The sequence below is a fragment of the Argentina silus genome (assembly GCF_951799395.1).
Source record: "Argentina silus genome assembly, chromosome: X".
NCBI lineage: Eukaryota > Metazoa > Chordata > Actinopteri > Argentiniformes > Argentinidae > Argentina > Argentina silus.
The window spans coordinates 28,396,825-28,468,913 of record NC_139653.1 but is presented as its reverse complement, the minus strand read 5'-3'; the positions used below and the strand labels follow the sequence as shown (position 1 = coordinate 28,468,913).

The following is a 72,089-nucleotide window of genomic DNA, read 5'->3' as shown; positions in this document are numbered from 1 at the left end:
TCCATCCCTACCCTTCTCTCAATTATCAAACAATTTGGTAAAATTTCAGGGTACAAGATAAATTATGACAAGTCTGGATCTGCCATTGGGTAACTTTGGAGACCAAAGTTCTCACTGACTTCCCTTTCAAACTTCAGGTTGTACTTCTCTGGGTATCAAAGTATCTGCAAATATCAAATATTAAACTTAATATACATAAACTTAATTATGGCAGCTGTCAAGAGTGATCTTTTGACCTTCCTCTGTTTTGGATGGGTATGATAAGCTTGATTAAAATGAATATTCTTCCTAGGACCCTGTACACAATGTAAATCTTACCACTTAAGTCAGTCATATAAGACATTGAAAATCATTTCCAAAATGTATTTGGCATGGGAAGAGACCTCACTTTAAGATACAAACTCTACAACTACCAACAGAGAGGGGAGGTTTAGCACTACCAAATTTGTTGTACTACAACTGGGCATGCCAGGATTATATCAGGCTGGCTCAAGCATTTTTTACATCAAGGAGAACCCCCTGTGGATGCTGGTGTTGTGCCCCTTACTCTTTATTTAGTCTTCTTTCAGCGGACACGAATAAACTTCCTCCTCAGGTTAAAAATGATCCAATAATTTCTAGCACACTATCACCAAACATGTTGGTCGGAGAGGATTTTCCTCAGCATTACTTCCTTTAACCCAAAACAAAGCCTTCCTTCCGGGTGTTGGGAAGACAATTTTTGAGGATTGGTACTCAAGAGAGATAAGAGTTGTTGACGATCTAATCTAAAGGTACTTTAATGTATTTTTCACAACTTCAGACCAAATTTGGCATTCCACCCAGACATTTCTTTGGCTTCCTTCAGGTCAGGCACTTCATAGAATTAACATTTAACATTTAAATTTAATTAACAATTAACATTTCCTATTGACCAACCACTGAAAAGCACCATTGATAGCTTCCTTCTCAATTTTAACCTAAATTATTTCATGAAAAACTATACTCCCTCGACTGCCTAAATATTAATAGAGCCCTTGGGATATGGGAGAGGGACTTGGGTGTCCAACCTGACACTGCAAGGAAAACATTTACATACAATAGACTAAGAGAAAGCCAGTATAGAATATTGCATAGGCTACAGCACACCTCACTTTCTTAACAAAATCAACAGCCAGTGAAATGCCAAAAAGAAGTGGCCATCTTTTTTGGCAATGTCCCCTGATAGCCAGATACTGTAAAAACATTGCCAAAGAAGTTGGCCTGGCCAAAACATTGCCCAGGCCTGTTCCTGCTGAGCCTACCTGCAGAGCAGTCATCCTTGCCACCCGGACAGTACACTTTAATTGAAAAACTCTTGCTTCTAGCTAGACAGTGTGTGCTGTTCCAGGTGGAAGCTCCTTCGGTCAGACAATGGTATAGGGAAACATTTAAAGTTTTTCCTATGGAGTGCCTCAGCACCACACTAAAGTGGGATGATAACCGGTTTTATAAGGTCTGGCAGCCACTTATCAACCATCTCCCTGGAGATCTGGTAGGCTTGCTGATGAGGGGGCGCCCAGCCTTTTGAATGGCATCCTAGGCAGTGATTTCTGACCAGTGTTTTTTATTTAATTTTATTCTTGACCATTGGTCTTATTTGTATGCCTAGTAAATGTAATATTTTTGTCTTTTTCCAAATGTAATGTAACCCTTTCATGTTGTTGTATCTTTGTATTTGTGCAAAAAAAGTGTAACATATGCTGTCTGTTGCTAATTGTTTAGCAAAATAAAAAAATAAAAAAATAAAAACATCATTGCCTGCACCTGTATCCTGCCTCTGGAGTATGTCATTACAGAATACTGCCTCACCAAAGGATACAGCAGGTGAAGCGCCTCTCCAGCAGGCCATCGGTGAACAGGGACGCCTCATCGGTGAACACCACCAACTGTTGACTCGGCTCAGCCATGGACGAGGTCCGCCATGAACTGCACAGGCTCACTACCACCACAGGAGGTTCCCAAAGCCCCAGTGAATCCACACAGCATACAGCATACAGCAGCCAGCCTACCAGCTCATCTGTCGGCCCCCCTTCTCTCCCCTGTTGCTGACAAGTATGACGGCACACCTTCAAAGTGCAAATGGTTTCTCCTCCAATGCTTCCTGCACTTCGCACACCAGTCAGGTGCACCCACATCCGAAGCCTCCAAGAGAGCTACAGTCATCTTTCTCCTGACAGACCGGGCTTTAGAGTGAGTGCTGCCTGGGAGAGAGGAGGGTCTCAGGTCAGCTCCTACAACAGTTTCCTGGCTATGTTTCGGGCAGTGTTTGACCATCCATCTGAGGGCAGCGAGGGAGGCAAACGCCAACTCCGGCACTGCTGATTATGCCTTCTCCTTCCGCAGTAGCTAGAATAAGCTGGCGTTAGACATCCTGTTCTGGAGGGGATATCATGAGGAGGTCCAGACAGAGCTAGCATGCAGGGATGAGAATCTCTCCCTGGATGCCCTCATCAACCCTGGCCATCCACCTGGACAACCTTCTCGGAGAACGTCATCGTCTTTCTCGCCTCGCCACGGTTACTCTAGATATGCTGTCTCCAAGCCTTGGTGAACTCTGGTGCCGCGGGACGTCAGCCGAACTTCAATGACGAGAAACTCGCCAAGTCTCTGCAACTTCTTCTTCAACCTCTCACCTCTCCCATCTCTGTCCAAGCCCTGGATGGCAGACCAGTAGGAGTCGGGACCATCACACACCACACGGACCTCCTCATCATCACCGTTGGAGCCGTGCACCGTGAGAGCCTCCCCCTACTTGTTATCAGAGCACCGGTCCACAAGATCATCCTCGGTCTTACCTGGCTCCAATGTCACAATCTTACCATTTCCTGGATGAGGATGGAGATCACTGCGTCTATCCCTTGTTTGTAGCAGAGACCCAGGCCATGAAGGAGTATATCCAGAAGGCTCTGATCCAGGGATTTATCCAACCTTCTGCTTCTCCCACATCAGCTGGGTTTTTCTTCGTAGCCAAGAAGGATGATGGCCTGCGACTTCTGGTGCCTGCAGCCATCGAATAGCTCCAGGGGTCCCGCTTCTTCACTAAGCTGGACCTTTGCAATGCCTACAACCTGGCCTGTATTCAGGAGGGAGATGAATGGAAGACAGCCTTCAGCACCACATCTGGCCATTATGAGTACCCGGTGATGCCGTACGGGTTGGCAAACACACCGTCTGTCTTCCAAGCGTTCGTCAACTAGGTCTTCTGGGATATGCTTGGTCAGCAAGTGGTCGTTTACATTGATGATATCCTGATCCATTCAACCACCTTGGAGGAGCACGTCGAACACGTCCGAGCAGTCCTCATACGTCTACTTAACAACAAGCTGTACATCAATATTGAGAAGCGCCAGTTCCACCAATCCACAATCTCCTTCCTTGGTTACGTGATCAGCCCAGAGGCAGTGAAGGTGGAGGGGCAGAAGGTCGATGCAGTGCTGTCATGACCGGAACCTACGACTGTGAAGGAGCTACAGCGTTTCCTGGGGTTTGCCAACTTCTACCACCATTTCATCAGTTCTGTAACAGGTCCCCTCACAGCTCTCCTCATAGGTGGCCCCCACCAGGTGCAGCCGATGCCTTTTGCTGGCTGAAGGAGTACTTCGCCTCCGCTCCACTACTAAAACACCCAGATCCCACACTGCAGTTTGTGGTGGTGGTGGACGCTTCGGAAGTCGGTGTGGGAGTAGCAAGATGACCCACAGAAGCTGTTTCCCTGTGCTTTCTTTTCTGAAAAGCTTACCCCTGCAGAGAGGAACTACGACATGGGTGACAGAGAGCTCCTGGTGGTCAAGTTGACATTGGAGGAGTGGAGCCACTGGCTGGAGGGTGCCAAAGAACCATTCATTGTGCTGACGGACCACTGCAACCTGGAGTACATCCGGATGGCCAAATGTTTGAAACCCCGACAAGCCAGATGGGCCCTTTTCTTCATTAGCTTTGATTTCACCCTCTCGTATCGCCCAGGTTCCAAGAACACCAAGAACGATGCTCTATCCTGGGTCCATGATGGAGTGGAATTTCGGGCAGAGACTGGTTATCATCCATCCCTCTCTTGTGGTCCCCATCCTGTGGGATGTCGAGGAGGAGATTCGCCGGACTCAAGTAGAGGATTCTGCTCCCGCCTCTTGTGCTCCAGAGCGCACCTATGTCCCCATTGGGGGTAAGGGATTGGCTGTTGACCTAGGCACATACGTCTCTAGCAACTGGACATCCAGGTATTACCCGCACTACACTAGCACTCTCCGAGAGGTACTGGTGGGCCACCTTAGTTCAGGATGTCACAAAATGTCAACTCCAAGTCCCCCCGGCATGCTCCAGCTGGGAAACTCCTTCCTCTCCCCGTGCCTCAGCGACCTGGGTCTCATCTGTCCATAGACTTTGTCATAGATCGTCCCCCTTTCAATGGTTACACCACGATTCTGGTAATTGTAGACAAATTCTCCCAAACTTCCATTTTCTCCCTCTCTCTGGTCTCTCTACTGCCTTCCAGGTTGCTGAGGTGCTGTTCAGGTGTCGTGGAATTCTAAGTTAAAATACTTTGAAAACTAGAGTTAATGGTTTCTTCAGAGACTTTTATTACAAGTAACAAAGCCAAGGTGGTTCGCGAAACATCCTGTTGTTTGTCCCTCAGCACACCATATTTATACAGTTTCCAATCTTTATCAAATTTAGGTTACATCCCTCATATGTAAATCATTCACACTTTCTGGCTATTCACCACCAATATCATTCACCCGGTTCCTATACCTCTTCACAGTTTGGTTTCCCCTCCCATTTCTAAAGACAGTTATTTCTAAAGACCATTTCTAAAGACAGGTTGTAACAATATTGGTGGCATTGTGATTGTCAAAAAGAATATTACATCACCCCCTGTACTGGTTAGTACTGTTCCTGCCCTTATCCTTTGGGTACCCGGTACCCTTGGCTCTGCACCAACTTCTAGGTACCTCTTGATACCACTCCCTCCATAAATCATTACTCCCTCTATACATCAACCTGTTTTCTTATGGAACATTTAGAATTGGTTTTCATAACTCACTTTTGGCCTCTTTGTCCTGTCTTACTTTTTAAGTTCTCTCTTTATTTGCTATAGAAATTTACCATACAGGCAGGTCTTCAGGCACTACGGCCTGCTGGAGGACATTGTCTCGGATCGTGGCCCCCAGTTCATGTCGCGAGTGTGGAAGGCCTTCATGGAGAGGCTGGGGGTCACAGTGAGCCTCACCTCCGGCTACAGACCACAGTCTAACAGGCAGGTGGAGCTAGAGAGGTTCCTCCAAAGCCACTGCCAGGACTGGCAGGGTGAGCGGGCCTAGTTCCTTCCCTGGGCAGTGTACGCCCAGAATTCCCTCCATCACTCCTCTACCTGCCCCTACCTGACTCCCTTCCAGTGTGTCTTCGGTTATCAGCCTCCCTTCGTCCCTTGGAATCCCAGCCAGATGGAGGCCCCTGCGGTGGATGAGTGGTTCCGTCGTTCCGAGGAGGTGTGGAGCACGGCTAATGTTCGACTCCAGCGAGCCTTCCGCTGCCGGAAGGTCAAGCTGACGGCCATTGCAGTGAGGCTCCGGTTTATTAGCCTGGGGATCAAGTCTGGCTCTCCACCAAAAACATCAACCTCTGCCTGCTCTGCTAAAAGCTGAGCCCACGGTTTGTGGGACCCTTCAAGGTCCTCCGGAGGGTCAATGAGGTCTCATATAGGCTACAACTACCCAGTCACTATCGCATCTCACCCACTTGTCATGTCTCCCTCCTTTGGCCTGTGGTTCCTGGTCCCCTGGCCACCGCCCCTGGACATTGATGGAGCCGCATATGCTGTCAGGACCCTCCTGAACTCCAGAGGTTGTGGGGGTCGGCTTCAGTATCTGGTGGACTGGGAGGGGTTTGGCCCTGAGGAGCGTTGCTGGGTCCCGGCGGCTGACATCCTGAACCCCAACCTGATCCATGACTTCCACCTGCTCCGTCCAGATCGACCCACTCCATGCCCTCGGAGTTGGCTCCCAGGCCGGTGTCGTCCTGTGGCCAAGGCCGCGCCCACGCCTCACTCCAAAGATCCACATCCCCAGCCTATTAATCACCCTCATTAGTTCCCAATCACCCTTTGTTCTCACTCAAATTATATTCCCATCAGTCTCACTACACCTCAGGCAGTATAAGAGTCCTCACCTCTGTGTTTACTAACTTGCCTATTCCCACACGGTCCCGCCCGTGCCTTTGGATAGCTTTGCTATTTTTGACCACTTCATTGCCGAACTCTTTCCTAAACCTTTTTACAAAAAAATAATAATTGCCCATCGTGTTTTTGTACCTTTGCCTGGATTATAATAAACATCATTGCCTGCACTTGTATCCTGTATGTCATTACAGTATTGATCTATACCTCCCTTCTCTAATTTATCCATCCTCTTTCATCTATCCAACCAACCAACCAACCAACCAACCAACCAACCAACCAAACCATCTTGAACTTTATCCCCTACCATAATAAGACTCTCACTTTCTTTCAACTAACCAGCACATCTATCTATCTATCTATCTATCTATCTATCTATCTATCTATCTATCATCCAAACCATCTTTAATCTTTTTCCACTACCAAGACTTTGCAAGCCAACAAAGTTTCTTCTGTGACTTATTTTTCTAGTTATTCATATTATTATTACTCTGCCTCCTACAAGCTTTTAAGCTATTTACATGAGTAAAGTCTAACTTGAGTTGCTTGTATTCAACTTTTTGAAACTCTTTATTATTATTTTTAAATGTTCCACTTTTTGTAATTAAAACATTTAAAAATGGAATGTTGTGTTAGGTCAACTTTCTGAGAGCCTTGTTACTGTAACAGTGTGGGGGGGGACATGCAGCGTTCGGCCTGTAGAGGGAGCTACAGGCCGTGGCCGGGGTTGTGTCGGCGAGACTTTGTTGCACACCTGCTGCAAATGAAGTCTCGCCGGCGAATGTTTAAGATGTGTGTGCTTCTGCCATTTCAGTAGGAGAGCTGGAAACGGCGAGACGGGCACGCTGACAGTAGAGAGAACACCGACTGGAAAGTCGCTGACCGTATGCTAAGGAGGCTGGAAAGCCAAGAGACACTTAAAACCCACTGTGTATGAATAAACGGGAAAGTACTTCCCTTACCGTGAACGCTGTGTCTGCCTCTGTGTCCAAGGACCTTGTTACAAACAGCCATGGAACTTTCAGAACTCTTGAAAAAAACAACAGAAGACCTACAGTACAGAGCACATTCTTAGAATGATAACACAAAAATGCACTCTCTTGGCAACCACTTCTACCCCACTAAACCATTTAACCAACCAACTCTCTACCCACTCTACTGATATGCATGGCTCATGTATGTGTGTATCTATCTATCTATCTATCTATCTATCAGATTTTAAGCTTGACACCTCAATTCAACTTTAAAATTCAGTGTTTCCACTATATGCATTCAACAGTGGCGGTCTGCCTCTGCAAGATCTTCACCGCCACTCCTGTGGGATTTTCGAATTTGATGAAACATGAGGTACGCAATAATGCATACAGGCTCTCCCTGCTATTTGTGTTCTGTGAGCTCCAATAGTAGATCTCTGCCCACCTACCTCCAGTGAATGTAAATGTATGTAAATGTGGAGGAGCGCCCAAGTTACACTTCATTTAGCATTTAAACATGGTAAATACGGATCTAGGAACCACAAACAATATGCTAATTGTCTTAACAAATATATATCAATCATCACCATGAAATATTTGGTATAGTATTGCCCCAGAAGGGTTTGTAATTGTTCTTATATCCTACCCTGATGAAATAGTGTTACCCCAGAATAATGGACTGTATAGAAATATTTTGCAATAATTTAAATTAATCTCTGGTACCACTCTACTCAGCAACACTTCTAGAATATGGATCAAGTGAATTTGAGTCTAAAGCGATGTCTTAACAAATGTTGATGGCATTTTACTGGCGCCATACAACTCAAAGTGCCCTATCTGCACTGTGTAGGACAGATATAATGGACTGTACAGAAATATTTTGCAATAATTTAAATTAATCTCTTGTACCACTCTACTTGGCAGCACTTCTAGAATGCAGATGACATGAGTTTGAGTCTGTGACTTTGCTAGCCAAGCTTCTCAAGGTGATATTTAGCCAAGCTCCTCAAGATGATATTTAGCGAGCATATCAGTTTAAATGATGCTGAGGGGTCTAGCTAATGTAATTGTCTTGATTTCATTTTTAGATGAGTTTGTAAAAGTATTTTCTCAAAGAGGGGAGGGGAGGGGGGGCTCTAAGCTCTTGAAAATGCCCCTGGAATTTTTAAGGGGTACAAAGAAATTATGCCCTCTAGAATATCTAATGGTAAGTTACCTAGTTGCTACAGGATTTTAATGTTCTTACAGGTTGGCTAATAAAATACTTAAGAGAATTATCCTACTGATTTCTTTATCAAGTGTATTTACCTTACTCGACAGGTAGACAGGTAGGGTAGAGGCAAGTGCAGGAAGGGAGAGATTAAAAAAGAGAGGAAAGGGCAGAAAGAGAGGAGAGAGGAGGAGGAGAGGAGAAAGAACGCCTTTGTCTAGGAAGCACGGACTGAAGACCTAGGTCTAGAACTTCCATTCAGAGATTTGATACTATTTAGACTTTTTCAACTTTAAGCCTTTTTTTAAGTTTTATGAATTAACATGGGTTTCTATGAGGACCTTTGGGTTCCTATGATACATTTTTAAATGCATCTCCTCTTTCATATTTTAAGCTTGACAAATCAATCCAACTTTAAAATATGTACTGTCTCCTGGCGATTCAGGCCCTGTACAGGACCCCGGACCAACCCTCTATTCAACAGGTATGGACCCCAGCCTGCAGGATCTTACCCTATAAGCTGCCAAAAGGTCCTGTGTAGGTTGGTGTCGATTAGATTCACTCCGCTGTTAACAGTCTAAACATCCCATAGTTCCTCCATTGATTCCTTCACCCACTTCAGTTGTACTGAAAACTCACCCCTAAAACCGTACACAGAAGTGGGCAATCTCTATGGTTAACGACTGCTCTAATCTTATATGAGTGCAAGTTGGTGTGGTTGTGGATAAAATATTTATCGGTAAGTACAATTTACCCAAAGGAGATAATAATGGGCTAGATATAACCATTCAGATCCTATGATAAAATATGCACAGTAATCTATAACATTTTATATCACCAGGAGGAGGTAAAAGACTTATAACGGATGGTATAATAAAAATAAAATAATAAAACATTACATTTCAGAAATCTGTTGCTTTAAATGCAGGATATGATCTTTAATTATGGTTCAAAGCATCGCAGCATAGCTAAGATATCAAAAAAGTGGGTTACAGACAGTATTTCAAAATGTTAATATGATATAATATAAAACGTAGTAAATCATAAAAATAATGTTAAAAAAAAATAAAAAAAAACATACCTCTGACCCTACTCTGCCTGCTCTACTACTTATCAGTGAATTTTGGAGAGGTCCCAGTTCCGCTCCGTCGAGCGGAGCCGGTTCCTCTTTCCGCCGAGCTGTGGTAGAGAGCAAGAGTTTCCCCTACCCAGCCAAGGGACTCTGATTCCCCGCAGAGGGTCTCAGCTTAGCCCCTGACCTGTAGAACCTGTAAAATCTACTAAAATGTCTTCTTTGATGAAACCTGTGAAAACCTGTGACATCAACAAAGATGTCCTCCTTGATGGAAACTGTGAAAACCTGTGAAATCAACAAAGATGTCCTCTTTGATGAAAACTGTGAAAACCTGTGAAATCATGTAAAAGTAGACCCCAGTCTTACTCACAACCACAGCCTCAAACAACTAAGGGCGATGCCTAGTGCTGAGAGAGGAACAGCTGTGTTTTCAGAGTGCAGTCGAGCAAGAACTTGTAAAAATAGACCCCAGTTTTACTCACAACCACAGCCTCAACAGCTAAGGGAGATGCCTAGTGCTGAGAGAGGATCAGTGGAGTTTTCAGAGTGCAGTCTAGTAACTTGTAAAATCCAATAGAAATGTGTCCAAGTGTCTTCCAAGAAACCGGTGAAAACCTATAATAATAGACCCCAGTCTTACTCACAACCACAGCCTCAACAGCTAAGGGTGATGCCTAGTGCTGAGAGAGGATCAGTGGAGTTTTCAGAGTGCAGTCTAGTAACTTGTAAAATCCAACAGAAATATGTCCAAGTGTAGTCAAGAAAACTTGTCCTCAACAGCTGTTCAGCGGCTGCAATCCGTGAGTCAGGATTTGATCAGAGTATGAGCTCCGGACACGGTATCCAACACACTCTCTCCTGCTCCGATGCTTCAGGCTTTAACGCTCCTCAGCGGGGAATGACCAGCGAATTGCTCCGGGGAGCTCGTTTTACACCCTTGCGAAAAGTACCTCTGTACCCTGTGTGTGTCTATGTTTAACAGAGAGCGAAAAGCACTTCTCTACCTTGTGTGCATCTATGTTTAACTGCAAAGTGTTTGCAGAGAGTGTGCAAAGTGTTTGCAGAAATAGGGAAGTACTTTTAGGGAAGTTTCTCTGTCCCTCAACAAGCATGGCTACCAGGCCTTATCACATTAATACATTTCAAACCGTATAACAATATAGTAATCAAGCATTTTAAAGGATCCAAAACCAGTAAATCACTCTATTCTTCACACCGTTAGTCTTAAACATTCTTAGCATGTTCATACTTGATTATGGACACTGAGGTACTTTTCTGTTGGGGATTTCCACCACCTGACCTGCCTCACCCGGCAGGCCTTACACGATATCCCCTTTCTTGCAATGATTAAACTTTGTACCTTCAACAACAACTTCAGTAATATAGTATCTTACTTCAGTGATCATCCCTAAGTAAGATTACACAATCAAACATGGGTATTCTCATATTCTTAGTACTTTCTTTGATAGCGGGCCGTCATCACAATGAGGCCTAAGCAGATATGTTGACCCGGGGTCATACACTCACATTCTAGTTACTCTTATGCAGTTAGGCAGTTACATATGTTTGAATCAACTTATCATCTACAAGCAGTTATGCAGTTGCACATATTTGAATCAAACTTATCATCTATAAGCATTTATGCAGTTACACATATTCACAGATCCTGGAGTGTAGAGCTGACGAACAGCTCCATCCCCTCTTCCTCCACAGGGATTGGCATCTCCAGCTGTGGCAGGAACAACTCGTAGAGTAGATCAGTGAAGTCGATCTCGTAGGACATCTCTGGTGGAGAACTCGGCTGTAAGGTCTCCGTCTCTAGAGTGGGAGTTGGCAGTTGGTCGTCCTCTGGTAGTATAATAACTAATTCGGGAACATCCTCAGTCGTGGCGTCCCACATCTGGTTGAGCAGGATCGGATCGGTCACTGGCTCCTGAATGACGTCCGTTGTTGTGAGAGGCGAATATGGGGAGATAGGCGAGTAGAGAGGGGCGGGTTCCTCGTCCAATATCACCCAGCCGGGAGGCAGCTGTATGTCCTCTCTATCAGTTGGCTCGTCCTCTTCCTGCTGGGGTATGGAGTTGTTGGTTGAAACCTCCTCTGATAGCTCCGAGGAGGAGATATCCTCAAGTTCCAACAGGACCTGTGATGTTGGCGGGGGCGGTGGTGTAACCACCTTCTTCTCATGCGCCCTCTGGCCTCCTGTGGGTCTCTCTGGAGTATTGCACTTCGCCTTGTTCTCAGGGGCTCGTCCCGTGCCGTTCTCAGGGGCTCGTCTCGTGCCTTTAGGGGTCACCACACCCACACGCCTGTTGAGCCTCATACGCTTGTTGAGCATAGGCTTTGGTCGATAGTAGGTAGTCTCAGACTCAGACTCGGCTGACTCGGTTGCAGAACCGGCAATATAAATTGGTCCACTGTGTCGTTGTGGCCTTAACTCACGCTTGATGGCTATCGTAGCCTCTGGCACCATCTTTTGGGTACCAGAGGTCCTTTTCACCCTCTTTGTTGGTGCCTTCCTTTTCTTAACTGTTTGTACCGGATTAATAGGCCCGGTCCGAGTGACCTCCACCTCCATCAGTGGCGGTATCATCAGTGGCGGTATCGCCATACTGCGGCGTCTCTTAGGGAGTGGTGATTCCGCAGGGGTGCCCTCACCAGCAATGGAGTCCCCTGTAATCTCAACTCCCTGCTTCTCCCCCATATCAGGACCCCACCTAGCCTTTGTGCCCAACCTGTTGTAACCTGGGTAACTCTGGGAGTGGTGCTCAGGCCGGGGAAAGGCCATACTAGACTCGCCCTCGGCGACAGTACTGACTGACCCTTCTTAAATAAATTATTTAAAGATTTGATACTATGTAGAGCTATTAAACATTAAGCGCATTTACACTCTCTGTCTATCTATCTATTCATCTATCCATCTATCAGACTATCTATAGTCCAAACCATCTTTTAACTTTATGAACTACCAAAATAAGACTTTACAGGCCACTAGGTTTCTTCAGGAACTTCCTGAACATGTGAAGGTGAGAAAATACTATTTCTTAGTACTAACTAAGCTAAGTACTAATACTAAGCAAAACAAAATACATTAATACCCTCTAGGAAGTGCTGTTTTCCAAAATCAAAATCAAATAACTTTTATCATTTACATTTTGCTTAAATGTTAAGCTGTTATAACTTTATTTTATCATTTTTGTATATATTTTATATTTAATTCCATTTGGAAAAGAAAACAGAAGCAATTGTTTTTCTGGTCCACAAAGTCTTTCCATAGAGAGTTTCAAGGTGACGCTAACCCTAACCCTAACCCTATTCATCTTGTGATGGTGCAGCTAAGGTGATAGGTTGTTGACATTCAAAACGTCATAATAGGGTGCAATGAGGAGAGTGCACGTTAGACTGCACCTTTTGGCCAATTGATTGTTGAATCTAAATGAATCAAATAAGGACTACAAGCTCCTGTACCTTTTTAGCCTTCCTCAAATCCATGGACTGCCTTCAGATAAACGCAAACCTGTAAGAAGCAAGACTGTTAATGAATCAAATACGTACTACATACATTTCAATACGTGTCACCAATTCACACAAGGAGGGGAGCTATAGTGCCTATAGAAAGTCATCATACCCTGTGAAATCTTTACCTTTTGTCACATTACACCCTGGAAATTAAAATCAAATCAAATCTAACTTTTTTGAGCTGTATGTACACATTATAGCCCTCATCATCAAAGTGAAAATAAAACATGTAAAAATTCTGGACAATTATTAAAAATTAATTAGTGAAATACCTGGTTTGGTTAAGTGATCAGCCCCTTAGAGTATACCATTATAAACTTGCTCAGGTGCAACCAATCAACTTCCAGATCAAACACCAGGCTAATTGCCCCCCACATGACATCAATTGTAGTGGTTTTGATTACTTCAGAATAAAACCAGCTGTTTCTTGAGGATTCCACTACTAGAAGTGCATGGTTCTGCAAAGAATTCACCATGGTTGGAAAAGTACTTTCAAAAGGCCTCCGGAATAAAGTTGTAGGAAGGCACAAGTTAGGTGAAGGCTACAAAAAGATTTCGAAGGCTTTAGCTATCCCTCTGAGTACCATTCAGAGTATCATTAAGAAGTGGAAGGCGTATGGCACCACCAACACCTTGCCTAGATCAGGTCGTCCGTCCAAACTGGATGACCGAGCCAGGAGGACATTGATCAGAGAAGCTACCAAGAGGCCAAAGGCAACTTTGAAGGACTTACAAGTCTTTATGGCCGGGACTGGTCTGTCTGTGCATGTGACAACAATTTCACAAGCTTTACACAAAGCTGGCCGGTATGGCGGGGTAGCAAGAAAGAAGCTTTTTCTGAAAAAGTGCCACACTCAGTCTCGTTTGTGCAATGCAAAAACACACCTGGAAGATTCTGTTGCCATGTGGAAAAAGGTTTTATGGTCAGACGAGACTAAGATTGAACTTTTTGGACTGAACTCCAAGCGCTATGTTTGGCGAAAACAAAACACAGCACACCACCCAAAACACACCATACCTACTGTGAAGCATGGTGATGGCAACATTATGTTGTGGGGATGTTTCTCTTCAGCGGGGACTGGGCAATTGGTCAGGATTGAAGGGAAAATGGATGCTGCCAAGTACACCCAAATTCTTGAGGAAATCCTGCATCCCTCTGCTAGACAGCTGAAGATGGGCAGGTCATTCACCTTCCAACACGACAACGATCCTAAACATACCGCCAAAAGAACAACGCAGTGGCTTAAGGATAGAAAGGTGAATGTCCTTGAGTGGCCAAGTCAGAGCCCTGACTTAAATCCGATAGAAAATCTGTGGATTTGTTCTGTCCCAGCAGTTATGTGCACCATAACTAAAAGTGGATTTACCCAATTTGGTGGAGACCCGGGGAACCTCAAGAGTTAACCAATTCTGAGAACAGGTTAGGTAATTTATGTCCTTGAATTTTAATAATGAGGTTAGGTCAGGAGTTTATGCAGTAAAGCTTTATACACAAAAAGGGAGTAATGAAGAGATCTACGGGATTTTAACAAGGTCCAGCCAACCTTTTGATAAAGAATGCAATGATAAGTATTAAAACTATTACCTGTGATAAAGCGCAGGGCGCTATGGTAGTGACCATATACAACAATGTCATCAGCATATAGATGCAGTTTACAATTATGATCAGATAATCCAATATTGTTCATGTAAATAGTAAAAGGAACCGGACCAAAAATGTATCCTTGTGGAACAATCTTTGTTATGTCCAAAGAACCTGATTTAAGCCCATCAGTTAAGACACACAGACCGTATTGAATGCCTTGGAGAGATCTATAAATAAGAGATCTATAAATATTTTTTTTCACAATGTTTTTTCTGATCTAGGCAATTTAACACATCATGTTAGCGTCACAAGCGTAGCAGCTAAGATTGTGCTATGACCAGGTCTAAAGCCAGATTGATGCACATTTAGAATAGAATGCAAAGCTAAAAAGGTTCTTAGCTGGGAGTTGACTGGGGACTCTAATACTTCGGAAAGGCAAGGTAGCTTGGATATTGGGCGGAGGGGTCACCACATTTATGGAGAGGGAGAGGATGAACTGACTTCCAACCTTGGGGATAGTACCTGAAATAACAGTTATTTAAAAAAAAACATGTGTCAATGACTGAATGGCTAAGGGCATCTAATTCATCACAAGTATAAAATGGTTGAAATGAAAACAAAGATTCGCTGAGCCAACTGGGGGCTGGGATATGGGAGCATAGTCGACTGCCTGACCATGGTCAGCCAAACCACAATTTCTCTCAAATAAAGAGCCTGCTGAAATAAAATGCAGGTTAAATGTTAGGCGGGTGGTAGTGCGGTGGACCCAAGTGCGGAGAGATACTCAGACGACAGCGTGAAGTGTTTCTCAAAAAGAGGGTTTTAATCACAAAACTGGGGAGTGGTATACAAACAAACACTGGGACCAAACGGTAAAACAAGGGTGGAGAAAACAAGCTCCATTAACCAAGATACACACTTAATAAGTGGAATAATAAGGACAACGGGATAAGCACTGGGAATAGCGAAACAGACGGGCAGACAGGGTACTTACAAACAGACAGGAAGAATCTCGGATAAAGACATGGGGAACACACAGGCTAGATATACGAACAGGGGACAGAACACACAAGTGTGACGATTCAGGGTAGATTGGGAGGCCACTGGCCTGTATAGCCAGAGGGGGGCGCCAGAGTCACCAGACAGCAACCTCAGGCGTGACAGTTAAAGGCATTACTTATCTGAATTTTCTCTGTAATGGGACCAGAGTCTGTCAAAACTTCTTTAGGTAGGTATGAAGAGGAATTTCCACGCTTCAGGGCTTAAATTGTTTTTAAAAAATGTGGCTTGATTTAGCTTTCTTAATTGATGAGGTACATCTATTTCTCAGTTGTCTGAAAATCAGCCAATCAGCTGTTTTTGTAGCATAGGCCCAGGCCTGGTTTCTCACCAAAAGGAGATCTGAGAGTTCTGTGGAATACCAAGGATTAGATTTATTCTTAATTCTAAAGCATTTAAAGGGGGCATGTTTGTCTGCCAGAGATGTAAATATAGATGAGAAATATTCTAGAGCCAAATCGGAGTCGGGTATGCAGCTTCAACCAATAAAGATCATGTAAAAAACATTGCTCACTAAAATGTTTAAGACTTATTTTTGTAATAAAGCATGGAGCAGATTTTTTTTATCCTTTCATCTCTAATACAGGCTGTCGGAGAGTGATCGATGATGTCATTTGAAAAAACACCACTGGATATATATTTTATAAGGCCTATTTGTTGGAATGATATCTAGCAGGGTGGATTTATCTGGATTATTCAAATTAGGCCGTGTTGAGATTAACTGCGATAGTTGTAAACCATCGCACAGGTGTTTGATTTTATCTGAGATTGGAGACAACCAGTCTAGATTAAAATCACCTACTTCAGGGTGTACATAGGAGGATAGAAGTGTAACAAAGTTATAAAGGGTGCTATGATGAGCAGATGATGGGCGATACATTCCTATCACAGACAGCTTAGAGTTATTTCCAAAGCACACACTTAGGACTAAACATTCATATTGATTTGGTACAGTGGAGGACAGCAGAACAGATGCAATAAAACAGTTTTTGACAAAAATAGCCACCCCTCCACCTCTCCCTTCTCTGTCTGTCCTGAATATGGAATAGTCATTTAAGGACACATCACTGTCAGGCACTGACACATTTAGCCATGTTTCAGAGATCACAAAAATGTCTGGGTTTGCGTGTTGAGCCCATGTGTTAATGAAGTTCATTTTATTTATTAGCCTTCTGGCATTTAAATGTAGTATGTAATGTAGTAAATGTAGTAGTCCAAGTCCATTTCTCATTTTAAAATCATCTGGAGTTTCTAGGGTGTGTAACTTGTGGTGGAAGTCTAGGATTTACCACTCTGTACTTCAGCTCTTCAGAGATGAGATTCAAGAAATAAAGTCTTGAGTAGCCACAATATCTGAGTCCGGTATTTATTATTGCTTGCAAACAAGAGACAAGAGCTTAATAGCAGCCCAGTGTAAATCAGAGGGACTGTTTAGTGCAAATCTGAAGAGGCAATTCTTGAGGTTGTCTTTTATAGAGATGAAACAACAAATGGTGGGTGCCACAAAGTCTACCACCTGGCGGGCTTGTGCTTACACGAGAGGTAGCGGGAGAGAAAGAACAATGGGGAGACTTCCTATCATATCCCATTGATCAATTGGCGTTCAACATTTCACACTTATCCACCTTCCTGTTGGCAAGATGTGTCTGTCCTTTTGTTCTCTCTCTACCACCACTCCTCCGGAACCACAGCTATCCATATGGTAATCATACAGTGTTTCTCAGAACAATGGCTATAGAACTTTAGAGGTGTGGCAATAAAGGAGAAAATGTAATCACAGTATTCATACAAGTTGTATTAGTCATATGGAAGTGTATGTTCTTCAAACAGTTCTATCAATGTATTTTCCTTAACAAACTCCCCTGAGGCATAGGCCAATTTGCTAGCCTGTACTGAAACAGTGTTTTTTGGCAGTGAATGTGGGGAATGGATTGGGGTTACCATAACAGGGCTAGGACTAGTGTCCCCTCACCAGTTTAACACCTTCTCCATATTGTTAGATAGGATCTTTGCTCCTCTTCTATTTGGGTGTACTCCATCACTTTAAAAAATGCTGGTCTCTCCCAAAACAGATCAACATTTTCTACAAATAGAATATCCTCGGTGTTGCAGAATGCTTTCAGCCACCACTGCCGTAGCCTGCTGAACCTCATATTACCTGAGCGTAGCAGGGGTAGTGGACCAGAGATCACTGGCTGTAGACCTGATTTCTTCAGGTTTGTGGAGAGCTGTATAAAGTCAGTTTTCAGTTTCTCAGAACAGACCAGTTTGATGTCGTTTGACCCAACATGAACCACAACAATTTTTGCCTCCAGGTTACGTTCCAGGACTGAGGGAAGCATCTGGTTTAAACACATCTCTTCAAGCTACATTATAACAGTCCCTCCTAAAGACCGCTTCAACCTCACTACCCCCCCTATACTAACCCTAACCCCGAGACCTCTTCTCCCCTGCTACCCCCCTGTACAAGTTCTCTCCTGCTAATAAAATATATTAAAAAAAAAAAAAAACAATAATAAATAGCCTACTGGCATTATGACTGCCAATGGCCCCTGGTGTGAGCATTGATTACTTTGTCTTATGATGACTGTTGGATAGATGATTCACTTACTTGAACAAAAGTATTTGTTGTACGTCGCTTTGGATAAAGGCGTCTGCTAAATGCCATAAATGTAAATGTAAATGTTTATGTCCTGGACACATGCTGCCGGGTAGCAGAAAGTTTTTTCTCCGGGACCACGACATCCTGCACCATAGAGCTGCTAACTACTATCCTAGAAGGGGAAGAGTGGGGTTAGGCAGGGGGGCCATGAGGCGGGAGCTGTTGCTTAGGGGAGGGTGGGCAGGGTGAGAGGTGCTGGTGAGACTGGCGTGCTACTCACTGGAGGCCTCTGGGCATATGTGGGTGACTGTGGGAGAGGAATCCGAAGGGGTATCAGGGGCAGATGGAGCCGGAGCATCATGATTTTGACAGCTCCACCAGGTCATCCTCAATGGGGGAAAACCTGGGGAGCAATACTCTTGGCCGCCTGCCTGGTTTTCTTCTTGTTACCTACGACCACCACTTTGGGGACCGGATATTCTAGATGAAAAGCAAAAGGTGTGTCAGCGTGCTCTCACAACGACTTTGACATCACTGACATCACAATGACGCATATGGTTACAAAATTCTGTTCATGCTAGCAGTTTAGCACTAAAGCATGCACAATAAATGCTTATCCGGTGGACAGGGAATAATGAGCAATGATTTGAGCCAAAATCTAATTAATCTAGAAAATATTTTGTACAGTTAAAAGGGTGTTTTGAGCACAAAGGAGCAGTTTTACCGAATATGCAGGTTAGGTAAAAAAACAAAAAAAACAGAGGGGCCAAGAACGAATGCTACCACTGAAGTTGTATCAACGATCTGGCGAGGAGTGAGTGGATAACCGGGTAGATACTGTTGAGTGTTGATGAGCTGATGGAACACAGCTGAGCCAGGGAGTAGTCAGTTGATGCCCAACAGCTGAGCAGGTGAGCCAGGAGCCGGAGACTGCCTAGGACTGCAGCCACACCCATACCACATACACACACACACAGACTGACAGGGAAACACAGGAACAACCAACAGAGACAGAGGGGAAACGGGAGGCATGGGACCGTGACAACTCATCACAAAATGTATTAGGATACAGTTTAGGACGCTTTAGACTATGGACTCCTAGGATGCTGTGTGACAGTCATCAAACAGTATTGCACTCTGAGATGGGTCCCCACTCACGTGACAATGCTTTTATTCGACTACAGCTCAGCATTCAACACCATTGTCACCTCCAAGCTCGTTATCAAGCTCAGGGACCTGGGCCTCAACACCTCCGTATGTAACTGTTTCCTGGACTTCCTGACGGCCAGACCCCAGGTGGTGAAGGTAGGCAGCATCAGGGCTATGTGCTAGGCCCCTACTGTACTCTTTGTTCACCCACGACTGTGTGGCCACGCACAGCTCCAACTCTATCATAAAGTTTGCTGATGACCGAAAACGACGAGTCAGCCTACAGGGATGAGGTAAGAGTCATGGCGGACTGGTGCTAGGACAACAACCTCTCCCTGAACATCAGTAAAACTAAAGAGCTGATCGTGGACTTCAGGAGGAAGAAGGGTGGGGACCACGCCCCCATCCACATCAGCGGGGCTGCAGTGGAGAAAGTCAGCAGCTTCAAGTTCCTTGGTGTCCACATCACCGAGGACTTAACATGTTCATATCACTCCCACACTGTTATCAAGATGGAGCGCCAGTGTCTGTTCTTCCTCAGGCGGCTGATGAAATTTTGAAAAGTCCTCACAAACTTTTACAGATTTACAGAGTATCCTGACCAGATGTATCACCGCCTGGTACAGCAGCTGCACTGCCCTCGACCGTAAGGCTCTTCAGAAAAAATGGCCCAGTACATCACGGCTATAAGCTACTAGCCATTCAGGAACTCTACTCTGAGAGGTGCAAGAGGAAGGGGAATAATATCAGGGACCCCAGCCACCCAAGCCACGCCATGTTCTCTCTGCTACTTTCTGGTACCGGAGCATTCAGACCCGGTCCAACAGGCTCTGGAACAGTTACTATCCAAAGGCCATAAGACTGCTCACCTGGCTATTGTTTGTGGGATAAGAGGTGTAATAAAAAACATGTCAGACAAGTTATTACCAAAGAATCCCAGAACTGTACAGAATAAATTAGATTTTATCAATTTCTGATATACCTGTAACTAAGAAAATAAGAACAACTCTATACTCCAAAGGTTTCGATTTGAAATCAAACGATTACTAAGAGGTTAAAGTAGAGATTATCGGCTTTCTGTACATTTTGGTTTCACCATTTAGAAATGACAACACTTTGTATACATAGTCACCCTATTTCAGGGCACCAAAGGTAATGGGACAGATTAATATAATGTCCAAATTAAGCAGTCATGTTTAGTATTTGGTCGACAATCCTTTGCATGCAATAACTGCCTGAAGTCTGCAACCCATTGATCCCACCAGACGCTGGGTATCTTCACTGGTGATGCTATGCCTTATCATCAGGAAATTAAATTGGATATTCAATTGGATTTAAATCGGAAGATTGACATGGTCAGTCAGGAACGTTCCACTTTTTGGCCCTGAAAAACTCCTTAGTTGCTATGGCAGGATGTATGGGGTCATTGTCAGCAGTTACATCATCAATTAAGACAAGTTCTAGTGGCATCTATACATGCCCAAACCATAACATCCCCTCCACCATGTTTCACAGATGAGGTGGTATGCTGTACATTTTGGGCAGATCCTTTCCTCTCCAAACCTTCCTCTTGCAATCACTGGTACATGATAATAATCGAATTATCTGTCCACAAGACCTTTTTCCAGACCTCTGCAGGCTTTTTTAGTACTGTAACCTGACCATCCTTTTTGAGGATAACTAGTGGTTTGCACCTTGCAGTGAAGCCTCTGTATTTCAGCTAGTACCGTATTCTATGGATGGTAGTCTCACATAGTGTGATGGTAGTGAAACATTCAGAGTGTTCCTGATCTGTGAGACAGTTGATTTGGGGTTTTTCTTAATTATGGTGAGCATTTTTCGGTCATCCTATAGTATATAAGTCTTAGTATATAAGTCACTATATAAGTCTTCCTTGACCTACCAGCCCGTTTGTGATTGCTGAACTCACCAGCGCTTTCATTCTTTTTAATGATGTTCCAAACTGTTGTTTTTGGTAAGTTTAAGGTTTTATTTATGTTTCTGATATTTCAGCCTCATAATGGCTTCCTTGACTTTCATTGATGTCTCTTTGGTCCTCATATTGATAGACACCAATAGCAGACTCCAAAGGCAAACACAAAGCCTAGAAACAACATTCTAGACATTGATAGATCTCATATGCCTGCACAAATGATATGATGGAACACACTTGACTAAACAGAAACACCTGTTCTTCCATTTGCTTCAATATTTCAAGCTAGCATAGACAACAACTCTCTGCAAAATAGTCTTACCCGGTCGGAAAAGACGACACACATAACAACAAGCAACCATTCTATGGGCATGTGGGGGAGGGTTCTTGGAATGTAAAATCCAATGAAATTGCAAACACATTCTCCATCCAGTTCAAGTTTTAGTTCAGTTTTAATGTCTCTGTCTCTCTCTCTCTCTTCTTGCAGAAGGGAGGAAATCTGATTTGATTGGCTGAGAGCACATGAATTTAGCCTCAAATTCAGGATAGAGTTGACCTAACCTGCGAAGGAGGGCTATACTACTAAGTGAGCTATAGGCTACATATTCAGGTTTATCCAAAGTTACGTTCAGTCTTCCTCAATGTCACGAACGTGGATCCTGATTCAACACCAGCCACTAATTCAAGCCAGACTTGAGTAGTGCTGCGTCTTGAAAACTATGTATACACACATGGGGTGACGCGCCACTACAAAACGACCAGGGGTCATTCATTGTCAATAGATGATGGTGACTTGGTGATACGACCCTCTGCAATGTTGTTCTGGCTAGCGGCGCAACCAGACAGAATAGGACACAGGGCTGTGTTCCAAAATGTGTTCTTGCACTCTAAAGCGTATACCAAGTACAGTATATGCTCTAGTTAGAGAGCAAGAACACATTTTGGAACCCATGTCTATTTTTTAGAAGTCGACGGTGCTAGGCGATAACCAATCGGAGGACGCCTCCTAATGTTTACTGAATGGTATACAACCATACTTTAGTTCCTACTGTTTTGGTAGAAAGGTGGCAGAAATCTAACTGGCTAAAGTGTACCACAGGTTGTGTCATGTAAATTAGCTAATAAATCAGAACACAACATAAATGCAACCCATAATCATTGGGAACAAACATATCTCCCCTAAGGTTGCTGCAAGGTATCTTGTGGTAACTTGCGCAAAATATGAAAAATATGAAAAAATCTAAAGCATGCTGGACACAACACAGAGACAGTCCAGTAGCGTTGTAGCAGCGGTGCAGATTTCCCCATTGAAATGAATGACTTCCGCCGCAACACAGTCCGTTTTGTCTCTATGGTGTGCACGTTGCACTTACACCCCGAACACACAGACTGCTTCAAAATTGAATCCATGCTGTATTGGAACCCCTGTTCCCATGGTATGTAGATACAGAGTTCGAGCTAGGTGGTTTACACTTCGTCAATCAAACAATGTATTGGCTACATCTAAAAGTCTAAAACAGGGTTTGAATAAAAGCTAACATTGTTGCGAGGCTGACTTCCGCTAGACCGTAACTGCATGTCACAGTCTGTGTTAAAGGCATAGCCTATTGAATAAACTGTTAATGCAAGAAACGTAGCCTGTTGATCACATGCTTATATTATTTTACCCCGTTAGACTACATGTATCAGTGGTCATTTTTACGATGTTTTAGCACATGATAATGTTTGTTAAATATCAATCGTCTTTTGTGCAATAAACACAGATATGGCTTTTAATGAAATGACGCAATTATTTGCGAGAGGGGCTGATTTTTGTGCAGGCATCAGGCACAAATTCAGGGTAATGTGCAGTTAGCCTGCCCCGGAGCAGGCTAGAGCTACAGAATAAGTTGCTGTAGGAATCTATCTGGCTAAAGGGTGAGCCACCTTCATGACATGGGTTATCCCGAGTTGAAGCTAAGTTTGGTTATAGTTAGCGAGCTAACTCCCTTCACTTGCTTCGTAGCCCTCGGGTTAGCTCTGAAGGATTCGTTAGTTTCTGATCCGGCTTTTCCTTTAGCGCTCTTTTTGGAACAGAAAATTCAGAGTTGATTCGAGATCTGACTAAAGAAATCTTTACCTCCAAATCAAAATAACTAATAAACGGCTTGTTTATTCCAATTCTAAATCTTCCAACTGGTAGTTGATGCCGTTTTTCATGTTGCTTTTGTATGAATTGTGTATAAATGTATGAAATTAAAATGCAATAAACATGTCCCCCACGAATGATGTAGCGCCCCTCGATAAAAGTAGAGTGAGAGAGAAGCCCGTGAATGAGGTAAGACGGTTATTCACCTTTTACAATCACAGTCTAGTTGTCTCTGTTTTACAGCACTGTGTCCCCGTTGCGCGCAGGGAGGGCTTTCACCTTCTGTGAAACAAAGAGAAAAATAATTTGAGCCATTAGGGTAGTCTGTATTGATAAAAGACTATTTCAAACACAAATCTCATCAATAGGCTAATACAAAATATTTGTACAGCGAAATTATTTGTTTAGAAATGCGACTGGCTATAAATCTAGGCTACACATCTCTGATTTCCGTATTGATGTAGGCCAAGTGCCAGTGTTTAATTATGCTGCATAACAGACATTACTCTCAAAATATTATTCCCAAATTCGCCTATGGCATTAGGCTATACTCCTACAGCTGCATTCATAGCCAGACTCATAGCCTTCTCTCCTAGCTCTCCACTGCACCCTATATGACGTTTTTTAATTTAACCTGAAAGCTATGGTTAAGAAAAAGAGGATGTCAGATGGTGTTCAAAGTTTATAATAATGATAATAATAGAACAACACTGCAAATCTGCCTCTCACTTCTGCTTGTCTCTCAACCACACCTTCTCTGCCCCCCACATATCCCCCTCTGCCTCTCACTTCTCATCCCCTGCCTCTCACCTCTTTTTTCCTGTACCCTCCATCCCAGACCATTGATAATGCCCTCGACTCCCCCTCTCCTACTCAGGAAACAACCACGCATGAATTTTGCAAAACATATGTCCTGTGCTCCACACAGGGAAAAACTATAGTGTCACCTTAGACTCCTTAGTGGCCAAATCTTAGAGCAAAATTAGAGCAAATTATGCTGGTTCGACTTGTAGACAGGTGGAGTCTGTATGTCCAGCCCGGGACAGGTGCGGAGTTAGGCCGAGGTAGGGCGCAGTCATGCCAAGTTTGGCTATGAGTTTGCTCATCTGTTTTCACCTGTAAGTCACCTATTCCTCTCCCTTTGTCCCTTCATGAATTAAACTTTATTCCATCAATCATGGCCTTCCTTTCCTCTCTTCCTCTGTACCCTTGCTGTTTATGTGACGTAGTGGCAGCAATTCATTTTGCTATATAATCATATTGTCCTACTAACTCTGGTCCCACCGCTTTTAAAGTGGAATAGTGAAATAAAGATTATTTATTTATTTCCCCTTTTCTGCCCCCACTGCCAGAAATCGTACCTTCCTCTCCTCTCCTCTCCCTTCATCTCCCACCTCCCCCTCTCCTACCTAGCCTGCCTCACCCTACCTCGGTCTCAACCCACCTCGGTCTCACCTCACACCCCTGCCCCGTGCTGTCTTTCCAGCACATGTTCACCAACTGAACCAGGGATACAGTTTGCTCTAACTCTAACTAGATTTGGTTTGAAGGACTCTGCTCAATATATCCCATCCCACTTGTATTGAAACATTTCTATTTGCCCTGTATACGTGACTCTTATGGCTGGCTCGTAATACATGATGGATGGGTGGGGGTTAGAGCAGCTGCACTGTGACATCTCTTTTTAGCCTACTCAACAACACTTTATGTTGTTGCTTGGGTTTGCTTTATTACTCTGCTGATTATTTTTATCCCACTTTAGTATTTACTGTGCATTTTCTATCGTTGTAATGTACTTTGAATTGTCAGTAATGTGGTACCGGCAGGCCTTGCAATGGTCAGCCCCCCCAAACCCCTGCCCGATCACTACGTTCTTCTACCTCGGCTGGCCGCCTGGAATCGCCACCTCTACGAGGATGCAGCGGTCGCGCTGTTCAGTCTTGGCTTTTCACTGTCTTGGCACCCCGGTGGTGGAACGAGCTTCCCACTGCTGTTAGGACTGCAGAGTCACTACCTATCTTCCGCCGTAGACTGAAGACCCATCTCTTTAGGCTACATCTTGACTGTCCCTCCTAAAGACCTCTTCACCCCCCACTACCCCTCTGTACAGTTCCTCTACTGTTAATAATAAAACATTGTTTCAAAACATAATTTAAAAAAAAGGTTATTCTTCCTTCTTCTAGCATTATGACTGCTATTTTTTCTTATGATGACTGATGTATAGATGATTCACTTACTTTAGACAAATGCATTTGTTGTAAGTCACTTTGGATAAAAGCGTCTGCTAAATGTCAAAAATGTAATGTAAAAATTGTATTGCTCATGGTGGGAAAAGATTATTTCAGTAGAATAAAAGAAATGTGTATCCAGCGACCTTGTTTTGCATCTAGAATGTGAAAACACATTCTATGTAATTCAAACCTGACAGCTTGGCCTTGGAATATTTATGAGAAGATCCATTTGACACTTTATTCTGTGATAATAACAACACACAGCAAACACCACCCACAAAAAAAAAGTAGTAACATACAAATCGTCTTATGTGTGTGTGTGTGAGAGAGAGAGAGAGAGAGGTAGAAGAGAAATTAATAAAAAAAATATGTTACAGTTGTTCCAATTATTCTACTCTTTATAACTGTAATGACCTACAAATGTTAGCCTTCTGTGATGTTCATTTTCTGGACCAGAAATGGCTGCAATTTCAGAGGTTCATTTAATTCACTGCACCTGTGTGCTGGTCTTTAGTCAATCGATGCATCTTCGTTTTGGTTCGTGGCCAGTTTAGCACTCTTCAATTACTGGCCAGCCACTTAAAATATTTGATTGATGCAGTGTATAAATGCTAAGGTGAGTGACACACACACACACACACAATCGTCATTGCCATCTCTTTTTCAGAGAATTTCCCTCCAGCATCCCAACCTGATACCCACAATATATTTCTGGACTATAGGAAAAGGGATGGATGCGTGTCCTCTGAGTGAGTGAGAGGAAGGAGTAGAGAGAGGGCGGGGTAAATACTCTAGTCTGCAGGGTGATTGCTATCTTCCTTCTCGTTCATCCCTCTGTTGTAACACGCGTGAGAAAAGGCTTTTTCCCGACGATGGAAACATGATCTGTTTCTACTGAAAATACATTCGCTCTGATATAAGGTAATGCTATCGCGCGCGCTCCACCAATGCGAATATATTGACTGGGGATGTTCAGTAGGCTATATTGTTTGTTGTTGTTTCACAGGATTTGAGAGATGGCTTCGCGAACCAGCCACTGCAATCGTCAACAGAGGTAGAGTGTCTCAGGCGCTCGCCCCTCCGTCGATGTTGCTGTCTTCTGCACGATGAGTGTAGCTCTGCAGGATTTGCGGAACAACGTGAGTCTCACTATGATGTTTCATCTAATTAGAATAGCCTTAAAACAGTTTGTTCTTACTACGTCAACTGACGCATCCAGTTTAATAACCCATTGCAATTAGTCTATTGTACCCAGCATATGATTATTATTATTTATTTTTTTACTGTGGTGCCCTATTTCGCAGCCTCCTTTTGATAATCCGTTTGTATTTTCTGGTTTTCCGCGCAACGCACTCGTTTACGCCGGTCCGCCGATTTTTCCCACCACTAACCTCCCGTGGCTCAGGTTGTCCATCCTCAGAATTCTGTGATCAGAATGATGGAAAGAGTGTAGGCCTAGTGTGTGCACGCTCTCTCTGTCAAACAGTCTGCATCATTCAATATTAAGAGACAAAATGTTTCCATGAAATTAAAGTGCAACTACCCAGACTTTCACGGATAACTTGAAATAGGCCGTTTTTCCCTTTTGTATCTATCTTCTCCTTAGACTCTAGTTAGTGGAAAGAAATGAATCTCACTCTTAGAAAAAAAGCATCCCAAAAGCATTATTTGGCTGTCCCTCAGAGACTCTGTGGAAGGGGTTCTACATGGAACCCAACAGGATTCTACCAGAGAGGCAGCCCAATAACCTTTGGTTGTAGGTAGTCTGTGAACCTAGAGTGTTCATGGTTCAGACATCTAGAGTAGGTAGGCTACTAGGCCCTAGGCTTTTAGATTTATGTTTTATTATAGGCCTAACTTGATTGAGGCACTGTATAGCAATAAGGACTAGTCACCAGAGAAAGACCATGCAGGCTTACACTAGAACAAGGTTTCCATAACAACCACACAGCCGTCAATCCGGTCCCAGCAGGAATAGGTATGATGCTACCGGATTCCAGTATAACAGGCTATACTTGTTGTTGAGTATGCTGCTACAGTATAATTCTCATCAAAACACATGGACTTATGTTATGAAACGCATACACATGGGCATCTATTCAGAGAGAGAGAACAATAAAGCTGCAATGCAAGGAGCAGGTGCCATATAGGGACTTGAATAGACCACGTAGCGGAGACCGGGGCTTAAAGTCACATGGGTTGGTTGTCAGTGCTCATAATAAAAACATCTGTAGGGTGTTGTGACTGGAATTTACATTAAATGATTGTTTTCAGGGTTCAGCTCAATGTAAACTATAACATTAGGTCATCAAAAAGGGCTAATACCCTTTTTACACTTCCTTAAACTTCCTTCACATGACAATCAATTACTTGATCAGGATATGTATGAACTTCCTAGGAACTTCTGGACATATCAGGGACAAAAGCTGAGTAATATTAAAGGTTCTCCGAATGGGTTCAACAGGCTGCAATGGTCGGCGACCTCCCGATCAATATCAAAATGTTGATATTTGAGCGTGCCCAATGTGCATTCCACTCATGCCCGGCGTTCTACGTTGAAGTTGTTAAATGTGAAAGCCTCCTCATGTAATGTATGATTTTTTTTTTTTTTATCTTGTAATGTAGGCAGCTTTAGTGGTGTCAATTCCTGTTTCAAGACCAATTGTAATAACCAGCCTGGACCACTGAGTATGTTTTATTTAATTTTGACATTAGCTAAAAGGTTCACAAAGATGCCAAATTTAATGTGATTTTGTTTGTGGCACACAGAGGTGAAGTAATATGGGAAAAAGTATGACAGCAAGACCTGGTCTCCCCTCCAGTGAGTGATATAGTCTGTCGGTAGCTAAAAGAGTAGTCCCAAAGACCCCAACCACTTTACAGTGGTAAATGTAATGACTCACCACAAGCTGAACCATGAGTTGTCTGCAGTTTCAAGTTCAGATCAGTGGTATTTATACTGCATCATAGGGCCAGGTTTGGGTACACATTAGCTTGTATGGGATCTTACCACATCAGGTCAGGCTGGATAGTTATTGATTTAGAAAAACTCTCATTTCACACATGCAAGTTTATCAGCATGCACTCACACAGGTATGCATTTTGTGTGAGTGTGACTGACTGTACAGTATCAAGTCTATTTAAAGGGAGCAATGACATCCACTCCTTAGGATACTGTGAGGGGGTTGCTGTGGTTGTAATGGGAAAGGCCAAGACTCTGTGAGTAGGAGCCTTGTTTAAGACGCCTCTGTGACCTCTATGTTGGTCAGGGCTGGGGAGTGGCAGCGTATCCTGCCTCAGGACGGTTGAGCTCCTTCCTGTCTGAGCTGAGACTATCTGTACTGGCTCCATATGTAGTAGTGGAGAGGTCAACCTCTCGTACCTCAGCAGATCACAAGTAGAGAGGAATACTGTCTGATACTTAGACAATTTATTGATTTGTAGGCAAGAGATTCAGATGTTAAAGCTGGCATCCACTGTAGTTTAGCCTACAGGACACATCATATTGAGTTATGTATCATGTCTTTTCCTCCTTTCTGCTTCTCTTTGCTACTCCTCTCCTTCTCTCTCTCATTGTTTTTCCTGCTCTTGTTGTTTAACATACTGCCAAATCTGCACTGCAGCACCTGAAAGGCACCCAGCAGGAGGAGGGAGTAAGGGTGTAGAGGTACGAGGGTGAAGCAAGTGTCTGTTTGAGTTGACCCCTAATATGTATGTGCATGTGTGGGAGGGTATCTTAATTTGTGCCTGGCTGCCTGTGTGTCTAATTGGTGCAATTGAGATCTCTAAACTGATTATTGTGAGGTACACTAATGTCCAATTAAAGGAGCAAAAGAGCAGAGGGGACATCCTTGAAACCTTTTTTTTGTTCTTATCCTGCTATCCTACTGTTGTTTTCTGTCTTCTATCATTCCCTTTCCTCTGGTCTTCTCTCCTTCCCCTCTGTCCGTTTTTTGCAGAGAGAGGAGTAACCTTGATGCCCAAATTAGTGACGTCATTCTATCTCCCTGGGGAAGACTCTTCTGTCTCCCTCCCACTCCCCTCCCTCGCTCTCTCTCTTTCACTCTCTGCTGTTCTCTTTAATTGGTGACTCATGGAGGGGGACAAGTAGAGGGGCAGGGGAGAGGAGAAACAGGAGGGGGGAGGGAGAGGGTGAGAGAGAGCATACATCTTTTTAACTGTACATACTCAAACAGATGTCTGTCAGGAAAAATGGCAAACAGTGTTGCACTGTGTCTGTGTATGCATTATTCTTAATCTTTTTACAGATGCTTCTCAATTAGAATTGAGAGACTAGACCAGACTAAATCGTTTATGTAAGATTTACATAACAGAGGAGCAGTGGCCTCCCTGGTTTTGTTTATTGTATTTGTTCATTTACAGCACTTGAAGTGTGCTTTTGTGATGTGCAGTGAAGTGGCTAACTGCATTAGGACGCATTTTGTTGTCAACAGAGAAGAGAATGTCCTTTTTGTGCCTGAACAACAGAGTACCTCTCTGTACTGGCTGACCATAGCCAAGGAGGGGGCTGGATGGTGCCCTCTAGAGGTGGATGTATGGAAGGGTATGACAACAGTGTTTAATGAATGGATGGGAGGCTTGTAGACCTTGAATGAATGATTTATAGAGAACAGATGTCATTACCACGTTGTGAAATCATTGCAGGAAAGGAAAATGATTTGATGAAATATCCATTCTCTTATCCCACTTTCTGCCTCTGTTACAGTCGCTCTCTCTCTCGCTGTCTTTCTCTCTCAATCTAAGAGATGGGTGTTTCCCTGGTCTTTTTGGAACTTGCTGTACTTTAAAAAAATAAATAATGCACACACAAGCAGGATTGCCAAAGAAGAAAGACTGCCCTCTCCTTCCCCCTCAACTGCCTAAAAACTCACCCTCTACCTCACCTTTTTAGTTCAGGTCTAAGATGCCTGTGTCACGGCATCGGTTTTTCCCTCTGTCTTCATATCACTCTGTCTCAATCTCCTCTTTCCCTCTTGTCTGCCTTCTCCCAACCCCCACTCCTGCCTGTCCTTCATCAATCGCTCTTTTTCTTCTCAACCTCATGCTGTTTGTCTGCTTTCTGTTCTGTAGCTTCTCTCTCTCTCTGAGAGAACCTCTAATTCTTTATTTCTCTAATCATTACCTTATCTGATTGAAGCGTTATCCATGCTTTGTTTAAGCTCATTGCCTGTTGCCCATAAAAGCATCTGTTGACAGCTGTGCTGGGCTGCACATTTATGTGCGTCAGGCTGTTGCCAGGGGCAATAAAAATTGTGTGTGTTGTGACTCTGGTTCTGGCTCTGCTGAGGCTCATTTTCAGAGAAAAGAGAAAGGTTGCAATCGCCTATATATAGTGCCTCTGAGGACAACATTAATTGGCCTTGTCTTTGTCTCACTCTGGTAGTGGTAGGGAAAGGCATATTAGGGAAAGGGTGTTTTTTCATAACTGTCAACCTCAATGTATAAAATAACACAGCAAAACTCACAGGAAGAAACTGTGTGTAGGACACATACAGCGTCACCAGTACATTTGTTTTTGTGGGCAATTACAATAGTTAAGGATCTTCCTGTGTGTTTTATTTCTATCTGAAGTCTTTGCCTTTTTCCAGTTTTGAGTGCTGGACTTAGATAAGCTCAAGAGGCCAGTTGGCAGTGTCATACATAGGAGATCTGTGAAGCACACATCAGAGCACCCTTTAAAAGGTCAATTTCCTGAGAGAGTTCCTAATTCAAAGGCCCTTTCCCATGGTGATCTGTGCCTGGTTGTTATCCTACTGTTGCAGAGCCATGTCTGTCAGTACTGCTGTTTGAGTGGTGTTTGTTTAAACCAAACCTATCGCATGAAGAGGAACTGCAGTTTCCTGGTGACCTGGTGATTAAGGAGGGTTGGCTGACCCTTGACATCAGCTTTCAAGATCCCTCGGAGGAACAATGAGGGCTTTTGTCACCAGCAGCATTGTGGGAGTTAAGAGTGTGTCCCAGCCGTGGACTGTCTGCACTGACACTCCTCTCACGTCTGATGAGCCATTAGAAAGTGTCACTCACTACTTTCTCTAATGAGAGAGAATGTGTGTGTGAGAAACTGTGTTGGTTTTTCCTTATGTGAATTCTTCTTGTGAGATTGAGTGTTAAGTATGTTTGTGTGTGAAGAATTATGCTTTCACCGGGCTGAAGGACCTCTGGTGATTGTATTTTGTGACTTGGACCTCACCCATGTCTCACGGCGTCTGTGTGTCTGAGCACCTTCACTGGAGGGGATCAGGGTCCTGGCGTAGGCTGACCCACCCTCACCGTCTTGCTCTCTCTCTCTATTTTGCTCTCCCCCCTCTCTTTCTGTGTGTTCACCCTCCCCCTCTCTCTCTCTCATTCTCTATTGCTCAGTATTCTAGTCACTGAGTCCTCTTCATGCCTCTTAGTCAAAGCAGGTTTTGTTTCCCCAGCTCATTGCCTGAGTATTTACTTCCATGTCTGTATGTTTGAGTGTTTGCTTGCATATTACATACAATAATTCATATACAGTATCTGTGTGTGTTTCTACAACTGAGTGTGTATCATCTGTGTTGTGGCACTGCTCTGACCCCTCTAGTGATACTGCGGTAAGGTGAGGAGGGGATGACTTAAATTCCAACTCTTGGGGGCAGAGGCTGTGCTGTGCCAGGCTGCCTTCACGATGCCGCTTCCTTTCAAAAACACTCGACAGGAAACCACTTCAAACAATCACATTCCGCACAGTGAAAGTTCCGCACCACTCCTGCAGCTTGGGAAAACCTCTCCCTTCCCTTCGCCTCCCTGAGCACGGGTACTCCCTCTCCCTCTCTCTCTCTCTCACCAACACACAGACAATCAGAAGCATTCTCTGGCCCCAATTCAATAGATTTCAAAAAGCGAGTTTCTCAGAAACATGTACTTTTCTTGCACGGTAATAATGAATGCATGGATTGATGTCTTTAACTAAATAATGTCCACAGAATAAAGCACAAATTGTTATCTACATTTTTAGATTGAACATGCTGCATAAGAACAATTCTATGTTTTAGTTATTATGGAAGCCCTCTATCTGCAATTAGTGGAATTGGTGCCTCTTACTCACCCATGTAAACTGACAGACACACATCTAGTCTACAATGCAGTTAGGAGGACTTGGCAGAAGATGGATCACACTGTAAATGTGCAAGAATTAGAATCAGTACCATGAAGTACAGGTGAGCTTTTTGCTCTCTGTAGGCTACAGATTATAGGTATCCTTTGTGATGTCAGTGTCAAAGAATAGAAACTGTGACGACTGATTAGAGTAGAAACTAGAGGGGAAGAGTAGAAATTAATCAGTAACTGATTCAGCACTTCACTCCTATTGGATCAGTAATGTTATCCCACCTTTCAGGCCTGTCTGTGTTTGTCAGCTTCATTTGGCTCTGTGGATCGCTTATGCCACAGAATGTGGGAAAAATGCACCGATGCAGTCCGCCACCCTCATGGTCTCATTTCCAGTAAGCAGTCACACATGTTCTCCGTCATTCAAGTTCCGGTGACCCCATCTGACCCCTCCAGCTGTTCCTCTAAGGGGGTTTCTGGTTGGTCTGGCCACAGCTGTTTTGACCATCCGCTAGCCAATGAGACAGTCTTTGAGAGCCCAGAACACATTGCTTTAATTTGAGTGAGCACTGGGTCACGTGACAGTCTTCTGGCTGTTGCCGTGGAGACGGTGCAGTGGGTTGTATAAGTTCCACAGAGAGGGCATGTGACGGAGAGGAGATGAGCCCTCGTTATTCGCTTGTCTTTCACAACAACAGACTATTGATTCATATTTCTGCATCTTTGAAAGGACAGTGGTTGGTACAAAACAACATCATTATGGTTCTACTATTGCTTCATTTGTTTATCATGTATGTATGTTAACAGAACCACTTTACCTATAGTGGATGTAGACCCCCTAGCCCTGATATGCCCTAGAGAAAATTGCATAGATCGTTGCATGGCCTAGAGTATATCAATTGGTTGAGCCGCCAATAAATCACAAAGTGCTCACTGGAGCTAATATTCTGCCATGACTCACCAATTTGTACACCTTTTTGGACTGCTAACAACCTAAACTATGTATCATTATAGGTGTTATTATCCAAAATTGAACAGCAAACCTTTATGAGCATGTTTTGTCGACCGCCTCTCTAAATAGTTATGGAAAAAATGGCAGTGTTGTGGTGATTCCCTTCCCTGGGCCCAATAGAGGAGTAATGTTCTCACCAGAAGATAACACGTTACTACCCTCCTCTCTGCAGGATCTAAAAGGCCATAGATGGAATTTAACATTTAACTTAAGAAAATGTTTAGATTAATTGGTCATCATTGTTTGGAATGTCTTAACTTATGGATGAGTGCACTTATACACGGTTCGAGCATGAAGGCATTCCCAGACAAAATGTCAGAGTCTGCTATAAAATTATGAGGGAGAGTGCTTTTAACGGAGTTTGGTATGTGTTATGTTAAGAGCTTTTGTGTGGAGAGCAGTGCAGATGTGTGAAGTGTATGCATACAATAATGTGCAGATGTGCTGGTATATGTGGATAGTGATGCACATCAACTGTTTGTCTAGGTATGTGTTATGTGGTATTAATTGCTTGTGCTTTTGAGTGTTAGAGAATGAATTAATGTGTTTATGCATGTGCCTGTGTAGTATGTGTATATTACAACCTGAGAAGGCCTAATAAACAAGGATTTGGATCCCACCCCTGGCGCTCCTGTATTTAGTCTGGTGCTCTGTTGGCTTGACTTGAGGTGGGGGTGTTGACTGGCCCAGAGTTCAGAGGAGCTTCACTAGGCTAACTGAGCCATTGCTGGGTAAGGGTAGTGGAATACACTGTGAGGTTGACTTCTAACACGCAAGATCTGGACTGTGGCATGCTATTAGAGATACCTCTGAGGAGTGACATCAGGCCGCAGGTAAAGTACACTCAGTTCTGTGTTCCATCACTGCTCAGTGTTGGTGTGTGAGGAGAGGCTAATGCATTGTGACAGAATGGCAGAGATGAGAAACTACAGGGGGCCACCCCTCTGCTTTTATTTTGCTTCCTCTCTCTCCCTCTGGGGTGCTGTGGTTGTTTTCTGTAATAAATTCCTTTGCTAAGAGACGGTACTGATGTAAAGTCCTCTCATTTCTTAGTGCTTTCTCTTACTGTTTTTCTGTGTCTCCTATCATTTACTTTGCTAACAACCCTCTTTCCCCCCTTCTGCAGATGTCCAGCTACAAGCGTGAAACATTTGAGGAGGAAGAGGTGGCAGACATCCAAGCCGATGGGGGCATGTCTCCTGACAGTGTGGAGGTCAGTTTGAGGTCATTGGTTGACGTAGTGGGGCAGAGGGCAATCCAAATAGAGGAGGGGCTAACACAAATAGACCTATCCTTGAAGTTAAACTTGTTATCTACTTAATATTGAACCTGTCAAATATGCAATGATTTATTTTGTCAGCATTAATTATGATTAGAGTAGAGCACACATTACTTCCTTTAACAATACACTTGTTTAAGCTCTACCAAGGTCTTCAGAATCTGTGCTTAGAAAACCGAACAACCACTAACAGAAATACTTTATAAACACTTAGTGAAATGTTTGACCTTTTTTATCCTTTTCATTTCCATTGTAAAGCACTTTAACCTATGGAGCACTGTATGAAAGCTGCTATATGAATTAAGTTGTATTGTTATTATTAATAGGGGTTCAAGCACAAAGTGCTGAAATCCTATTTTAACTGAAGAAGGTATTTATTATTATTATTATTATTATTATTATTATTATTATTTATTATTATTATTATCATTATTATTTTGCCGTTTATTAAATCTCAAGAACCGACTGATTTTCGATTTCGCCAATATGAAAGCCCATATTCGTCACTACTACCCTGCCCCATTTGAGTTACAGCTATGAAATTTGGTATACTGGTCCCTCTCCTGACAAGGAACACATTTTCCTCAAAGACCCATATATCTGCCATTATGGATTTTCCGCCCAAGATGAAAAACATCATCTTCTAATGAACCGGAAGTCCGATTGACTTAAAATTCGCTACACATGCTTACGGTACATGTTTCTAAGAAAAATTTGAGCAAAAAATTACAGAAGAGCACTCTAATCAAACTTCCAATTTCATATAGCCCTTTTTAAAACTGTTCATCCAGGTCATTTGGTTCAATTCACATGCCAGTTGACATGGAAACCCTCTTGTAATTGAAGTGGTTATTATTAGGGGTTCAAGCACAAAGTGCTCAAACCCTACTGTAATTTAATGTCATCACTCTGAAGACCTGTACCGAGTTTGGTGGCGATCCGTCAAACAATGAATGAATGGTACGCTGCTCAAACTTCCAACTTCATATATCCCTGTTCTAAATACAGGACACTTTGTTCAATAAACAGGAAACCTGTCAATGAAATTGCCCAAACCTTTGATGACCAGTGTCAGTTAACCTCTTCCTTACCTATTACCCTTATAAAAAGCAACTATCTCTACGTTTCCTATCTTATTGCTCTTGTGCCTTTTGGCCTTGATGCAATTGGATAACCTTGATGATGATGCTTACATGGCTTGAACCCTGTTTTATTGCTGATCGCAGATCTATTTATTATTATTATTATTATTATTATTATTATTATTATTATTATTATTATTATTATTATTATTATTATTATTATTATTATTATTATCACAACAATGGCAGAAAAGAAAATTAATGGATTATGAAGATAGTCAATGAATGATGTGTTTTTCTTGCATTAATTTCACATTTAGTGCAGCAAAGCATGATGACATGTACATAAAAAAACACAAATTGACGTACACTCAGTACAGTATTAAAACAGTTGGTTGTGTCTGTGGTACTTGTCACGCCTGAGTCTGACTCATTTCTTTCCACAGGTTGGGTTCCGGAAGGGCGGAATTCAACTCCTGGGTCCCCTCGGTAGGAGGACACAGCTGGAGGTGGTTCTCTCTGGCCTGCTACTAGCCTCACTCCTGGCCCTGTTTATCTGTGCAGTCACCTTGGGCATGCGCTACAATAGAGGTGAAAAACCTATCCTTCACACACACTCAAAGACATTGATATGTTACATGATAATGAAAGTTTGCATGTGAAAACAACAAATCATCAGCACTTTAGATAGAGGGCTCTGACCACTACCGTGAATCTTCATCAACTTTGGTTTTATATCATGATCCCAGACCCAGCACGGAGTCTGTGCCTGACTGAGGCCTGTATCACTGTGGCCAGTAAGATCGTAGAAGCACTAGACCGCTCCGCCGACCCATGCCAGGACTTCTATCAGTATGCTTGCGGGGGCTGGGTCCGCAAGAACCCTCTTCCTGATGGGAGGTCCCGCTGGAGCACATTCAACAGCATCTGGGACCAGAACCAGGCTGTCCTCAAACACCTGCTGGGTGAGTTCTAAATAAATGCATGCACGCACGCACACACACTCATACACAAACATGTACATAAAAAAACACAAATTGACGTACACTCTTGATGTTCTCTTATACCTGATCATTCCAAAGCTCCATTGACTCTCACTCCCATCAAGCATTCTCTCTTACATCCTTCTTTCCATCTACCCCTTTTATTACCCCCATTCACACTGGTTTCCTGACTTTACAGACGATTTTGCATGTTTCTTCCTTTCTAAATGGTGACAGTTGCCAGTATGTATACTGCTAGTGACAGGCCTGGTCTGTTGGGTTGGATTCTACGCTGCTGTGTGGTTTTTATGCCAGTTGGTACAACTTTTTTCTTGCTAAGTGGGTACACCTTAGGCTCAAAGCCAGTCACAGTGTATTGCAGATGAAGATATTCCTGCCTCCCAGAGCATACAGAATCTAATGCTCTATTGGATGTTGAATTACAACTATTCTCTAATGGTCACCAGCCTCCTCTGTACAGGAACAGAGGTCACAGTGCCCTTGTTCCCCTCCAGCTGTCCTACAAGCAGGAGCCCCACTGAGGCTTAGATAATGTGAATGTGTGTATGCTTGTACATGCTGTTATGAATGTTTTTGTATAAGAAAGGGCTTTAGATTAAGATGGGAGTGTAAAAAAAGAAATGCGGGAGAAGTGATCTTCAGGGCAGAGACGCGCAGCAAGCAGGAGATTGTAGTGCAAAAATATTGGTTTTACCATTTAGAAATGTTATGGGAATTCTAAGTATCGTTGCGTAAATTCTAACACTGAACAAATATTCCACTAGAGTCAAGAGTATAGCAAAGCAATCTTCTTAATTGTGCACAGAGAAAATGTCTGACCCCCTTATGAGAGACAGCCAGAGGAGTTCCAAATTTGACTAGTTTCAGTTCCTGAGTAGGAGAATTAGTCATGGGCGTTTTTTTCGGATTGGATTCTCCATTTAGAAAGTACAACATTTTTTAAACATACTCCCCCTATTTCAGGGCTCCAAAAGTATTGCAAAAAAATCATAATGTCCAAATAAAGTACTCAAGTTTAGTATTTGGTTGTCAATCCTTTGCATGCAATAACTGCCTGAATTCTGAAACCCATTAACCCCACCAGATGCTGGGTATATGCTCTGTCAGGCCTGTACTGCAGCCATTTTTAGTTGTTTGTTTTGAGGTCTTTTTGCCTAAAATATTAGCATCAGGAAATTTAATGCATGTTCAACTGGATTTAAATTTGAAGACTGACTTGGCCAGTCAAGAACTTTCCGTTCTTCTTCGGCAATCTTGGGCCGATGCTTTTTTTTCTCCAAACTTTCCTCTTGAAATCGCTTTGGTACTTGATAATATTTGTCTTATCTGTCCACAAGGCCGTTTTTGATTGAGCTCACCAGTACTTTCTTTCTTTTTAAATTATGTTACAAACTTGATTTTGGTAAGTCTAAAGGCGGATTCCTGTTTCATCAACAACAATGCAACCATGGGTCTTCGTAGGTTCGCGAAGGTCGCGCAACTGTTGCGGAGGAGGTTGCGCTCCTCTCTCAATTTCTTGATGAGCGACCTGCCACGTAGATGTTGCACACCATTCTTTGGTTGGTTAGTGAATGGAGGCGGAGCTGAAATAGTTCTATCGGTAGTTTGATAGCATCATTGAAGATTTAATTAATCATTTGTTCAATTCAAGAGGGTGAAACAAGTTTGTGTGAATGAAAAGACAGCTGGAGAAAACAAAAAAGTCAAATAAATCAAATAAAGAGAATCAAATAAAGCACATTTTCTTCATTATGCTCTCCTGGAGGTATTCATAAAGCACTGGGAGACCGAGACAAACTATCCTGAGGTAAATACAGGCAGCCTTTGTTTACTAGTTAGCTTGTTAGCTTTGTTTGTTAACTAGCCACTACTGCTACCCTACTTTGACTGCAGCTGTTCTCAACCATTAATTATGTAATCGGTAATATGAAAGAACACACATATTTGGCTATATAGAAAACATGACACCACTGCGCACAGGCTGCATGTAGGCTACGCAGAAGTATGAATTACAGAGTGCTTGCAACAGTGTTGCGCAGCGCAAACCATGTACTAGTCACAGGTGACGCTGAAGCATGTAGAGGCCTTATGTTTCTGATGGATATTTCTGATATTTAAGCCTCATAATGGCTTCCTTGACTTGAGGTCTCTTTGGTCCTCATGTTGACAGACACCAATAGTTGACTCCAAAGGCAAATGTAAAGCCTAGAATCAAAACTAGACATTGACGGCTCCCTTATGCCTGCACAAATAATGTGACGGAACACACCTGACTAACCAGAAACACCTGTCAAGCCAATTTTCCAATACTTTTGGTGCCCTGAAATAGGGGTATGTATAAAAAGGGTAATAATTTCTAAATGGCCAATCTGAAAAAATAAAACATTTAATTCAAGGTGAGAATCTCTACTTTAACCTCATAGTAATGTGTGATTTCAAATCCAAACTGTTGGAGTATAGAGATAGGAACCATTTTGTTTTATCTTTCCAATACTTATGGAGGTATGTTTTCCCCCTATTTCAGGGTACCAAAAGTATTTGGACAGATTAATATTATTTACAAGTTAAGCACATGTTTAGTATTTGGTCACATGTCCTTTGCATGCAATAACTTATACATGCTTCATGAGCTTAGTTAAATGTTCTTCCCCCCCATCATAACCAAAAATATAAGCTTGTTTTACTCCATTGTTTTGTAATTGTATGGATTCAAAACATGTTTATACAAATACCCTCAAATCAAATCTGACACTTTGCACTCTATACTCCAAAAGCTTTTATTTGAAATCAAACAATTAATTTGAGGTTAAAGTACAGAGTCAAAAGAAGAATTGTATTAAAAAATAAGAAAAAAATCATTTCAAGTGTTATTACAGCAGTTATGTGGTAACAGTACAGGTTAGGTTATAGCTCAACAACATGACAGTATAATAAAATAATAAGACTAGAAGACACAGACAGTAAATCGACAGTAACACCTGAGTAAACAATAACCGTAAACAAAACAGTAACAAATTAAGTGCAAATAATGTGGACGACATACAGTGAACCCAGAATATCCCCCACCCCTCCCTCATTGACCTTAAATCACATTAATCAGTTACATTGGCAAGGAAATTAAGAAGCGGTAACCAGGTTTTTTCAAACTGTGGGATTAGTCTGTCTTTTAAGATGTATCTTATTCTTTACAGGTGTAGGGTGTTTGTCAATTCACTAAGCCGCAGTTTAGAGGTGGGAGCTCCTTTGTTTTTCCAGAACGTAAGAAGCAACTTATTTGCTGTAATTAGCCAATAAGAGAGAAAACATTAGCCTTGCCAGTACATCAGACACTCCCAGAATAATTATAAGAGGTTCAGGTTCTAACTGGGTGCCGAGTATTTCAGATAAGAGTTTGAAGATTTTGGTCCAGTAGGTCTGTATCTTTGGACAGAGGGCGAAGCTATGAAACAGCCTGCCTTCTTCTGACAGGCATTTATCACACTTGGGTGACGCCTCAGGATATATCTTATGCAACTTTACTTTGGAGTAATGGAGCCTGTGTAAGATTTTGAATTGGATCAAGCAGTGCCTGGCGTTGATGGAACACCTATGCATGTGTTTGAGGCTCTCTCCCCAAATTTCATCAGGGATCTCTAGGCCTATCTCTTCCTCCCATTTTGTTTTGATATCTTCTGATAAAGGTGAGCTGATATATTTAGACAAACAGCAGGGTATAAGGGTATAATAAATGTATCTATAGGTATAATAAATGCGTCTATTCTAGAATCAATGGTATTGTAGTCTGGGGTTGTTATATACAGGAGAATGTCATCTGCATACAGGGATATCTTGTTTGTTGTCCTTTCTGTGTTCTGTCCGTGAATTAAGGGTTCCAAATGGATACTCTCAGCAAGAGGCTTAATGGCTAGCGCAAATATTAGCAGGGATAGAGGGCACCCTTGTCTCGTTCCTCTGAATAGGTTGAAATAAGAGGATAGTGTTTGGTTAGTGACAATCTATGATATGAAATTGTCACCGAAATTGAATCTTTTGGGAAGCTCAAAGTGGTATGACCATTCAACTTGTCAAATGCCTTTTCTGCGTCCAGTGTAAGCATTAGTTCCTCCTTCGGCCCATTGGTTGAATATATAATATTGAATAGGTGCCTGAGGTTGAAAAATTAGTTTCTATTTGGGATGAAACCCGTCTGATCTGAGTGGACCAGCTTGTTCATTAGAGGGGCAAGTCTATTAGCCAGGACTTTGACTTTACTTCCTCCGGGTCCTTACCCTTCTTGTGTATCACAGTGATAACAGCCTCTATTAGAGTAGGTGGTAGGACACTATCGGTGTGGGCTTGAATGAACATTTTGTGTAAGTATGGGCATAAGGTTTTGTTAAATTTTTTGTACCGCTCACTTGGAAAGCCATCTGTGCCAGGAGCTTTGCCTCTAAGTGAGGGGAGAGCTGTTTGGATATCTTCAACAGTGAGTTAAGATGATTGGCCTCATGGTTCTGTTTAGGGATCCATCTGGAGCCAAGTCTGGTATGAGAGTAATTTTTCAGATGAGTTTCCTGTAAAAAATATTATCTTTGTCTGATGACAGTGATTTCAAGTGTGCAAGAACTTTCCGCCTCTTTACAGGATGGTTCAAACCTTTGACATTCCAGCGGGTAAATGTAAGACTTCTCCCACCCACTGCTGATGTATTCATATCATTTTGCATTGGTCTGCAACATATCTATTGAAAATAGAAACATTTCAACCGTTTCACACTTGCATGTAAATAATTCATAAGTAGTAAATCCCCCCCCCAGTCCCTCCCACCCTGCCCTCCTCACCCACCCATCCCAGACTCAGTTGAACACATATCTACATGTCTAGCTAATACAGTACAATATGAACTTACTATGGGAAGTATAAAATAATAAAAAGTGGTGAAGGCAATACAAATAAAATTAAAATCAGTAACCTCCCTGAAAAGCTGCTGTTAACCTTTGTTAACTTCTGTAACTCTCTACTCAAGCACAGACAGCTTAGCAATTATTATTGATTGAATGTGTGAAATAAGATGGGGTAGTACACCCTAAAAAAAGCTCAAGCCCCTCTCATACTAAGTACACGGCCGGCCCCTCCCTCATGATGAAGTGGGGAGACTGTTTTTTTATGACCAGGGTGGCAGTCCAACAATGCTTGCCACCATGTTGCCACCACGCACTGCGCAGGAGAGTGGCTCTAAATATGAACGTCAGCATCGATGGAATCTGTAAACAACTTCTAACAACATAAAACAGACGATCTGGATCGTATTTGAGGTGCAGCAGAGAAACATTGTAATTAGGTCAGTACAGTCCAGGCACGTAGTATATTTCTTGTTTGAGCTGACTCAGTCCCAGATTGAAAAATAAAAGGTAGTCAGCTAGGTAACAATAATATGGCAGGACATCATTGCCACTAGCAAGCTAGCTGGCCAGCCAGCCAACCCCTCTTGCAGTTCTGTAAACACAAGCATCACACAGTAACGGGGCGATGAGCTCAAATCTTTTTTATATTGTATATATTTCTCATCAGCCTACCATTGACATGGTCCTGAGATATCATTATTTTGCACAAGAGCCTCATAAATATCTTAATAGCAAACATAGATTTACTCTCTGGAATAGTCTCATGATGATGCCTTTTGACACATCACTGAGCGCACAACTAGGATATCTGTATGTATGACAAAGTAATTATATTTTTTGACCATATCAATGGTGGGTAGATTGTCCAAAAACATATGCAGGGCAGGGCCATATAGAGAGTTTGTGATAGTAATAGAGATTTGATATGGAATGGGTACATTTTCCATGCTGCTACAAAATCTGCATGGCATTATGATGGCATAGGGCAAGACAGACTAAAAATAAAATGTACTAATGATGGACAAGTCTTGTGAGGTACCAATGACTGTCACCATCAATATGTATGTGCATGGCTGGCTGTCTACAATATGTTTAGTTTTATGCAGCATGGCCAAGGTCGGCAATGGCACTCTAGACTTTAGGAGCCAAGTGCGCTCACACCTCTCACCACAATCAAAGATGGTAACTGCATGAGTTGAGAGACGTTATTTTCTCTGGTTGAGGTGAAAATCGGCGCAACCATTTACGGGAGAGGATACTCCTTTTTAGTGATGATGATGTTGACAAAATTATGATGATCAGAAATAAAAATACACCATCCAGGATGGCACTTTGTGACTGGCTGGGTCAAAGGGGCCTGTGTCTAAAGCAGGGCACTGTATATATTTGTCTAATACAGCCATATTCCTCATTAATATAAACCTCTCTCCAGGGAACATTTAACCACACATAATGGAACTATCTAGCAGCAACACAAATTACATACTGTATAATGGCACTCACCATTATGCGCAATAGACAGGTGATGACGAGACATGAAGCACCAGGAAACCGTGGGAATTACAACAATGGAAACACTGAACTTGAAGTAAATAAACAGAAATTATGACTGAGTGTCTAGGTCTTGAATTCTAATGTTCTTGGTTGTTTCTGAACTTAAATATACACAGGGTGATGCAGTGACGAGCAGGCCCCTTAGCCACAGGGAGATATGGATTAATAGCGGTTTGTTTTGAGGCAGTTTGTTAATTGTGGCTTTGCTCAACAACCTGAGACTAATCAAACAAGACTAGATGAACTGTGCTATAGAATTGCACAATGTCGACAGTGTGCAGTTCCAGTGGTCCTCTCAGGGACTGAGACTGACTAGCCTGACTGTCACACTGCTGCTGATGATGATGATGATACTGTTGCTGCTGATGATGATCATGATGATATACTGCGGGAATATTCTAGCTTTGAGTCACTTCATTTAATTAACCCCAAAACCATCACCGTGAAATGGGCCAGAACCCTCAGACCTGTGGCTAAGAGCTCTCCTTTGAGGTCACGCCAATTTTTTTCTTTTTTATTGTTGACAAAGGGCGTGAGTTACAGCTTGTATTCTGTATGATAATTCATTTCTGTTCTGCAGTGGTCATATTTCAGTGCTGTGCGTTGCTGTGACAGTAGTACCTCAGAGAAAATGAAAACACGCAGCTGTGAAGGAGGAGACAGTGTCAGACTCTCCCCAACTATGGTTCTCCTTCTCAACACCTCTCCCTGTCTTATCTCTCCTTTTTATTCTGCAACATCTCTCTCTCGGCCTGCTGTGTGTGTTTGTTTCATCAATACACATGAAGACTGTTGGAACTGCAGTAGAGGCAGTCAGGGGGGAGGAGGCTGTGTTTGAGTGCCCTCTCATGTGCAACAGGCTTCATGTGGAAGTCCTCATGTTGTGTAACACACAGACACACACATTTCAAAGTATGTGTACTTGGTTTGGGAGAGGGAATTTATGATATCTCAAATCTCTGTAATGCATACCCTTTATACCCATTTGTATTTGTACGTGATAGTCCAAGACTAGCATGCTAATAAAGCCAAACTAGAGGGAGTGTGAAGAATGGTAGCCAGACAAAATAGATTTCTCATACAGTATTTAAGCAGTATGTATGATATTTAATGTAGGATGCTGACATGATCTTCGATTTGTAGAGGCAATAACTGTTTTGGCCCTTTTTCTGCATGTCTAGAAGTAGAGCATATGGTGTTAGCAGGTGAATGACATCAGGTCTAAATGGACACTAAACAGAACCTGTTCAAACTGACAGTTGTGGGGTCTGTCTTCTGTCAGACTCCTGAAAGCGACTCCTGTCTGAGACCTCTGTGCTTTGAATAGAGAGATGGCTATGAACCTGCTCCCCCACGGTACCTCTGATTTGGCCCTGCCACACATGAAGCTCTCATTGACTGACTATTTTGGTGGCTTCCCAACCCTCAAATAGCAGTCAGGGTGTAATCTCACAGCTCCCTAACCTCAGTGTGATATCCATGACATGCTTCAGACCTGCACAACTCATGTCATCTTAATGTACTGTACTTATAGATGATATACAGTTCAGGTCTTGTCTCTGCTTCACACGGCTCTGCTCACCCCTCTACTCCCCTTCCCTGTATATTTTCTTCTTTAGAGAATGGCACATTCAACTCGAGCAGTGAAGCAGAGAGGAAGACCCAGTTCTACTATCTGTCCTGTCTGAATGAGCAGCGCATTGAAGAGCTAGGAGCCCAGCCCCTGATTGACCTCATCACAAAGGTTACCTTTCCTACACACACACACACACACACACACACACTGTGTATTTGTTTTAAACTATCTTTTGATGAAAACCAAAGTGATAGCAGTTCTCTGGCTGTTGAGAAGCAGCATGAAGCACAGGTTCATCTGTCTACTGTCTTATCATTGGTTTTGGGGAGATTGGTAATTGAAAATGTTTTTGTTGAAAACTTGGCATGATTGATGGTGCTCCACAGTATTGTACATATGTACACATACATCCATACCTGTCTGTCACTTAAAAATGCAATCTGTAACATTTTAAGCTTTCTAAAAGCTTCCTAGTGGTTGTAAAGACAATGTTTAATTTTTAGTGATCAGGAAATGAGGTCCCTTGAAGGAAATATTTAATTCACGAATGCCGTTTTGGTTCTGTGAAATCGCTTTCTGAAATGCTGTTACTGGCCAGGGGTGTTCTAGGGGAGTGGGCTGACCGATTTTCGCCTTTCTGTCTCTGGTGGCTGCCTCTTCGAATCATGCGCACATGCAGAAACACAACAGCTAATGTTCAACATTGCAAGTCCATTTCAGGAGTTATATTATTATTATTAGGGAGGATGTTGTTGTTTGGTACTTAAAACTGAATTTCGCTGCTGTGGCCAGAGGTGGCAGATTTTCAACAGACTTATCTCCTGCTCCTTTAATGAAAAGCCTGAGGTTTCATAGTTGTTGGCACACTCTCATAGTTATCTATTTTCCAGTTCTGTACCACTGCCTCATGTCTTGTTCCTTTACTGTGTATAGGCATGGGATAATGGAAGTATCAGTACACCTGATAGTGTAACTGCAAGTGCAAGATGACAAGAAAAAACACAAGTCATTGTGTTAAATCACTGATGTTTCGGTCAAGAGACCTTCAAAGAGTATGATTCAATTATGATGTCATGATTATTCTTTATTGGGAGCACGAGGAGTTATGTCAGTGTAACCATGTTGTAACCATTGACCACACTCTGAAGAAGGTCTCTTGACCTTCTTATAAGTAAGCTGTGTTGCATGGAGTTTTTCTTTACAGTTTCATGTCTATAGGCCTTGGAAAAGTACACATCCTCTGACAGGGCACTATTTGTCTGACTATATGCAATTGCAGAGTGGGGGATGGAACATCACAGGACCCTGGGAAAAGGACAACTTCATGGAGGTTCTGAAAACCGTATCTGGGCCGTACCGAGCGCAACCTTTCTTCACCATCGGAGTCAGCGTTGATCCCAAAAACTCCAACAGCAACGTCATCCAGGTGAGGTGTTCTGGTTTCCCATTGACTCCTTATTTTAGAGAGATAATGTCTGTGGATTGCATTGTTTACTCACCTGTCAATGTTTTCTGCCAGGTGGACCAATCAGGGCTGTTCCTTCCATCAAGGGACTATTACCTCAACAAGACAGCCAATGAGAAGGTGGGAGGGTCAAGGTCGCAATACTGTATGTTTCCTCCTGAGCTGTAGTTGTCAATATCAGATGCTATTACAAACAATGTTGTAGACTTGTTGCTGCTCCATATACTATTTTCTTCCCTGTGCTTTACCAAGTGTATGTGTTTTACCAGTTTCATCTCTTCTGTGTCTCAGTGTCATGTGATTGTTTTCCACACCTGAGTTCTGATCTCTACCATGTCCTGTATCCCCTCCCAGGTGCTGAAGGCATACCAGGATTACATGGTAGAGTTGGGTCTGCTGCTGGGTGGGGATAAGAACTCCACACAGGGCCAGATGCAGCAGATCCTGGACTTTGAGACAGCGCTCGCCAACATTACTGTGCCGCAGGATGAGCGCCGAGATGAGGAGAAAATCTACCACAAGCTTACCATTGCTGAGCTACAGGTTTGTGCGTGTGTGTGTGAGTGAGTGAGTAACAGACAGACACAGACTGAAGCCTTAATAGAGATTCAGAGAGTGACACTGTCACTGGAATTACTTTTAATCAAGTCTAATCTTGCATCATCTTTATCTCCCATGACAGTGTCCAAACATGCCTTTCTTTTTCGCTGTATTTTCTCCCCCTATCTGAAATGCTTAGTATCCCTGCCTTTTGCTTGTGAATGCTCTAGTGGTTGCCACAGTGACTGTTGCCAAGAGCCGTTGCTAGGTCCTTTTATCTCTCTGGCAGCAATAGAACTGCAGGGAGAGGGTGAAGAGAATACAAGTAGTTGGAGGATGAGGATACTATATTCATTATTGACAATAGAGGTGGTTCTCTGTTATAATATTGTATCCTACATGGAAAGTGTTGTCTGGATTTAAATCTGTGCATTATATTTGTTCTATTGAAATGTGTATGCATTGTAGCATCCATTCTACTTTTATGGGTGTCATGGAAGAGCAGTGGATCATTATTGCACTCATGGAAGCCAATTAAGTCCCTTTGGTTCATTCAACAATGAAAAAGAGTGTAAATGGGCAAAGCCTATAATGACACAGGCCCCATATCTAGACTAGAGATGGATAGGAGCAATATGAGTGCGTCATAACCAGTGTTGGGATTTGTTACTTTTTACATTTAACAAAAGCAATCTTGTTACGCTACAATATTACTTTGCATGGAAAGTAATATTACATGACTTCTTGTTTTGTTTTTTTACACTGTCCATTCAGTACAGAGCTCCACTATAGGCCTGCCTGTATCAGATGAGCGAAGGTCTAGATTTTCCTTCCATACTTCTGATCTTCGCCATTGTTTGATCAAGTTTGTTTCACATGTGTCTGTGATAAGTTATTTCAATGCATTATTATGTGTAGGATTTATCTGACACAGTTTGCATTTGCGGTCAGCAGTTTAATGCACCAGTTATTTGAATTATGTTGCCATTTAAAGTTGGCCTTGTTCTGACTTAATGGCCTGTGTTTAATGGCTTTAATATGTATATTTCATTTTGTAAAGCTGCCTAAATGTTTATGGACAATATTGCTTTGATGTGTTATGTTAGAATTATGTTGTGATGAGACACTTTTCTTGCAGTTTTGAATTGCATTAATCAGACATTTCGGTAGTCAATTGATGTGTCGATGGAAATGTCATTAGAACACTTGGAAATATTGTTTATGGTTCATTGTTTATTATCATACTGTGTATGAATGTCTCCTCTTTCACACATTTTTTGTGGAACAATGCCATTGCAATATAGGCTACAGAACAAGGCCAAATAATAAATGCAATACTAATGATATGATAATGACAGACACAACATCATCTTTTTCATTCTTTAATAAAAACTCAGACCGAACAAGGCCACGTCTTAATTTGGAGCAGAATGAAAATTGAGTGTGATCAGGCCTTACTGTGACAACACAATTGTGGTAATGAAGGTCTGTGGTATATTACAAATGTTACAATAGCTGTTCAACGTTCCCCCCAAAGAAACGCAACTGGACATTCTCCTGGGTTCTCATTTATCATTCCTGCGTAGAATTGAATGCGTGTTATTACGCACAACATTTAGATTGTCCGTACGCGCAAGAATAGTGTGATTTTATCAATCATGCGTACGACTGCCGTTCGCACAGGAAATCAAGGTCGATAAATACTACATTCTAAATCTCCATGCTCGTGCATCCTAATTGCCCGCAGTGTGCGTGACACGGCAACCACACCGGCCGCGCACATGCACATAACGTGAAAAGCGCGTGCCAATGCCGAACGTTTAGTTTGCCCGCATCAGACGCGATTAAGACAAGCAGGACAGAAGTAGCCTATGGAGGCACTATTGGAGTATTCTAAAAGGGTTTCTCCCCAAACCAATGAACAGATGTGAGAGGCGGGACTTGCTAAATGTTGCTTGGAGCGAAGCGTCACACATAGGACCATTTGAGACGCAGACGCATGCATGTGGTGTGGATGAAATTATTGAATAGAATGGGAGCGTTAAATAATTTTGCAACGCTCGCATGACGTTGGCGCAAGCGTGCGGCCGGTGTGGTTCTTGTGTGAGCGTTTAGGTGAAAAACAGATCTCTCTCAGATAATCTGCTTGTGTGTCCTAATCAGCCACGTCCATCAAAAGGATCTGAGCCAGGGGTCAGCAACTTTTGACATGAAGTGCCAGTTTGAAATGTTCTTGTTAATTAGTGTGCCATATCAACATTAAGTTATAATTATGACACCATCGAAAAAACATTTCCAACAGACCTGGAATTTTATTCCATCCATTTTGGCTACGTGCATAGCAACAACAATTTAAAGAAACATGTTTCTCTCATCAGGACATTGTAATGATAATTTTAGGTCATTAACCCCAACCAACCTCCCACTCGTCCTGTTTGTCAGCAATAAACTTCTTGTAAAGACCCCCCATGGGGTTACAAATTATATGCACAGACCCCATTTCAAAACACTGCTTTCAGTAACTCATTTGCAAAGTATTGCATTGGGAGCAAATGTCAAAAAGGGAGACTAAAGTGTATCAAACAGAAATACCAGTACTATACAAGAATGCTGCCATCCTCATGAAAACAACATCCACATCTGAGTTAGAAAAAAAGAGATGGAGAAACAGCTACATATGCAAACCCATGTGTACTACAAATAAACAGATGCCTCCCAGTCAGTGTGATCCCTGGCCCTGCTTTCCTTTGCTGAGCTCCATTATCTGTGGGGTTGTAGTTTAGTCAAACCACTGCGGGAAGGACTGAGCACGGCCTTCATGTGCGAGAATACCTGCTCATAGAGGTACGTTGACCCGAAGACTGTCAAAGCCAGTGCAATGTTCCGGAGACAGCTGAACTTCTCCAGTACTGATGTCTAGCAGGTGAAGATGCAGGTTCCATCATCTTGCACTGCCGTGGTTTCTAGTTATTTCCGTAGCTCTGCAAACTTAGCCACCCAGTGTTGAACTCTTCAGCTCAATCAGCTTCATTTCCATGTCCTGTGTATCCATCCCGTCTATCAGAGAGAAATCCAATTTGTGTCCATCAAAGCTGTTGGGCTTGATCAAGAAAGAGAACATAGGTCCATACTTCTGAAAGCCCCCAAATCGTGTTGTGAACTCTGACTCAAGCTCGCTCATGTATTTGCATATTTCAGCGGTGCTGATGCTATGCTGCGAGGACAGCTCCCTTACGGAAAGTGGAGGTAGCAACATCGCTTGAGAAGATTGCTAGCTTGCCGACAAAAGCCGTCCATGTGTTGAACATGTCCAAAACAGTTTGACCTTGTAGTCAGAGATTGAGCTCGTTGAGGTGTCCTGTAATATTCGTGAGAAACATGCGTTTCACAACCCACTTCTCGTCCTCGAGTTCTAGGTAGTCTTGGCCTTTTTCAGCCAGGAAGGCCTTGATGGCATCAAAGCAGCCAACGAACCGCTCCAAAACTTTTCCACAGCATAGTCACCTAACCACTGAGTGGAGAGGGATATCTTTGCATGTGCAGTACATTTCCTTACTGTTCTCCCTCTATACCAAATCTCTTGGCTCGGTAATTTCCTCACATGGTTTCTCCTACTACAGCTACGCAGATGACACTAAACTCTTTCTCTCCTTCCCCCCTTCTGAGTCACAGGTGGCAACACATGTCTCTGCATGTCTTGCAGACATTTCCGCTTGGATGTCAGCCCACCACCTCAAGCTCAACCTTAACAAGACTGAGCTACTCTTCCTCCAAGGGAAAGCCTGCCCTCTCCGAGACTTCTCCATCACAGTAGAGAACTCTACTGTGACCTCCTCCCATACAGCCAAGAACCTTGGGGTGATCCTTGACGACCACTTATTCTGTGTGGTGAACATCACAGTGACAGCACGCTCCTGTAGATTCTTCCTCTACAACATTACTCGCCTTCATCTGGCCATTACTCACCAGAGAAGCAGCACAACTTTTGGTCCAAACACTTGTAATCTCTCGCCTTGACTACTGCAACGCACTGTTTACCGGTCTCCCTGGTCTCCCTGGTCTCCTCCACCATCAGTCCTCTGCAGCTCATCCAGAACAGTGCCGCCCGCCTGGTGTTCAATCTCCCCAAATTTTCCCATGTCACTCCCCTCGTTTGCACCTTTTCACTGGCTCCCGGTAGCAGCTCGCATCAGATTCAAGACCCTGGTGCTCGCCTACCAGGCAGCAAAGGGAACAGCCCCTCCCTACTTGCAAGCAATGGTCAGCCCCCAAACCACTGCCCGATCACTCTGCTCTTCGACCTCGGCTGGTCGCCTGGCACCGCCGCCTCTACGTGGATGCAGCAGCCGCACTACTCGGCTACCACGGCTTTTCACTGTCCTGGTGCCCCGCTGGTGGAACGAGCTTCCCACTACTGTCAGGACTGCAGAGTCACTGCCAATCTTCCGCCAGCCGAGGTGGAAGACCGGAGTGATCGGGCAGGGGTTTGGGGGCTGACCAATCGCCGTAGATTGAAGACCCATCTCTTCAGGCTACATCTTAGTGGTCCCTCCTAAAGACCTCTTCACCCCCACTACCTCCCTGTACAAGTTTCTCTCCTGTTAATAATAATTTAAAAATATATATATATATCTTCTTCTGGCATTGTGACTGCCAATGGTCCCTGGTCTGAGAATTGATTAGTTTTTCTTATGATGACTGATGGATAGATGATTCACTTACTTAAACAAATGTATTTGTTGTAAGTCGCTATGGATAAAGGCGTCTGCTAAATGCCAAATGTAAATTTCCTAGAGCAGGGTCTGGAACTGTCGGCGTGTCAGAGCAGATCGCTTAACTACCTGAATTTGACATCTTTGAGGTTTTCTTGGTGTATTGTGCAGTGGTGTTTCATGATGGGGTGACCAACTTTTTCCTCAATTAATCTGACAGCTCCCCTCTGTTTCCATCTGTCAATCCCTCGCTCCTCAAAATGTTCCATGAACACCGTGACCTTGGCTATGTCCTCATGTTGTGTCAGACATTGGCTTTAAGCAGCAGAGCTCCTCTCTCTTACAGCCAAATCACAGTATTTCACCATGACTGCCAAACTGCTGTCATTCATGTCCATGCTCAAGTGCAATGCTAAATACCACAGCATCTTTTCACCCAGCTGTTTGCTGCATGCTGACATTTTCTGCCATTTCTTCAATGCGTCGCTCAACACTTCTAGCTGACATGGGAATGTTTTTTATTTTTGATTGTCCCTTTGTTTTGGTAAGCCTTCAAACAGAACCTCTAAACTACAGAGAAAAGCCTTCTTAATATATTCGCCGTCAGTGAATGGCTTTCCGCGTTTCGCAATGCAAAGAGTAATGCGATAACTTGCTTCAGTCGCATGGTTTTTAGCAGTGGCAAAGACTTTGACGGCGTTGGCTTGCTTCCCATAACTGGACACGGCACGTTTGATGGATTCTGCCTTGTCTGTCTGATCTTTGAAAATTTTCTCGTGCTTTGTTTCAAAATGGCGCTTAACACTCGACGTTCGCCAAACAACATTTTCAAAACATAAAGTACACACAGCACGGTCCTTCTGAAAAACAAAACCGCACTCTTCTGTCCATGAGTGCTGGAATGCCCGAACCTTTAGCTTTCGGGGTTGCCGTCATCTACTGAACCTGAACCGATGCACTGCGATTCCTGTGGGAAATGTGAGCGGGAGGCCGTACCATCAAACTAAGAGAGGCCGCGCAACAGCCAATGGCTGTTCAAGAGGTGATTTGGCATGCAGCTGAGAGGGCACTTGAACATTTCAAATAAATAAATAAAAAATGCTCTCGCGCGCATATCGCCAGTGTGTCAATGATTACGCTGCCGCGTGCCAATAGTGGCCGACTCCTGGTCTAGGCTGTCAAGCGTGTTAACTGACGTTCTGCCTCTATTGCAGAGGCGCGCACCGCGTAGTTCCATCAACACTGGGGTGTTGTCTTGCGGTGCCATCTGACGGATCATATTAGGACAGCCTATGTAGCTTGCAGCACGTTGGCGCATTTGCCGAACATGTATGTATCCACATCAGACGCAATCAAGGCACGCAGGAGATAATGACAAAACAAACTATAAACCAATAAATTATTGTCGATTTCGATACAAATGTGTGCACAGCCACACCATATTAAAACTAGTTAGCAAGGCTAATATATCCTAGGGGAACCGTTGTGCAATATACCTCAAATTCCCTAGTGTTCTCTCTTTAAGCCTGACTGTAGAGGAAAATGTGTTGCCATTTGCGACTCCTTGTCCATCTTGCTTTTACCACTACCCACATTGGTTTATTATTGTTTACAGGAAGTATGATCGTGAATCTATCGTGAAAACGAATGAACAGATGGGAGGTGCGGGACTTGCAAAATATCGCTCGGAGGTAGAATCTCAAATAGAACCAGTTTCTATTTGAGACGCGGGGAAACAGGTGCACGACGATGCTCGCATACGCACGCGAGCGGTGTAGATGAAATTACTGAATAGAATGGGAGCATTAAAGAATTTTACAGCGCCTCCTCACGTTGGACTCAGGCGTCATCTCAACAGGCCCAGGTCGGATGAATTTTCACTTCCCGATCTCCATAACAGGGACTTGTCTCCTCGGCACTGGAGATTCTATTCAGCGCTTCCCTCGACGAATAATAATGGTCAGTTCATCTCATATTCTCTTTTCCTAGCTCTGATGCGACACTCCATATAATGTTATGTACATTCCATATAATTCCACATATATCCACGTGCTTCCCATCATCTGAGATTTTCTCCGGCCCTACGAAATATCCAAAGGGCTGCTTAATATCCATACAGATTAACCTTATACCCGTCATTATCCGAAGCCACGGTGGAAAACTCCAGACATGGCACTCCGGATTGCAATTCCGCTTCTTTACAATTTTGCTGTTTAGCCAATCACCTTCTGTTTTACCTGCACACTATGCGTAAATGCGGAGTAACATGTTTGGAGTTTTCCACGGCGGCGTCGGGTAATGATGCGTATAAAGTGAATCTGTATGGTTGAGAGTAGATAATCTGTCTGATTTTTTTTTTTTAATCTAAATTTAGTTAGCAGTATCTGGTTCTCTTGGTCTCTTGGTCAATCAAACTTCATTTATATAGCACATTTTATACACGGTTGCAATTGAGCTAACAAGGTAAGATTTTTTTTAAAAGCTGTGGTGCTTACCCACAAATGTAAGAAAATGTGAATTTGTTTCTCACCTGCACTGATAAACATACATTACTTCAAACATGCGTCACACACCCTTCGTTTTATACCCGATGTCACACGTACCATGTGATTTTACGAGCATCTCTTAAAAAGGCAGCAGCTGAAACATCGGGGCTGGGTGTATATTTATTTAAATAAATCAGAAGACAAGAACAAAATGTTACTTTTTGTGTGTGCACCCTATCACTTAATTTATACACAGTTACAATACAATGCACTTTAAAGTTAAATAAATGAAATGAAACCGATAATAATAAAAACACAATAAGATAAAAACTAAGGATAATAAAAGTCACAGCCATAGAAGTGTGGACTGCAGAGACTAATGCAATTCAATAAAATGAATAGGTTTCAGTACAAAAACAGGATAAATAGAAAACATCAATAAAGTGAAAATTAGTAATTGAGGAAATGGCAAAAGTGTTTTAAACCTAGATTTAAAAAATGGAGACTGTATCTGACTCCCTGACATTAGCAGGTAGGCAATTCCATAAGGTTTGGGCTCTGAAAGACAAAGATCTGCTACCTGCAAGCCCTGCCTCGCTACTGTAGATCAAAGTGTAAGGACAGGCTTGAAAGCCTGAAGCAGCTCAGAAAGATACATGGCCTAGCCCATGAAGTGCTTTGTAGGTTAGCAGAAGGACTTTAGTCAACACGGTATTTGATTGGGAGCCAGTGAAGGGAAACAAGGACGGGAGTAATGTACTCTGTCCTTTTTAGTTCTGGTCAGGATTTTAGCTGCTGAATTTTGGACACGCTGCAGATTGTGGATTGCTGTGTTCATGCAACCGGAAAGAAGTGCATAACATAATCGTTATGTAACAAATGCATGAACCAGTTTTGAGGTGAGAGAAAGTGCATTTCTTTTCTTTCATATTGCGCAGGTTAAATAAAACTGATCGAGAGGTGTTTTAGAGGGTATAGTATGTAGGTATTCTGACAGCTCTACTGTATATTCACTCCAGTCCTAGAGTAATAGTTACTGTAGATCTAGTCCGGTCTGAAGAATTGTGTGATTTTGTCTGTCTGAATGTTTCTTTTTACCCCAGTGTACCTTGCTCTTCTGTAAGAGACTAAGATCTCCCCTGTATAAATAAAGGATAAATAAAAATTAGAAACATTATTGGGATATTAAGGATAATTTTGACTTGACCTCCCTTTCTTTTCCTCCTGCAGCTACTGGCCCCGGCAGTGGATTGGCTGGACTACCTGACATCAGCACTGTCCCCTTTAGACCTGAATGACACAGAACCTGTGGTGGTGTATGCCAAGGAGTACCTCCAGCAGGTGTCTGACCTCATCAACAAAACAGACCACAGGTCAGGGCCTGTGCATGTTCGCTGTATCCTCACATAACACCTGTACATCTTAGCTGGGTAGACTGCAGTGCAATGTGCCTTGTAACCGCTCAACCATGCAACACAGCGTCGTAGCACACACACATCCAGTTGGGAGACCTGCCAACAGGGCATTTACTGTTGCTCTTGTTTGCTTATCCGTATCACCCACTTGTCCTCCTGTTTACTTTTCCTCCGCCATCTTTTCCCCAGTCTGCTGAATAACTACATGATGTGGAACCTGGTGCAGAAGGGAGCTTCAAGTCTGGATCAGCGCTTTGAGAACGCCCAGGATAAGCTGCTAGAGAGCCTGTATGGCACTAAGAAGGTGTGCACTCCTCTATTGTTTCATCATGGGAAACTTGATATTTGTGAACATTCTAGTGTCATGAAACACTGACGCATGGAATAGCCCTCCTGGTGTTTTGTTGTGTATGAGTATGTATTTGGGCTGTTTTTTCTGCTATCCCAGAACACACAGGCTACTTATATAACCACACAAAAGCAAGGAAAAACAGCTGGTGAAATGATTTCATTGTGAATTTACTGAGAGAATGTTGTAACAGTCCACATCTGATGAGAGTTCACTAGTTCGCCAGTCAAAAACTCAAATACATAATTTTCTACTTGCTGTTATGCAAACATTAACACAAACATCCTTCACTATTGCATTTAGAGTATGTATATATTGCTCTTTTCCTTTTTTTGTCTCTGACCAGTCCTGCACACCTCGATGGCAGACCTGTATTGGGAACACAGATGATACACTCGGGTTCGCTCTTGGAGCACTCTTTGTCAAAGCCACATTTGACAAACACAGCAAAGAGATTGTGAGTACCATAGGACCAAACTAAATTAGTCAAGTCATGAGTACTTTCTTACCATGGTGAATGATCTATAACTGCCCCCCAGTAGTTGTTGTGAGTAATGTCACATTCTACTAAATCTTTTGACCTTTCACCTTCGGGAATTTTCTCTTGGCCACAGCACATCATATTTCCTTTCTTTTAGTCTCTCTTTCCGCCTTCATTCTTCTATTCTAATTTCTCTCTCACCTCCTAACAGGCAGAAGGGATGATCAATGAGATCCGCACTGCATTCAAAGATGCTCTTGATCACCTGAACTGGATGGACAAACAGACACGGCAGGCAGCCAAGGACAAAGTGAGAGATGTGACTTACTCTTAATGTAAAGTGTGTGTGCCAGAGGGTATGTGTATATATACAGTGCCCTGCTTAAGTAATGGGACAATGAAATATTTGTTCTTCTTTTGGCTCTACACTCCAAAAGTTTAGATTTGAAATCAAACAATTACTTTCCAACATTAGTTACCAGTATGACCAGTATGTTTGGGGTCATTGTCTTCCTGTATGATGAAGCGCTATCCAATGAGATTGGAAATATTTGGAAAGTTCTAGAGCGGCCAAGTCAGTCTCCAGATTTAATCCAATTGAACATTTAATTTGTTGAAGAGGGAACTTCTGCAAAGATACCTCAAAACAATGGCTTTTGGCTGATGGGTGCAGTACAGGCCTGGCAGAGCATTACCAGAGAAGATGTCTGGTGGGGGTCAATGGGTCGCACTTCAGGCAGTTATTGCATGCAAAGGATTGTTGACCAAATACTAAACATGAGTGCTTTATTTGGACATCATATGATGTTCCCCATGCTTTTGGGGCCCTGAAATGGGGGCGAGTATGTTTAAAAAAAAAAATAATAATAAAAAAACTTTCTAAATGGTGAAAACAATCTGAAAGAAAAAAACACTGAATTAAAGCTGAGAATCACTACTTTGACCCCATAGTAATTGTTTGATTTCAAATCCAAACTGTCAAATCCACCCCACCATGGGGTGGGCTGCTACCACAGGCTACTGAGCTGGGTTGTGAAACGGGTACAAAGGCTCAAGGAGGCAGGGAAGACTTTATTGTAACATTAAACTTAAAGGTTCACAGGCACAAAGCTTCAAGGCTATAAATTATAATTCCTTATCAAACCTAGAGCAACATGCTCTCTGCTGTTTTCTCACCAGTCCTTTCAAACTGTCCCTTGTGGTAATTATAGAACATTTTTATTTGGTACGTCAATTTTTTAACTTTAAAATGATTGCCTCATAAACTTAGTTCAACTGTCTTACCTCATCAGAATCCCAAATATAAGCTTGTTTACTCCATTGACAATGGTTGCTGATACTCTAGGCCAGGGGTGGCCAACACGCGGCTCGCGAGCCGCATGCGGCTCTTTGCTCATTAATGTGCGGCTCTTCTTTTTAAAAATGATTTTCTATTTAAAAACATAAATAATAATAAAATAAAATAAAAATATGGAATACACATTACATCTTACATTAACTTGTATTTGTCATATTTTTACTCATTTTAATTTGGGAGTTATACGTTTAAATCTGCATCCTACTGCCGAATGTGTGAATTAGTTGAGTAACGTTAACTTATTGCTGTAGCAGCGGAACCAATCCACTGAACTAGCGAACCAATCACATACCTTGACATTGAAAAAAAAAAGTGCTTCAGCGCGGGTTCATGATTTTGCTGGTGAGGTCTTTGCATGATATGTCTGAATTGTTTGGCTAGTAATCATCGTTCAAAATGGCAGGAAAAAGTGAAACCAAACGAAAATATGAAGAAGAACACCGAACGTTTTTAGAGGATTGGGAGAGTTTGTATTTTTGTGTTGAACGCAATGGAAAACCCTTCTGTCTAATATGCCAGACATCATTAGCCAATTTCAAGGCGTCAAATCTAAAACGCCATTTCACCTCACTGCATGCTGCCATAGACCAGGAATTCCCAAAAGGTACAGCACTCCGCACGCAAAAGCTGAACATGTTGAAAGGTCAGTCCGAAAAACAAACGCAGTTGTTTCGCAAATTCGCCAAACACGCTGATATCGTTACAATGGCCAGCTATCAGGTCGCGTGGAACATTGCCCGTGCGAAAAAGGCATATAACGAAGGAGAGTTTGTAAAGAAATGCATCGGCGAAGTTGTTGCAATCTTATCCCCAGAAAATGAAAATATGAAAAAAATGGTTTCAGACACAACTCTCTCGCCACACAGTTTTTCTTACATTTATAGGGGGGGGGGGGGGGGAAACATTATAATTATGAAAAAGTTATTTAATTGCAAGGTGTGTGTGTGTGTGTGTGTGTGTGTGTGTGTGTGTGTGTGCGCGTGCGTGCGTGCGTGCGTACGCACTATGTGGCTCTTTGCAGTAGCCATGGCAATTTTTTTGGCTCATAGTCTCTGACTGGTTGGCCACCCCTGCTCTAGGCTGACAGGGTAAAATAACATAATGCAATAGATTTGTTGATTCACTGAATGTAATCAACTGAGAGGCATCAGTAGGCCTTCTCAAGTTTGGCTTGAATTAGCAGCAGATGTTGAATCAGGATCTGCGTTTGTGACATCGAGGAAGCCTGCTGAACCTGAATTTGGCAAACTCAAGCCCGCTAATTTTGGATAATCCTGAATATATCCCCTTTCGTATAGCCCTCTGGTCAGGTCTTAAATGGATGGGGCCATTTTCCAACCAGCCTGCCCCTCGGGCATATTTATGCGTATGCTTATGTGGTGTTCAGGAGGGAGGAAGAGAGAAAGAGAGCGGGTTGAGGGAGGATTTTAGCATTGGGTGTCTGATTTGTGAGCATTGACTGAATTGATGTTCTTTTGCCATTACCTACCTCTTTTTCCCTTTCTTCATTCTCAGGCAGACGCTATTTATGACATGATTGGATTCCCTGACTTCATCCTGGACCCTAAAGAACTGGATGATGTTTATGATGGGGTGAGAAAATGCTGTTTGTGCAGTTAAGTCTTTGACGAGAGTCACCTGGCTTGGAACATCTCAGTTTAATTATTTATAATACTGTAACTCAGTTAAGTTGCCCATTTAAGACAAGTCGCAGACAACTACTTTGGAAATGTGATTTGAACTAACTCTACGATTTCAGTGATGATAATAATGTACCATAAACCCTATGATTTTAGTAACACTCTACTCTCTCTCTATCTCTACAGTATGATGTCTCTGAAGACAACTTCTTCCAGAACATGCTTAACTTCTACAACTTCTCTGCCAGGGTGATGGCTGATCAGCTGCGCAAGCCGCCCAACCGAGATCAGTGAGTCTCCATCACCAACCCTCACCATCGTTATCATGATTGTGGAGACCTCATTGCTTATTAATATGAATCATCACCTCCATCCTGGTGACTCAGCACGAAACCGCAAACAGACCCAAAGACTGCAAGAGTTCCACTCTTATACTTGTCTCTTCCACACCCCCTGTAGATGGAGTATGACACCTCCCACAGTCAATGCCTACTACATGCCCACCAAGAATGGTATTGTGTTTCCTGCTGGAATCCTTCAGGCACCCTTTTATGCCCAGGACCACCCTAAGTAAGTGTGTATGCCTTCCTTGTGTCACCGTTTTGTAACTTGTGGGTTTGTTATCAGACTGACGTGAGTGCGTGCGTCTGTACGTTCATGTCGGAGTGTGTTACTGACAGTGCATACTTTTCTGCAGAGCGCTGAACTTTGGGGGCATTGGAGTTGTGATGGGACATGAGCTCACACATGCCTTTGATGACCAAGGTAAGTGTCCACATTACTTGCAGCATTAAAAAACAGCATTATACTTCCAATTTTTTTTTTAAATGTTACCTCCTTTCCCCTCAATCAGGCAGGGAATATGATAAAGACGGGAACCTACGGCCATGGTGGCAAAATTCCTCTGTGGATGCATTTAAGAACCGGACAGAATGCATGGTGGACCAGTACACACAATACACCATAAATGGGGAGCATATAAATGGCAAGCAGACGCTAGGAGAGAACATCGCTGACAATGGAGGTCTGAAGGCAGCCTATCATGTGAGTCTCACCACACATGAAGACCAGCACAATGGTAAGTGTTTCTGTATTGATGGATGTGTGTCTTGTCTGTTTAGGCTTATAAGACCTGGGTGCAGAAGAACGGAGAGGAGAAGAGGCTGCCAGCAGTCAATCTTACTAATGACCAGTTGTTCTTTGTGGGATTTGCCCAGGTAGGTGATGAGTGTCAAAAGGGTTCATTTCAAATCCTTATAAAGTTGACATGGTTGAGTATCACTGACTGCCTGTGAGAAGAGAGGAGAGTAAGACTTAATTAGCAACCGAAAATTTGGGAGTAGAATTCTCCAGTGAACCTCTATTTTACCTACCAGTTTGCCACTCTCTCCCCCCTCCCTCTTTTCTTGCAGGTGTGGTGTTCAGTGCGAACACCAGAGAGTGCTCACGAGGGAATCATAACGGACCCCCATAGCCCACCAAAGTATCGTGTCATCGGCACCCTCTCCAACTCTCCAGACTTTGCCCAGCACTTCCAGTGCCCGTCTGGCTCACCCATGAACTCAGGTCACAGCTGTGAGGTGTGGTAGGGCCTGAGGGGTCAGATGGCAGAGAGCCACTGGGGGGGCACTGTCAAGGCTGTATGGACCAAGAGGAGGAGGAGCTGCTCCCGGCATTGGACTTCTAGCAGATTTTTGGTTGTCTGGTTTTTGCTTTGCTTATTCATAGTTGAACAGAACATACTGGATTACTTGTGGGTTGATCTGGATGGACTCAAGGTGTACGAGAGAGTTTGTGTAGTCCAGTGTTAGGGTATGGTGTATTTCTCCCTCTCTAAAACCCAGTAACAACCACCATGCTCGTCTTATTTTAGTGTATGCTGGACTGAAGAGGGAAAGGGGGCAGAGCCGCAAAAGGCTGTCTATGCTTCTGCATTGTCGTTGTGCTCCCTGTTTACAATTGAAACCAGAGCCCTCTTTTTACATAGGACTCTCAATGAAACCACTGTGACCTCACAGGATGAGCACAGCTCTCTCTGTGACCTCATAAGAAGCATAGAAACTTCACTGTGATTTCACAGGGTGGGTTCATCTGCCTCTGTGACCTCACAAGAAGTGCACAAACTTCACTGTGATTCACACATTATAGACTTGGCTTCCTCTGTAGCATCACAGGAAGTGCACCAGCTTCTGGGGAACCTCACAGATAGTGCTCAGCTCCCACTGTGACATCACAAAGAATGCAAAGAAAGTCACAGTGATCTCACAGGGGGGGGGGGGGGGGTCATTATTCAGTCCATTGAAATGGCCTCCTTTCCTATGTCCTTTGTCCGAACTGCCCAGTGATACAAAAGCACTGGACAGGTAAAAGCAGTATGGTCGCCTCGCCTACCAGTAGGCCTTTCTGCTATATTCTTTTTAACTTTAAGGTGGAGCAGTTTGAGTCGGTAGGAAAGGAAGCCACTTAGCAGTACTGATAGTACGGATGAGCTCAGCGCCCTGTGTGACCCACATAGTAGCCCTTTCTAAATTGTCAGAAAATCTGTCCTCTCCTCGACTCCTCCGTCCTCATGTTCTCCATGACCCAGAAACCGAAAAGTGGTTGCCATATTTAAGAGCGTATCAATTGTCAAACAGGTGGATTTCGCCCTGTCCTCTCCTCACAGAGGTGTCCCGCTGAAGGATACAAGCTTGTGTCATGCGGAACAGTTTATAGGATTTCTGCTTGCGTGTTACATCCACACCCCAATTTTACCAGACAACACAAATGTTACCCGTCTGTTACAAACATGAAGGTGGAACACAAATGTGTGTCTGTCCACATAATGCAGTCAATGCAGGAGACCTGTACATCACGTAGACAATTCCTACAATGAAATACATTCTAGGAGTTATTACAATAATAACAAATTGGTAAACATATGTGAGAAATAAACATTCTTAAACCAAAGTGCTGTTTGGTTGAGAAAGTTAGTTTGGAGTGGGAAAATTACAACAAATATCATTCTGACACTCATTCACCATCTGTGGGCAAATTATTGAGAGTCATGAGGTTGAAATGGTCCTTGTAAAGTAATCTAACCCAAAAGTTAGGAGGATTTATTGCAAACATAACCTACTGGTATTCAGTCATACTAGGCTTATCAACATAACACCAAGGCATCTCAATTTGTGCCGTGCCTATGTACCTACATCTCGGTGGAAGGGGCATGAATGGCATGATATGACGCAGGAGCGGACAATTCTTATGGCGAAGATTCCTTTCCTCCTTGTTTCCTCGTTCACTCTCCTCGATTCCTCTCCTCATTTCCCTGTGACTTTTTGAGGAGGACACAAATGAACCACAGGAGGAGAGGATGCGACGAATTGCGAGAAAATAATTGAGAAAGGGCCAACTTAGACTGGTTGTGACTCACAGGGACACTCACCACTTGCTTACCTGTGTGTTTTAGTTGTTGTTATTTGCATTTTCTGACGCTGACATTGAGATTCTCATTTAAAACTGCTTTTTGCCAAAGATTTATTTTGGTTCTTGGTGTTCAGTTTTTTCATTGTTTCTCTGTAAACTAAGGAGCTGCCTTTTGAAGCCTGTATTTGAGATATATTTGCTGAAGTGTGTGTGCGTGCGTGTGTGTGCGCGCGTGTGTGTGTGTGTGTGTGTGTGTGTGTGTGTGTGTACACACACAGAGATTGCTTTGATATTCCACTCCACTTATGTTTCAACTGTCATGTCTGCGGCATTAATTTCACCTCACATTCCAAAAAACACTAATTTGAAATTAATAGATATGTTGAAGAAGGGAAATGTAAATAATTCCTTGTTTTACACTCTCCTCCCAAGTGTTGCAGACTGTCGTTTGGTGAGACAAGGTGTGTGTACCTGTGCTTATCAGGTTCATGTTGGGGTCTTGTTCAAATAAGTGTTCAATTTTTACGTCAACCAATTTACATAAGAAACATAGAGTGCTCTCTGCTCCTGTCTGTATTTTGCAAATATTTCATAATTAGAGATGTGGGAGATGTTTCTGGTCATCATTGCCACCTAATCATCCCATGCTTTCTATTGGGTCATTCACCCCCTCTCCTCTTCCCTGCAACTATTCCTCAGGCCGTTGCTGCAAATGAGAATATGTTCTCAGTCAACTTGCTTGGTAAAATATGGGTGAAATCAAACATTTAAAAATGTGAAAGAAAAGATGAGAATTGCACCTCTCCACACTGTACCCCATCCCAACATCTTCCTCTGGACTACCTATCTTAGACAGTGTCAGGCTGCCCCTTAAGATGAACTGCCTGTTTGGTCTCTACTGTAACCTGTTGGCTGTTTGCTCACAGCTTTTGTGAGCTGGCTAGACTGGGCAGCAGTTGCATCACCACTTCATCACCACAAGCTTGGATTTGAAATCAAACAATTACTATGACATTAAAGTAGAGATTCTCATCTTTTATTGTATGATATTTGTGTACATATTGGTTTCACCATTCAGAAATTACAACACATTATACATATAGCTATTTCAGGGCAGTTATTTCAGGCCTATTTCAGGACACCAAAAGTTGTGGGACAATTGGCTTGACAGGTTTCTGGGTAGTCAGCTGTGTTCCGTTACATTATTTGTGTAGGAATATGTCTGGTATTGATTTGTAGGCTTTGCATATGCCTTTGGAGTCTGCTATGGATGTCTATCAACATGAGGACCAATGAGCTGTCAATGAAAGTCAAGGAAACCATTATTAGGCTGAAAAATGAAAAACATGGCCAAAACCTTAGGATTGCCAAAATCAACAGTTTGGAACATAATAATTTTTTTTTTTTTTTTAAAAAGAGGCACTGGTGAGCTCAGCAATCACAAATGGGCTGGTAGGCCAAGGAAGACTTCTACAGTAGATGACTATAATTAAGAAAACCCCAGAAACAAGTGTCCCACAGATCAGGAACACTCTCCAGGAGATAGACGTGAATGTGTCAGAGACTACTGTCCGCAGAATACGTCACCAGCCGAACTACAGAGGCTTCACTGCAAGGTGCAAACCACGAGTTATCCTCAAAAAAGTTGGTCAGGGTAGAGGTTACAGTCTTGTAGTTATTGCAAGAGGAAAGTTTGGAGAAAAAAGGATCTGCCCAAGCATCACAGCATACCACCTCATCTGTGAAACATGGTGGAGGGGTGTTATGGTTTGGGCATGTATAGCTCCCACTAGATCTGGCTAACTTGTCTTAATGGTTGTTTTAACTGCTGATGGCAGCAGCAGAATGTATTCTGAAGCAAACAGAAACTTATTTTCTGCTTGAGTACAAGCAAATGCCTTCAAATTCATTGATTCACAGAGCATCACCAGAGAAGATACCCAGCGTCTGGTAGGGTCAATTGTTTGCAGACTTCAGGCAGTTATTGTATGCGAAGGATTGTCTACCAAATACTAAACATGACTGCTTAATTTGGACATGAATCTGTCCCCTTACTTTTGGTGCCCTGAAATAGGGGTACTATGTATTAAAAGTGTTGTAATTTCTGAATGGTGAAGCCAACATGTACAAAAAAAAAAAACTTAAAAAATACCATTAAATGACAATCTATACTTTAACCTATTTTACTTGTTGTAAAATGAAAACTTTTGGAGTACAGAGCCAAAAGAAGAAAATATGCTTTAGTTTCAGTGTCCCATTACTTACGCAGGGAATTGTAACTAGAAAAATAAGTTCCACAAGAAACCTTGTGGGCTTGCAAAGTCTTATTTTAGTAGTGTAAAACATTTAAAGATGGTTGGAAGATTGATTGATTGATTTGCTGGGTAGAAAAAAAGTCAGTCTTATTATGGTAGTGGATAAAGTTTAAAGATGGTTTCATTGGTTGGATGGATGAACAGTTGGTTGGTTGGATGGATGAATGGATACATGCAAGAGAGGAAGTATAGATAGATCAATACAATTCAGAGGTTAATTTGTATGGGTTATACTGAGTGAAGCAGTGTGACTGGTGAAGAAAGGATGATTAAGTGGTGGAAAGCAAGTGAGATAATAGGATGGACAGAGATACTGTAGGATGAACCTGGGGTACTTCAGTGGAGTGGCTAGAGAGTTTAGGGTGGTTTTATTGGTGTAGAACTGGTAGCCAAGATCCTATTCAGCTTGACAGGTGGGTGGAGTTCCACTATTAAGTCGGGTGTATGTAAATGAGATTTTCTTCAAAATAAAAGAAGATAGTTGATGGCTACTGCTCATATTTATTAGTGGGCTTGGTTCAGAAAGTCCAACTATTGTTCTTCAACATTATTATTATTATTATTATTATTATTATTATTATTATTATTATTATCATTAGTGGGGTTGCTCCAGCAAGTTCAAGGAAATTGCACTTCTATCAATCGGATGTCAACAAGTGCAGGCTGTCCAAGTTAGCATGATCCTGTCCAATGTGTTTGTCTTATTATCTCAACTTTATTTAAAATGCCAAAGACAATCTGGAGAAAGTTTGGGATGTCTTCTTTTAAAATACGATAGGGAAATGTGAGCAGGTTACCTTATGGGTCTTAAAATGTCAGAATTTGAACTTGTTGGCTGGCAAGTTAACCAATCGGCTAATGACGTTTGTTGTTAGGGAAACTAAACATTCCATGGTGTACTTGACCGAATGCTTTGTGAAAGGGTACAAGCGCTTCAGAAGTGGCCCTTTTTCCTCTGTCTGAAAAGTGACATTTGGAATGATCAATACAGTTATCGAAGTGCAATTTAAGCTGACTGTCTGAAATGGGTACTATTGTTCTTGCTCATACTCTCCTGCAATGCTACTCCTTGTACAACATTTAAGCTATTCACACCAATCCAACTTCACAACGTGCAGAGAGGTCTAACTCGGTGTGCTACGACTTTTGGTTTTGATACCTATTAAACTTTTTTAACTATTCAGCTTTTTGTAACTCTATAAATTCCTATCTTATAACATGGTGGAATGTTGATTTAGGCCAACATTCTGAGAGCCCCATTGTTAGTGTAACTGCTATGGAACATTCTAAACTCTTGAATAAAAACAACAGGAGACCTGTAGAATACATTCTTAGAATGATTACACAACAATGCACTCTCTTGGCTACCAGTTTTACCCCACTGAAACCACTCTTAACCAACCAACTCTCTACTCACTCCACTTAACTACCCCAGGCTAATTATTTCTATCGATCTTTCCAACCCTATCTAAACTTTCAACTACCTAGCCATCATCCTTTAGTCCTTTCACCAGTCACTACTGCTTCACTATAACCCATGCTGATTAACCACTTAATTGTATTGATCTATATACAGTATACCTCCCCTCTCATCTATACATCCTCTCTTTCATCTATCATTCATCCATCCATCCAACCAACCAACCAACCAGCCTACCAAACCAACTTTAACTTTATCCGCTACCATAATAAGAGATTTGTGTGTAGTTAAAGAAAAGTGAGATCTATCTACCTATTGTCCAACTATCTTTTAAAATGTTTCCTTTACCAAGAAATAACTTTGCAAGCCCACAAAGTTTATTCTGATACTTACTTTTTGATTTTGAATAAGTAATCACTGATCTAATATGATTAGATTGTTCAAGGCCAGCTTTGTCATGTAAGTTCAGTATTTTGTTTTTCAAGAAAGGGACAAGGAAGGATGCAGGTTCAAACAGGACCTTAGAGGTCTGGGAGATATACTTATACACAGAGGGATGGAGTTAGCCTTAAATATTTACTGAAGAAAATACAGATCTACAGTGCCCTGCATAAGTAATGGTCAGTGAAGCATTTTCATTGTTTTTGCTCTGTACTCCAAATGTTTGAAATTTGAAATCAAACAATTACTATCAGGTTAAAGTATAGATGCTCAGCTTTTATTTGAAGGCATTTGTGTACATATTTGTTTAACCATTTAAGAATTACAACACTTTTTATACATAATCCCCTTATTTCAGGGCACCAAATGTAATGGGAAAGATTCATATAATGTCCAAGTTAAGCACTCATGTTTAGTACTTGATTGACAATCCTTTACATGCAATAACTGGCTGAAATCTGTGTCCCATTGACCCCACCAGACACTGGGTATCTTATCTGGTGAGGCTCTGCCAGGCCTGTGCTGCAACAATCTTCAGTTGTTTGTTTTGAGGTGTTTTTGCCTAGTCTTATCAGGAAATGAATTGCATGTTCAATTGGATTTAAATCTGAAGATTGACTTGGCCAGACAAGAACATGCATTTCATTTCACTTTGGCCCTGAAAAATGTCCTAGTTACTATGGCAGTATGTTTTGGGCCATTGTCTTAGTGAAGCATCATCCAATGTATTTGGAGGCATTTGCTTGTACTTGAGCAGACAGAATGTTTCTGTACACTGCCGTCAGCAGTTACATCATCAATTAAGACAGGTTAGCCAGTTCTAGTGGCAGCTATATATGTCCAAACCATAACACCTCCTCCACCATGTTTCACAGATGAGGTATGCTATAAATCTTGGGCAGATCCTTTTTTTCTCAGAACTTTCCACTTGCAATCACTCTGTATAAAAAGTGTTATTTCTAAATGGTGATACCAATATGTACACAAATACCATCAAATAAAAGCTGAGAATCTCCACTTTAACCTCACAATAATGTTTCATTTTAATCCAATCCTTTGGAGAATAGAGCCAAAATAAGAAAACATACTTGTCCCGTTACTTATGCAGGGCACTGTATATGTATTCAAAGTGCAAACTTGAAAATGTTGTAAAAGCCTTTAATTAGCCAGCTAATGCCATTAAGTGGTCTCTTTTTCGACTGATGTGCCATGTACTAGTCACTTCCCAACACATTTCTCCATGCAAATTGCCTCTGTAATCTAGTCTTAAAGCATGGTCAAGATGACGCCAACTGTATCAGCTGTGTGGCCTGCATTTTTGGGAGATGAGTTGCTGATAAGAGAGGTCAGTGTAAAGCCCATATTTGTCATGTTAGCAACAGACACAGGGCTGGTAAGAGACAGAGCTACCCACCAGGTAACTGTCCAATATCCACTTGACTGGTAGTGACTCTCCACTCTTTCCATCTCCCTGTGACAAATCAGACCATCAGTTATTTTTTCATGGAAAACACACTCTCAAAATCTATCTGTCTTAGCACAGATGACATACAGCTGACGGTCAGTTCTGTGTCTTAAGTATGTAATTACAGTATTAAAGTTCCTTGTCACTGGCCACTGTAAATTATGTTGGTGTATCTGTGTAATCATGTTGTGGGAATTTGCCTTATTTAATTTAGAGTTCTTGTTCTGACTGTGTGTGGTATGTTATTTTTCTATAATTGGGTGTTAAACTCAATCCGAGTGCTTTTTACTAATTAGTATATGTGTTCTTTTGTTTGGATGTTTTTGTTCTGTTCTTTTGATAAAAGCAAATGCCCAGATATATCTGGCAGGGGGAGAGTTGTACCCCACCTGTAGTACAACATTCTGCTGTAGTACAAGACTGTAAACAGAAAAAAATGAAACTGAAATAAAGGAGATATATTAGAAAGTGTGTCATTTTCTTGTGTCCGTGACTGAATGATCAGAGTGTAACTATTCTCTGCCAAATAGCAGTGAACAAAAATGTGAAAAAAAAAAAAAAAAAAAAGCAGTCAGCTGTAAACCGTTCACTTTCATAAAACCTTGGATATAGGAGACTAAACTGATGAGCCTTTGCCTTTTATGAATGTTAAACTGTTGACAACAGTTACACTAGAAAAAGATGTTCCGGAAGAAACATTGTGGGCTTAGAAACAGGCACAGTGGCACACTTGGACCTAGCAAGGCCCACCCACTTTGCTCATTGGCCCACCCAAAAAATGTGAGTTTTCGAGTATGAAGGTGGGGATAGACATTAAACTTCCAGCTCTCCATCCCCTGTCCGCCTGTCCAAACTCTGTATTTCATAGTCAATTTTACAAACAGGCGAAATCCTGCTGACAAAACGTCATAAAATACTAGGCCTACAACACCACACACTCCTGTCTAGTTAGTTGGTTGTGTTAGGGTTGCTCTGTGTTTACAAAATAATAGACCTATCACTTATCAAACAATTGCAGCGGGAAAGGAACTTGTGCAAGCCACTTTGTTGAGAGGCTAGTACAATGTTGTAAAGTTCTCTGAACCGGCTCATTGATAACATTTTGCAATGGCAGCCCCATGTTTTTCATCCAGAAACTTTGAGCTTAGAAACAGGCGCAGAGGCGTGCTTGGACCTAGCAAGCCGAGGCCCACCCACTTTGCTTATTAGCCCACCCAAAACATGTGAGTTTTCGAGTATAAAACATGTCCAAAAAACATGTCCAAACATGAAAACTAATAATTAAACAGTACGCTCCTTGTTGCCTCACTGCACTAGTGAGTTTGTGGCTCATTTATGGATGATAAATAGAGTTAAAGAGTTGAAGTAGGGGTAGGCCTGACAGGGACAGGCACTGAACTTCCAGCTCTCCATCCCCGTGTCTCCATCCACATCTCTGCCTGTCCAAACTCTGCATTTTTACAATTTTACAAATCGAGTAAATCTTACAAACCAAGGAGATATTTTGCTGATAAAACTTCATAAAATACTTGGCCTACAACACCACACTTTTAATCTGTCTAATTAGTTGGTTGTGTTAGGTCTATTATTTTGTGAGTGTAGCTCAGCCCTATCACTGATCAAACAATTGGTGTGGGAAAGGAGCTTGTGCAAGCCCCTTTATTGTTTGTTCTCTGAACTGGCTCATTGATGACATTTTACAATGGCCGCCTCATGTTTTTCCTCCATCAAAGTGGAAAAGATAGGCCTTACACAGGTTTGTCCATCATAGGTTGATGTGGACCATAACACATTTACACTAAGATATCTCAGAAGTACGGTGAGTGCCCAGATGGCTGATGAGGCCAATCTTGGCCTGGAACGCCCTGTGGCACACTGGACAGGATATGATGGTAGGAATACTCCCAGAGGAAGTGTTGTTGGTTTTCTCCTTGCGCTGCTGTCTCTTCAATATAGCATTGCTGACCCTCCAGGCTTCTAAGATGGTTGCACCATCCCTAATGAGTTTACGCCATGTGGGACGCTCTGTGTTCAGGGTGTCTTTGAAGTGTTTATTTTGCCCAACCTGTAATCGCTTCCCATACTTCAGTTCGCCAAAGAAGCTTTGCTTTGCTAAGCGAGTCAGGCATCCTGGTCACATGGCCAGCCCACCTGAGTTGTGCTATCATAAGTAATGATTGAATGCCCAGCATGTCACGTGCTGCAGGACTTCTGTGTCAGGGATTCTGTCCTGCCACTGGATCCTCAGAAGCTTTCTCAGACAGTTCAGGTGGTAGTGGTTACGTTTTCTAGCATGGTGTTGGTACACTGTCTAGGTTTCACAACCATGGGCGAGGGTTGGTAGAATGATTGCCTGGTAAACCTTGAGTTTAGTTTCCAATTTAATGTCTCTCCTATCCCACACTGTATCACATAGACGGCCATAGGTTGCGCTTGCATGGCAATCGTGCTTTAGATTTCAACATCAATGTGAACAGCACGAGACAGGGTGAAATTGTCCACCACAGTCAGCTTCTGATCCTTCACAAGGATGGTTGTTTCTATGTACAGCTTTCCAGGAGCAGGTTGGTACCTAAGTTCAGTCTTTTTTATGCCAATCGTAAGGCCAAAGTTGTCACAGGATGATGAGAAGTGGCCTATGCTGAGCTGCAGGTCAGCATGTAAGCCAGCCTGCAAACAGGAAGTCACAAGCAGTGATTTCATACACTTTTGTTTTTGCTTGCATCCTTTGCAGGTTGAACAGTCCCAGTATTGTCATTGCAGAATGCATCATACAGCATAGCAGAGAACATCATACTGAAGCGGGTTCGTGCTAGGACACAATCTTGCTGAAGTCCATTTGTGACTGGGAATTGGGCAGACGACTCAACATGGTCTTGCACACTTTCCATCATTCCATCGTGGAATTGCCGCACTATCGTAATGAATTTGTCTGGACACCCATACTTTGCCATGATTTTCCAGTCCCCCACAGCAAATGCCTTTATCAAGTCAATAAAGGTCAGGTACAGGTCATAGTTTGGCTCTTGACATTTTCTTGGAGTTGGCAGACTGCAAACACCATGTTGGTGATTCCATGTTTTTTTCTAAAGCCACACTGACTCTCCGGCAGCAGATCTTTGTCTAGATTATGTTCTGCTATGCGATTCAGGAGAATTCTTGCAAGGATCTTACTAGCAATTGCCAGAAGCGTTATACCGATGTTAATTTCATGCTTGACCATTTCCTTTCCTTTTGTAAAGGTGGATGATCATGGCATCCTTAAACTCCTGAGGGACAGCTTCATGTATCTGCATTGACTGGAAGAGTTTGGTGAGCTTCTCAACCAAACTTGGCCTCGTAGATTTCTGCTGTTGTCGTCATGTCCAGGAGCTTTCCTGGTTGTAAGGAGATTTATGTTTTTTGGGGTTTCTTCCTGGGTGGGTGGATTGACAAGAAATACCTTTATCTCTACTTGA

The 72,089-nt window shown here is 42.6% G+C and overlaps 1 protein-coding gene across 1 annotated transcript; it reads left to right on the top strand.

Moving 5' to 3' along the window:
* The first annotated feature begins 26,512 nt into the window (after positions 1-26,512).
* ece2b (endothelin converting enzyme 2b) lies at positions 26,513-64,086 on the top strand. Its single transcript, XM_083695588.1, has 20 exons — positions 26,513-26,576; positions 26,662-26,794; positions 34,886-34,972; positions 36,567-36,711; positions 36,870-37,085; positions 45,181-45,305; positions 46,417-46,563; positions 46,657-46,722; positions 46,957-47,145; positions 55,571-55,713; positions 55,945-56,059; positions 56,451-56,561; positions 56,797-56,895; positions 59,458-59,535; positions 59,769-59,872; positions 60,042-60,152; positions 60,280-60,347; positions 60,436-60,626; positions 60,704-60,799; positions 60,995-64,086. Exons 2-20 carry the CDS (start codon positions 26,762-26,764, stop codon positions 61,169-61,171), a joined length of 2,301 nt encoding a protein of 766 aa, XP_083551714.1. The 5' UTR covers positions 26,513-26,576; positions 26,662-26,761; the 3' UTR covers positions 61,172-64,086.
* The last annotated feature ends 8,003 nt before the right edge of the window (positions 64,087-72,089 follow it).

Excerpts from the sequence above, each read along its gene's own strand:
- ece2b (XM_083695588.1), top strand. The coding sequence starts at position 26,762 with ATGAGTGTAGCTCTGCAGGATTTGCGGAACAAC. Across the intron at positions 36,712-36,869 it reads GGGCATGCGCTACAATAGAG|ACCCAGCACGGAGTCTGTGC; the intron begins GTGAAAAACCTA and ends TCATGATCCCAG. Across the intron at positions 60,153-60,279 it reads TATGCCCAGGACCACCCTAA|AGCGCTGAACTTTGGGGGCA; the intron begins GTAAGTGTGTAT and ends ACTTTTCTGCAG.